We start from the raw sequence: 71,800 nt of genomic DNA, 5'->3' as shown, positions 1-71,800 counted from the left end.
CCGCAGTACAAGCAGTGTTCCTGTCTGCCGTTCTAGTGTCTGCGTTATTTGTTTGCAAAGTGTCGTGCTTAATCCAGTACTCCCGTTCGGAGCTTTTAAACCTCAGTGATTTGGGTCCATCTATATCCTTGCTGGAGGAGAAATTACGGGACTTAAACATCTCAAGCCACTCTACATCATGGCTGCCGGCCAAAAAGGGCCGCCGCTCCGGCACCTTTGCCAGGTTCAGGAGACGCCCTTACCGGCCACCGCTCCCAGCCCTTCTGCTGTCAAACGTCAGATCCCTCCGGCACAAAATGGATGAACTCCAACTTATGATACAAACTAACAAAGACTACAGTGACTGTTCTGCCATCTGCCTGACTGAGACCTGGCTGGACCAATCAGTACCTGATCAAGCGGTAACACTTCCAGGTTTCACATTACATCGTGCCGATAGATCATCCAAACTATCGCACAAGGCAAAAGGCGGCGGCGTTTGCATAATGATAAATGAACGCTGGTGTACAAATTCTACAGAACTCACCCATGTATGCTCCCCGCACCTGGAATACCTCACTGTTAAATGCAGACCATCATTCCTCCCACGGGAGTTCGCATCAGTAATTATGATCTGTGTTTACATTCCACCTGAGGCTAACGCTAACACCACCATAGCCGAGTTAGCCAACTACGTCTCCTCAGTGGAAAATTCACATCCGGACACAGCAGTCATCGTCCTTGGGGACTTTAACCAGACCAATTTGTCATCTGAGCTCCCCGGCTACCATCAGCAGGTAACTTGCCCCAGCAGAGGGACCAACACGCTGGACCACTGCTACACTACCATCAAAGAGGCTTACCGTGCATTTCCGAGGGCTCCGCTGGGCAGGTCCGACCACGCAATGCTGCTGCTTATTCCAAAATACAGGCAAAAAGTTAAATCCTCCAAGATACCAACAAAACTTGTCCGATGCTGGTCCCCTGAAGCCATCGAAAAACTCCGGGGCTGTTTTGCATGCACAGACTGGAATGTTTTCCATGCTGCAGGTGACCTCCACGACGTCACCGTTGCAGTGACGTCATACGTCAATTACTGTGTGGACCTATGCATACCACTCAAAAAAGTTACACACTACAATAATAATAAACCGTGGTTTAACAAAGACATTAAAAAATTAAGAAAGGAGAAAAATTCAGCTCATCTGGCAGGAAACAAAGAGCAATATATGGCTGCCAAATACAAACTGAGATCTGCTATAAGAAGAGCCAAATCCAACTATGCCACTAAACTAGAAGAACAAATCACTACTAGTGACACACGTTTCATCTGGAAAAAACTCCAAAACATGACGAACTACAAAAAGAAACCCACCCCCACACCTGACAGCGACAATCAGCTTCCTGATACACTCAACTTTTTCTATGGGAGGTTTGAGCAGGCACCGGCTCCACCACCATCTCCCCCAGACCCCCTCCCTCCCCCACCTTTTACCATCTACGAGGAGGAGGTGAGGAGCACCTTCAGGGGACTTAAGAGGAATAAAGCCCCCGGCCCAGATAACATCAGCCCCTCCGTTCTCCACCACTGCGCTGTGGAACTGGCAGGGGTTTTTACCAACATCTTCAACACCTCCCTCTGTCAAAGCTCAGTACCCAACTGCTTCAAAGAATCTATTATCATCCCGGTTCCCAAGACCAAGACCATCTCCAGCCTCAATGACTACAGACCCATTGCCTTGACATCGGCAGTCATGAAATCATTTGAGCGCATCATACTCAATCACCTGAAAACTGTCACCACTCCACTCATGGACCCATACCAATTCGCCTACAGAGCCAACAGGTCAGTTGAGGACACCGTCAACTTAGCAACTCATCACATCCTGAACCACCTTGAGTCCGCAAACACATATGCCCGCATCCTGTTCATGGATTTCAGCTCGGCATTCAATACAATAAACCCGGCTATACTGTTTAATAAATTACTGGACATGAACATTGATCCATGCATTTGTTACTGGATTCACAGCTTTCTCTGGAACAGGAAACAGAGGGTGAGGATCAACAATAATACATCCTCCCCTCTGTTCCTCAGTACAGGCACACCCCAAGGCTGTGTTCTTTCACCCTGGCTTTTCTCTCTTTACACAAACCAGCTCACATCCCAACACAGCTCTGTCAACTTGTACAAATACGCGGACGACTCAACAATCATAGGTTTCATCACCAATAACCAAGAAACTGAATACCGTGCACAGATCAACCAAGCAGTGACCTGGTGCACAGACCATGACCTCTCACTCAATTCATCAAAAACAAAAGAACTCATCATCGACCTCAGACGCCAGCCACCCCCCAAAACTCCTGTGCTCATCAACGGTGAATCCATCATCATCACTGACACTTTCAAACTCCTTGGCACCCACATCAGCAACAATCTCAAATGGAGGATAAACGCAGACCACATTTATGGAAAAGCCCAGCAAAGACTTTTCCATCTTCGGCAGCTTAGGAAGTTCAGAGTAAGGCCTCATCTGATGCTCTGCTTCTATACAGCCATTATTGAAAGCATCCTCACTTCATCTATCACAGTCTGGTTCGGCAGCCTCGACTCACTCTCCCGGAAGAAACTACAACGCATTATAAACAGAGCTTCCAAAATTATTGGCTTACCCCTTCCATCACTTGAATCACTCTACCATAAACGGACACTTCACAAAGCCCGCAAGATCATCACTGACCCCACTCACCCTGCACACTATGCCTTTCAGCTACTGCCCTCTGGGAGGCGTTACAGGTCAATTGCCTCCAAAACAACCCGTTTCAAAAACAGTTTCATTCCTACCGCAATTAACTTTTTAAACTCCGTACGGTGAGGAAATACGAATAAGCATGGCCCTTATGTATTATGAAATGTGTCTGTTTGTATGTATATCTACGTTACGAGTTGAATGTTTGATGAAATGTTGGAACCTGTATCGAGCTGTACTGAGAACAAATTCCACCAGCCTGGCTGTGTGGTCATTAAAAAATACAACAATACAATACAATATCAACACATATTAATATTTGTTAACATTTCTGTATTTCAGATCCATTATCACAGTTCAATGCGATGGAGGTGGGTTTGAGCAATTGAAATGTTTCAGGATCCAGGTAACAAAGAATGCAACGTGAGGAAATTGTGAAAATGTCAACAGCTCAAGTTCCAGATCACTTTTGCTGGTAAATTACCAGTCATTTTCTACACTTGGTAATCACCATGAGGATCGTTAATAAATAGTCATGGTCATCAGTAAAGCAACTGACGTAGTCATTAGTACAGACTATGTAATCAAAAAAGAGGGCCTAATAAATCAATCTATCTATCTATATATTAAAGCTGTGTGTGTGAGATTCCATTTTCAGATTTTCTTTTCAAATTTGAATTTTGGCCTTTGATTCCTTGGTCCACCAAAACCACACGCAGAAACTCCGAGATTATTTCCATTTCACTTTTACATTCGCAAACCCACTCCTCATTAAATTACGTCATTTTTATGTACACATTTTGATTAAAATCCTTCCCCCCCCAAAAAATTTCAAATGTTAAAAAAAACAGCTCTCACTCATAGAATGTTGGTGAGCGTTCCATCGTGTGATGTCACAATGCCCAATGCTCACAGATGTCCAATCGGAATGGATTCATTTACAAATGCCTTTGCTCCAGCCCCGCCATCTGGAGGCTCTTCCTTGACGATAATTTTAAAAGACTCTTCATGGTATTTAGATGATGCAACACTAAATGGGTCTGTGAAATTAATATTGAGGTGGCATTTCAAGATGCTGCAGGCCCATTCTTTGGAAAGTGAACCAAAGTGTCACATATGTGACCAGATATCATCACAAAGTGATACATTAAAAATTAGAAATAAGAGATTAATCTTATTCATTGCTATTTCCCTTCCTTCAGAACTATAATGCATGTCTGCCTAAGATATGAACATTCTAGCTTTATAAAATTCAGTTTGTAAAATGCTTCCGTGTGGTCAAGCACTGGACCAGTCATAATTGGCCTCTGACCCTAAACAAAGATTGTCAGCATAACATATAAAAATTTCACTTGATAAAAATGAATCATATATACAGCACAAATAATATACCTGTAAAGGCTTCAGAGTTAGATGAGAGAGGGAGAGGGAGAGATTGGACCACTATGTGTGTCGGTGCAGACAGGAGACTCAAATACAGAGGCACACTAAAGTTCATGGAGTCATACAGTGTGCAAACAGACCCTTCGACCCAACTCACCCACATCGGCCAACAATGTCCTAGCTACACTAGTCCCACCTGCCTGCGCTTGGTCAATATCCATCAAAACCGGTCCTTTCCATGTACCTGGCATAAACAATGGAATAGTCCCAGCCTCAACTACCTCCTCTGGCAGCTTGTTCCATACACCCACCACTCTTTGCGTGAAAAAGTTACCCCTCTGATTCCTATTAAATATTTCCCCTTCACCTTGAACCTATGTCCTCTGGTCCTCGATTCCCCTACTCTGGGCAAGAGATTCTCTGCATCTACCCAATCTATTCCTCTCATGATTTTGTATACCTCTGTATCTCCCCTCATCCTCCTGCGCTCCATGAAATAGAGACCCAGCCTAAACCTCTCCCTATAGCTCGTACCCTCTAGTCCTGGCAACATCCTCGTAAATCTTTTCTGAACCTTTCAAGCTTGACAATATCTTTCCTATAACATGGTGCCCAGAAATGAACACAATATTCTAAATGCAATCTCACCGACATCTTATACAACTGCAACATGACCTCCCAACTTCAATACTCAATACTCTGACTGATGAAGGCCAAAGAGCCAAAAGCTTTTTTGACTAACTTATCTACCTGTAACTCCACCTTCATGGAACATACATGTGTACTCCTAGATCCCTCTGCTCTACAACACCACCATTTACTGTGTAGGTCCTGCCCTTGTTCAACATCCCAAAATGCAACACCTCACACTTCTCTGTATTAAATTCCATCAACCATCCGCCCTGCTGGCCAATCGATCCAGATCCTGCTGCAATCGTTCACAACTACCTTCACCATTTGCAAAACCACTAACTTTTGTACCATCAGTAAACTTGCTAATCTAGCCCTGTATGTTCTCATCCAAATCATTGATGTAGATGACAAACAGTAACGAGCCCAGCACCGAACCCTGTGGCACACCACTCGTCACAGGCATCCAGTCTGAGAAGCAACCTTTTACCATCACCCTCTGCTCCCTTCCATGGAGCCAATTTGCTATCCATTCTGCTATTTCTCCTTGGATCCCATGCAATCTAACCTTCTTTATTGATAGTTGACACTCGAGTTTCTGTTTTAATTGTGTTTGCTTTAATAATTATTTGTGCTCTTCACCATGTGCTTCCTCCGAATTAATCCGAATCCTTGAATCCTGCATATATTTCATTACAATGATCCAGGCAGCAGTGACTGGATTGATCTGGGCTGGTGTTCCAGGGACAGACAAATAATAAATAACAGGTCATTTCATAAAACAGCTCAGGTGAGGACTATGATCAAATGGATGGTTGTCCTTCCATAAAACACATTCCCTCCAGCCCAACTCTCCCACACCCACCAAGATGCCCCATCTACATTATTCCCACTTGCCAACATTTGGCCCATATCCTTCCAAACCTTTCCTATCTCTGTACCTGTCCAAATGTCTTTTAAATGTTGTTACAATACCTGCCTCAGCTACTCCATATAGCAGCTCGTTCCATGTACCCACCACCCACTTGTGTGAAAGTTATCCCTCAGGTTCCTATTAAATATTTCCCCTCACACCTGAAACATGTGTCCTCCGCTTCTTAATTCCCATACTCTGGGTAAAAGACTCTGTGCATTCACCCTATCTATTCCCCTCATGATTTTATACACCTCCATAAGATCATCCCTCATCCTCATGCGCTCCAAAGAATATTCCCATTAGTTCTATTCTATGAATGCCATTGCTTTGATGCCAGGAGCAAAGGAAGTAAAACGATTGTTGCTAAAAACATCGATTTTAAAATTTTGTTCAAATATTTCCCAAATTGACTAAGGCTTTTATGTTTAATCCTCCCTTCATATACACGAAAATGATTTCAAAGATGAAAGTATGCTTTTGAATATTCTGCATAGAATATTTGTATCATGATACACAAACCACATTTCAGAATATTGTTTGTATACCAGGTATGCAATGAACATTACACAAAAAGTGCTGGAGTAACTCAGCGTCAGGCCGCATCTCTGGAGAAAAAGGATAGGTGACGTTTTGCGTCGGGACCCTTCGTCGGAATGAAAGTAGTAGTGGGGGGTGGGGGGGGAAGGGGGAGAGAACTGGAGGTGTGAAAAACCAGGACAAATCTGGGCCGGTACAGATGACCTCAGGCAGGGTGGTTCCATGGTAGGCCAATTGTTGGATAGGTAAGGTGTGATCTAAAAACAGACTCATTGTTGTGACTTGTAGATCTGGTTAAACAACCAGGGTGGAGGAAGGGGAGGAGGGGACAACAGGGTGGGGAGTGTTAGTAGAAGTTATTTAAAATTTGAGAATTCAATATTCATACTGCTGGGTTCTAAACTACCCAAGAAAAATATGAGATGCAGTTCTTCCAATTTCCGTGTGGCCTCACTCTGGCAATAGAGGTGGCCCAGGACAGAAAGATCAGTATGGGAATGGGAGTTATAAACAACAAGATCCAGTAGGCCTCGGCGGACCAAGAATAAGTGTTCAGCATAACAGTCCCCGCCCGAGTCCACGTTTGCATCGGGAACAGCGTTGGCAAGAGATCGGGGCCCTTGTTAAAACTGACGGTTGGCGACGTTTCAGGTCAGGTCACTTCATCAGACCAATGACAGGTGACGTTTCAAGTCGGGATAGTTCTTCAAACTGATGACGTTTCAGGATGGGGCTCATCTTCAGATGGATGATAGGTGACGTTTTGAGCCAGGACCCTTCTTCAGACGGTTTGCGGTGAGGTTTCAGACTTTTCAGGCTCTGGAGATGACATGCTTTCCTGACATGAAATGTCACGTGTCCATTCTCTCCAGATGGTGTCTGACCCACTGAGCTACTCCACATTTTGTATTTTGCTCACTAACTTCATTAAGTTAGAAACAGAGCAGTACTGTCACCTGAAGCATTGGGAAAGAACTTCCACTTTTATACGAACACACTGGCCCTGAACACTCATTATTTCACCATGACATTTTCTCTGTAGATGCAGGATTAATCTTCTCTGAATATGTATTCATGTATCGATGTCTTGATGTAGTTCAGTTTCTGTCATTGCAATTTTAAGAATTTGTGTGATTGCAAAAATGAGATCAAATTATATATTTTATTTAAAACAGGAACCAACATGAACTAAAGAGAACAGAGACCATACAACACTTTGTAAATCAGTTTTCTAAGTGGCAATGTCGAATGACGGGATACATACGTGAACTACAAGAGATTGCAAACAGTATTGATCGGTATCACAAAGGTGCCACAATTGCAAATGTCACAGGGTCTTCTGCAGGTGCTGTAGGAGGTGTGCTTACGTTTGCAGGAATAATTGCTGCTCCTTTCACTGCTGGCAGCTCCCTGATACTCACCGCAGTGGGAGCGAGCATAGGAGGAGCTGGTGTTGTCACTAACTTGACAGCTAGCATCACTGAATATGTTACACGGTCAAAGATGCAGAAAAGGGTAGATGAGATCATCAGACAATATAAAAATGATTGGAAAGTTATATCAGCACACTTGACGAACATCAACAGCAATCTCCAGTTCCTGTGTCTTCTTAGTGAGGAAGAAAATACCGAATGAGATTGTAATGAAGGCACAACAGGGGATTGTCAAGGGAACAGCAAAGTAAAGCAAGTCACCAGTAAACACAGGGAAAATTATTTGCCCAAAGTTAAAGTTGACTTGAGAATTAAGGGACTGAAGTTTAGGGGTAACATGAGGGGGAACTTCTTTACTCAGAGAGTGGTAGCTGTGTGGAATGAGCTTCCAGTGAAGATGGTGGAGGCAGGTTCATTTTTATCATTTAAAAATAAATTGGATAGTTATATGGATGGGAAAGGAATGGAGGGTTATGGTCTGAGCGCAGGTATATGGGACTAGGGGAGATTATGTGTTCGGCACGGACTAGAAGGGTCGAGATGGCCTGTTTCCGTGCTGTAATTGTTATATGGTTATATGGTTAAAGATAGATTATATTTACAAGGGGCTATGGAGGAAAGGAACATTTTCAACAAATACAGGAAAAAGTATTTTGATGAAGTTAAAGCTGGATTACAATCTGGTTCCATCGGCACTAACACATTTAAACTGACAACATCAATCATGGGCAAACAAGTCTTATGCAAATCTCCTGGCCTTAGCAAACTAGCTAAGAAGTTGACATCTCTGAGTCGCAATGTTCGAAGAACACAGTATGCCCTGGAAACTGGGAAAGTGAAACAACTGCTTTATGGAACTCCTCTTACTTTGTCCAAAACTACAAGAGCTGTTTCAGGAGTTGTGGGAGCACTCTTTATAGTGTGGGATATCTACTCTATAACTAAGGATTCTATTGAGCTGAGCAAAGGAAGTAAGACTGAAGTAGCTAAAAAGTTACGAGATGATGCTCAGAAGATAGATGATGCATTAAACCTGTATGAACACATATGTCAGTTTCTAAAAAGACTCTTGAGAGAGACTGGGACATTGGATAATGAAGTCCAGGCTTGAACAGAAAAAGGATGAAAATTGTTTCTTCATTTCCAGTGGCATTGGACTTAGATCATAAGATACTACAGTAAGGGATCAAGCCCTTTGGTCCACAATGTCTGTGCCAAACATGATGCCAAGATAAACTGATCTCCACGGACACTGTTTTTCAGGTGACACCCGTACAGGTCCTGAAAGCTCTGAGGCAGGTGAACCCCCACAAGGCTGTGGGACCAGATGGCGTCCCTCCTAAAGTTCTGAAGGCCTGTGCAGAACAACTCACGGGAGTGTATGTAGACATCTTCAATCTGTCTTTAAACCAAGCAGTGGTCCCCCGTATTTTTAAATATTCCACCATTGTACCAGTTCCAAAAAAAACAAACCCATCCACCCTGAATGACTTCAGGCCAGTGGCACTCACGCCAGTTGCCATGAAGTGTCTAGAAAAACTGGTTCTCACACACATCAATCACATGGTCCCGGGCACGATCGACCCCCTCCAGTTCGCCTACCGCCCCAACCGCTCAGTGGACGACGCAGTGGCCATTGCTCTACACCACATCCTGCAACACCTGGACAGCAGAGGAACATACGTCAGAACGCTGTTCCTGGATTATAGCTCGGCCTTTAACACCATTCGCCCGGGCAGGCTGACTGAGAAGCTGACAGACCTCGGCGTCCCGACTCCCACCTGCAACTGGATCTTAGATTTCCTGACTGAAAGACCACAGGTGGTGAGGATGGGAAGGAGGGTGTCTGCAGAGCTCACCGTCAGCACAGGATCACCACAAGGCTGCTGTCTCAGTCCCAAACTTTTCACCCTGTACACACACGACTGTGTCTCCACCCAGGAAAACACCATCATTATTAAGTATGCGGATGATACCACCATCCTGGGCCTCATCAAGGGGGGGGACGAGTCGGGCTACAGGAGTCTGGTGAACGACATTCTTGCCTATGGTGAGGTGAACGACCTAAGCCTCAACACAGACAAGACAAAATAAATAATAATGGACTTCAGAAAAAATCCACCCCCCCTGCAGCCCCTCATCATCAAGGGGACTGTGGTGGAGAGGGCTGACAGTTACAGATACCTGGGACTACAAATAACATCAGATCTGAACTGGACTTTGAACACTGCAGCCACAGTGAAAAAAGCCCAGCAGAGACTGTACTTCATCAGGCTGCTCAGAAAAGCTGGTCTGCACTGTCGCCCTCTCACCCAGGTCTACAAAGGACTGGTAGAGAGCATCCTCACCACAGGCATCACGGTGTGGTATGGAAACACCACACAGAGAGGAAGGCTCTGCAAAGAGTCATAAAGACTGCAGAGAGGATCATCAGAACTGAACTCCCCTCCATGGACACAATCTACACACAGCGCTGTCAAAAAAGAGCAGGGAGAATCATTAGAGACACACTACATCCAGCTCACTCCCTGCTCAAACACAAAAACTGCACATACAACCTCAGGCACAGACGAGCGGACAGTATCGCCACAAATAGAACACGCTTTTTTAAGAGCTTCTTCCCTGCAACAGTGAGACTCTTGGCCAAAACACAACAAAATGAACTGATGTCCTGATATAGTGTTTGTGCAAGTTACAATGCTCTATGTGTCTTCTGTGTGTCTTTTTTAATTTTTTTTAAAAAATTTAAATTTTTTTTTAATTTTAATTTTTAACTTAACTTGACTCTCTGAATAGCCGCACAAGAGTTCCTATGTGTGTAAGCACAAATGGCAAATAAAGTTTTTGACCTCATCTGATTCATACTCCCCCTTTCCCTACAAAACCTCTTAAACACCACTATCCTATCAGCGTCACCACCAACCCTGACAGAGATTTCTAGTCATCAATCATCATCTAGGCAACATTCAATAGACAATAGACAATAGGTGCAGGAGTAGGCCATTCAGCCCTTCGAGCCATTCAATGTGAGCATGGCGAATCATCCCCAATCAGTACCCTGTTCCTGCCTTCTCCCCATATCCCCTGACTCCACTATCTTTAAGAGCCCTATCCAGCTCTCTCTTGAAAGCGTCCAGAGAACCTGCCTCCACCGAGGCAGAAAATTCCAGACTTACACTCTCTGTGAGAAAAAGTGTTTCCTCGTCTCCGTTCTAAATGGCTTACCCCTTATTCTTAAACTGTGGCCCCAGATTCTGGACTCCCCCTACATCGAGAACGTTTCCTGCCTCCAAACCATTAACAATCTTATATGTTTCAATAAGATGCCCTCTCATCCTTCTAAAATCCAGAGTGTACAAGCCCAGCTGCTTCATTCTCTCAGAATGTGACAGTCCCACCATCCAATTAACCTTGTAAACCTACGCTGCACTCCCTCAATAGCAAGAATGTCCTTCCTCAAATTAGGGGACCAAAACTGCACTACTCCAGGTGTGGTCTCACATTCCCCGCATGTCTCCTTTGAACTTTGCCCCCTCACCCTCACATTAAAGCTATGACCTCTGGACATTGACCTTTCAACTTGGGCAAAAGCTCTGACTGGCATCTCTCTCCAGGGTACTTTCTTTGTAGCTACTATATGCCACTTTGTCCGACCCATCATTCCTTCTTATCCCCACTCCCAACAGACAGAATGTAAGTTCATAAGTCACAGGAGTAGAATTTAGCAATTTGGCCCATCAAGTCTACTCCACAATTCTTTCATGGCTGATCTATCTGTCCCTATCAAAGCTCTTACAGATAGCAGAGTTAAGGGATATGGGGAGAAGGCAGGAATGGGGTACTGATTGTGGATTATCAGCCATGATCAGTGAATGGCGGTGCTGACTCGAAGGACTGAATGGCCTACTCCTGCACCTACTGTCTGTTGCCTATTGCCTAACCCATTCTCCTGACTGCTTCCCATAACCCTCCACACTCTTACCAAGAATCTGTCAATCTCCACCTTAAAAATACCCAATTACTTGACCTCCACAGCCGTTTGAAACAAAGACTTCCACAGATTCACCACCCTCTGACTAAAGAAATTCCTTCTCATCTTCTTTCCAAAGGTATGTCCTTTTGTTCTGAGGCTATATCCTCTGCAATCTTGTAAGACTTAGTGCGGTTCTCCTCCATCTTATTTAGCTTATTTAGCCATATTAGCTATAACCTCCATTTTGTACGCAGCATGCTGGTAGCATCTTAAAATATTGGCCACTACAGAAATCTGTGAATACAGAAGCCTATGAAGGTGACCTTCAGTGTTTCAGTGAGAGTGGAGATAAGAGCCGTTCTCAGCCGTCTAGCATTCCATTGCCATACCAGCAAGCTGTATGGGAGGGGCAAGGTATACAATAGAACTGTTCTTGCCTGCGCAGCTGGTCTGTCTCCCACTATACTCCTGCATTTCCCCAAATGTAACTAAGGGGATCCATTGTGTTTAACTTAGCTTCGTTGTTACTAACCATGTGGCTACGGTCGTTTTATCAGTATAAAGATGCTTGTAATTTCTATGTATCGCCAGTCAATGGTGGGGACATATGTGCACACTGTTGGCTAATTTTCTATTTCACCCGGGTGACTTAGTAAAGAGCTTTTCACAGAGATTTTGACTCTTTGATTTATTCTACACTTCGAGCAGAACAAACTTTAACACTCTCCCACTAGTGGAAACATCCACTCCATACCCACTCTATTCTGGCCTTTCACTATATGATGAGTTTCAATAAGGACCCCCCTCGTCCTTCTAAACTCCACTGAGTACAGGTCCAGTGCCATCGAACTCTTATGGATTATTCCAGTCAACCCTGGGATCATTCTCGTAAACCTCTTCTGGACTCTCTCCAATGCCAGCACATCCTTATGGGGCCCAAAATTGCTAACAATACTCCAAATACGGTCTGACCAGTGTCTTATAAAACCTCAGCATTACATCCCTGTTCCTTCCACCAGCCTCACAATACATTTCTCTTCTCTCCACATCTAATACCCTTTTGTCTTTTCACTCAGGTCGTTTTGTCACTTACTCTACCCATCTGCCAATCACCCCCTCATACGTAGCCACCAATGTCCTTTGATCTCCATTCCTTTTGTCCTTTTTTCATACTTTACACTTCGTTATCTACGTATCTCCCTCTCCCGACATCAGTCTGAAGGGTCTCGATCCGTAACGTCACCCATTCCTTCTCTCCAGAGATGCTGCTCTCCAGACGCTGCACAGGACGGCAGGACACTGCCTTACAGCGAATGCAGCGCCGGAGACCCGGATTCGATCCCGGCTAGCGGTGCTTGTCTGCACAATGTTTGATATTCTCCCCGTGACCTGCGTGGGTTTTCTCCGAGATCTTCAGTTTCCTCCCACATTCCAAAGACGTATAGGTATGTTGGTTAATTGGCTTGGTAAATGTAAAAATTGGCCCTAGTGTTTGTGGGATAGTGTTAATATGCAGGGATCGCTGGTCGTTGAGGACCCAGAGGGCCGAAGGGCCTGTTTCCGTGCTGTATCTCTAAACTAAACTCAGAGATGCTAGACACAACATGCTGGAGTAACTCAGCATCTCTGTAGAGAAGGAATGGGTGATGTTTCGGGTCCTTCTTCAGACCCTTCCTCAGAGATGCTGCCTGACCCACTGGGTTAATCCAGCACTTTATGTCTTTTGCTCAAGTTTCCAGCATCTGCAGTTCCAAGAGTCAAGAGTGTTTTGTCATGTCCTGAAATTGAACAAAATTGGAGCAGCACAATAGATATGTGAACATAGTAATCTGTAAAACTCATAATAAACAACATAAAAGATCAGTATATATATCTCAATATAACTAAAAGTCTGTGTCTTGTTTGTGTGTGTGTGTGTATGTGTCAATCTGGTTAATACCTATTTTCTTCCAGACACTAGGCCACACCCTTCCCATTTTAACACATCCTACTCACATTTTTCCCCTGGTGGCGATAAACATCTCATCGGCCCCACGCCCACCCAAATTCACCATTTTGGCGGTTTTTAACAGGTTGGAAAGTACGCGTTTCTTGCATTAATAACATATACCGGAAGTTACGGATGTCCTCCAGATGGATTGAGCGGCTCCATGCGTCAAGCCCTATGACCCAGTGACCTTACGTGCAACCCCCCTATAAATTAATGACAGTGAGATTTAAAAATCATGTTATATTGTGAATTCTTGTGTGAATGTTATTTGGACACTTAGGCTATTTAAAAATGTTAACCTTTTCTTAAGAAATGGAGATGTTTTGAATTTTGTAATTAGCTACAATTAGGTAACTAACTATATGCTTTAATTTCAGGTCATCCAAGTAAGATTGTTTCATATTTGTTTCAGAATGCTTCAATCTATAATAACTGAAAATTTCATTCAGTTCTCTTAATTTTTAAGAAAGTTATGGGCTTTTGTCCTCGATCACAGCTTTTGTGTTAAGTCAATGGAAAAAGATGCTAATTTCACAGTATGAAAATGGCCATAAATAGTTTAATACTGAAGATATGAAAGTGAATTAGGTGTCAAATTAAACTTCTTTTTATGCTTTATCTGATGGGATAAATTGCAGACTTGATTTTTATAATCTCAAAGTTTTGTAATATAGTTAATATTTGTATACGGTATATCTGATCTGATTGCACAGCCTCTGCACAACAAAGCTTTTCACTGCACCTGGGTACACACGTCAATAATAAACTAAACCTAAAATAAAACCCCATGTCCCGGTTGATTATGTCCTGATTTCCCCGCTATTGGGGGGAGGTTTGCCGGCCTGGGGTGTGAGGGCGGCTTCTCATTCCGCCGCTGATGAGAAGAGGGGAGAGTAAAATGTCGAGGTAGCGTCCGGTCTGAGGGGGGCAGCACGGACTCTATGGGCTGAAGGGCCGTCCGGCTGTGAACACGGGACAAAGTGGGACAACACTCACACTCACTGTCACAGACAGGTTGCGGTTACCGGGAGTGAGGCGACCACACGTCATGTCCGCGGGTGAACTCTCCTCCCGCGCCCGGCGGCGCCGCTCCCTTCCCGCCAAACGGCCGCCCAGCACACTGCGCACGCGCCGCAACCGCCCGCCAGCGACCGTTGGTGGGAGGAGATGCTCGTGCGCCGGGGCCGGCGGTTTGATGCGCGTGCGCTGGTACATTTGGTCTGATGGATGTGGGCACTCGGATGCCGGCCATCACTGGGGGGGATGGGGGAGAGGGAGAGAGGGGAGTGGAGAGGGAGTGGAGAGAGAGGGGGAGTGGAGAGAGAGGGGAGAGAGAGGGAGAGAGAGGGGGAGTGGAGAGAGAGGGGGAGTGGAGAGAGAGGGGGAGTGGAGAGAGAGGGGAGAGTGAGAGGGAGAGACGGAGAGAGGGAGAGAGAGAGGGAGAGAGGGGTGAGAGAGGGGGAGAGGGGGAGTGAGGGGGGAGAGAGAGGGGAGAGAGAGGGGAGAGAGGGAGAGAGAGGGGGAGAGGGGGGGAGAGAGAGGGGGAGTGGAGATAGGGGGGAGAGAGAGAGAGGTCTGAGAGAGTGGGAGAGGGGAGGAATAAGAGAGAGGAGAGGGAGAGAAGGGGGGGAGGGATCGTGAGGAATGGAGAGCGAGTGATGGATGGAGGGGGGGGTGGGTGGGTGTTGGATGGAGGTGTGGGAGGGGGTGAGGGATAAAAGGCCGAGGGATGAAGGGTGGGGTGAGGTGAAGCTTCACTCAAATCCATTTTATTTTTCATTCACTTAATGAATTTGAAAGCCACCATTGAAGCTGGTCTTGGTTTCCCTCATTGCTGTTATGTATTGCGAAAAGGGGAAGTACAACGGGATCGTGGGGGGGTCCTTGTACATCAGTCTATGAAAGTAAGCATCCAGGTACAGCAGGCAGTGAAGAAAACGAATGGCATGTTGGCCTTTATAACAATAGGAGTCGAGTATAGGAGCAAAGAAGTCCTGCTGTTGTACAGAGCCCTAGTGAGACCACACCTGGAGTATTGTGTGCAGTTTTGGTACCCTAATTTGAGGAAGGACATTCTTGCTATTGAGGGAGTGCAGCGTAGGTTTACAAGGTTAATTCCCGGGATGGCAGGACTGTCATATGCTGAGAGAATGGAGCAACTGGGCTTGGACACTCTGGAGTTTAGAAGGATGAGAGGGCATCTCATTAAAACATAAGTTTGTTAAGGGCTTGGACACGCTAGAGGCAGGAAACATGTTCCCGATGTTGTGGGAGTCCAGAACCAGGGGCCACAGTTTAAGAATAAGGTGTAAGCCATTTAGAACGGAGACGAGGAAACACATTTACTCACAGAGAGTGGTGAGTCTGTGGAATTCTTTGCCTCAGAGGGTGGTGGAGGCAAGTTCTCTGGATGCTTTCAAGAGAGAGCTAGATAGGGCTCTTAAAAATAGTGAAGTCAGGGGATATGAGGAGAAGGCAGGAACGATGTACTGATTGGGGATGATCAGCCATGATCACATTGAATGCTGGCTCGAAGGGCTGAATGGCCTACTCCTGCACCTATTGTCTATTGTATCGGCACCTTGCAAGTCATCTGATGCTGTGGGCTGCAGCAGTCAGCACAGAACAAGTGGTTGCAGGGGAAAGTACCTGGGGAGAGAGTGGTTTGGGTGGGAAGGGAGGAAATGACCAGGGAGTTACGGAGGGAACAGTCTCTGCAGAAAGCAAAAAGGGTGGAAATGGGAGGATTTGGTTAGTTGTGGGATCCCGTTAGAGGTGGAGAAAATGTTGGAGGATTTTATTTGGAAGAAGGATCCCAACGCAAATCATCACCTATCCATGTTCCCCATAGATGCTGCCTGACCCGCTGAGTTACTCCAGTACTTTGCATCTATTTTTGTAAGCCAGCATCTGCAGTTCCTTATGTATAGAGTCATGGTGTACAGATACCGGCTCTCCTGTCAAACTTGACCATGGCAACCAAGATGCTCCATATAAGCCAGTTCCATATGCCTGCCTTTGGCCCTTATCCCACATAACCTTTCCTATCCAGAAGTCTTTTAAGTGTTATAGTACCTCCTCTGGCAGATTGTTCCACACATCTACCACTCTCTGTGTGAATCTGACCCTCGGGTTGCTATTTAATCTTGCCTCTCTCATCTTAAACCTACGTCCTCTAGCTCTTGTTTCCCCTATTCTGGGTAAAAGACTGTACTGTAGTGGCCTGGTCAAGGTCAGGAAAAGGCCAGACGCCAGGCGGGTTCAAACAGTAGTCTTTTAATCCCAACAGCGAGAGTACACCACACACATACCTCGAGAGCACTAAACCCAGGGTCGTATGGAAACCCCGTGGCAGACCAACGCCCCTGTCCCTCAATCGGCGAGGGGGATGATCCAGGGAGTGGCCTACCCCCCAGTGACCACCACAAGACCTCCCCCCCCCCCCCCAAGTACCCGAGGCACGAAACGGACAGGAGGGCGTACACGACGGCCAGCCCGGGTGCACACAATGCCCGGCCCCGGAACAGGCGACTGATCAACAGGTGCGGGGGACGGAGTAGCCAGAGAAGGAGGTACCCTAGACAGAGGCCGCCCTCGTTTACGGGGCCGCGCTACCAGCACCGGCTGATCAATATTAATACGTGCTGGCTTCAGCCGCGCAACTGAAACAGTCTCATGCCGATCCCCCATGTCCAGGACGAAAGTCGACGAGCCATGTTCCAGGACACGGAAGGGATCTTCGTACGGCCGCTGGAGAGGTGTCCGATGCACATTCCTGCGCAGGAAGACGAACTGGCAGTCCTCCTGAGCAGAGGGAACGTGCGGACGGAAGGACCCATGACGAGACGTGGGCACCGGCGCCAGCTTGCCCACCGTCTTCTGAAGACGTTGCAGAGCGTCCGAAAGCTGCTCCACCTGGCCACGTGCCGGCGGGATGAACTCCCCGGGCACCGTCAACGGAGACTCATACACCAACTCGGCGGAGGAGGAGGCCAAGTCCTCTTTCGGTGCAGTGCGGATCCCCAGCGAAACCCACGGCAGAGCGTCCACCCAGTCCGGATCATTGAGCCGTACCGTCAGGGCATCCTTAAGTTGTCGGTAAAACAGCTCCACCAGGCCGTTCGCCTGCGGGTGGTATGCCGTCGTGTGGTGCAGACGAACACCCAGGAGGCGTGCCATGGCCGACCACAGCTCTGACGTGAACTGAGGCCCCCGGTTGGAAGTTATGTCCAGTGGAACACCGAACCGGGCGATCCAGTGCGCCACCAAGGCTCGAGCACAAGTGGTCGTTGCAGAATTTGGTAGCGGAATGGCTTCAGGCCACTGCGTGAAGCGGTCCACGACGGTGAATAGATAGGTCATGCCCTGGGACGACGACAGCGGCCCCACGATGTCCATGTGAATGTGGTCGAAACGCTGCCGAGGAATGGTGAACTCCTGCAACGGCGCGCGCACGTGTCGTTGCACCTTGGCGGTCTGGCACGGTATGCAGGTGCGCGCCCAATGTCCAACCTCCTACCGCAGCCCGTGCCACATGAAGCGGGAGGCTAGCAGGGCCGTTGTCCCTCTGATGGAGGGATGCGCAAGTCCATGGAGCACATCAAACACCCTGCGCCGCCAGGCGATGGGGACGATGGGTCGCGGAACTTCAGAGGAGACATCGCACAGCAGCGTTGCACCCCCAGGACCACAGACAACGTCCTCCAACTGCAGGCCCGAAACTGCTGTACGATAGGCGGCCATCTCCTCGTCGACAAGCTGAGCGGCTGCCAGGGCGGAATAATTGATCCGCTCACCGACTTGGAGAACTGCGTGGACTGCAGGTCTCGATAAGGCATCGGCCACCCTGTTGAATTTGCCCTCAACGAACCGGATGGAGGTGGTGTATTCGGACACATACGCCAACTGCCTCTGCTGCCGGGCAGACCACCGGTCTGAAACCTTGGCGAAAGCGAAGGTTAGCAGCATGTGGTCCGTAAATGCAGTAAATGGCCTCCCCTCCAGGAAGTAGCGGAAATGACGTACGGTGAGATACAGGGCAAGGAGCTCACGGTCGAAGGCGCTGTAACGACGTTGAGCACCACTGAGGTGCCTGCTGAAGAAGGCAAGTGGCTGCCAGCATCCATCAACGAGCTGCTCCAACACTGCCCCAACCGCAACCTCAGGAGCGTCCGCGGTCGGGGCGTCCTCTCGTGGGTGGACGAGCATCGTGGCCTCAGCCAGTGCCTGCTTAGCCCTCTCGAATGCCGCTGTTGTTTCCACGGACCAATCAACCTCCCTGCGATGACCAGCAATCAGGTGGAAAAGCGGCCGCATGACTGCGGCCGCTGACGGCAGGAAGCGGTGATAGAAGGTGACCATCCCCACAAATACCTGTAGGCCCCTAACTGGTCGGACGGGGGAACCTGCGGACAGCGTCCACCCTGGTCGGCAGAGGCACCACCCCTTGTGGAGTCACGCGGTGGCCGAAGAAGTCGATAGCCGTCACCCCGAAACGGCACTTAGACGCGTTGATGGCCAAACCGTAGTCGCTGAGGCGCTGACACAGCTGACGGAGGTGGATGCAGTGCTCCTGCCGCGAGCGACTGGCCACGAGTATGTCGTCCAAGTACACAAAGACGAAGTCCAGGCCGCGGCACACGCAGTCCATAAGCCCCTGAAACGCCTGCGCAGCGTTCTTTAACCCAAACGGCATCCATACAAATTCGAATAGACCAAATGGTGTAATAATGGCCGTCTTCAGGATATCGTCGGGGCGAACCGGAATTTGATTGTACCCCCGCACGAGGTCCACCTTGGAGAATACGGATGCTCCGGCCAGATGGGCATTGAAGTCCTGAATGTGCGGGACCGGATACCTGTCGGCGACGGTCGCATCATTCAGGCGACGGTAATCCCCACATGGGCGCCAGCCCCCGTTCGTCTTAGGGACCATGTGAAGCGGTGACACCCATGGGCTATCGGAGGGACGCACGATGCCCATCGCCTCCATCTGGCGGAACTCCTCCCGAGCTAGACGGAGCTTGTCTGGCAACGCTCCCGGGCGTGCACAGGCGGGCCAGTAGTGGGGATATGGTGCTCCACCCCGTGCTTGGGGGTGGAGGAGCGGAAGTGGGGTTCAAGAATGTCTGGAAAATCTGCCAGGATGTGCGCGAAAGTCGCATGCATGGATGACAGGGCCATCAGGGCGTGCTACGGGATCACCAGTACGGAGGAAGACCGGCTCCAGCGTGACAGTGCATCAGGCGCCGCCGCTTGACATCCACGAGCAGTGAATGGGCTCGAAGAAAGTCGGCGCCCAACAGCAGCTGGGAAACGTCGGCAATGACGAACCTCCACGAAAAGGAGCTGCGTCCAAAGTTGAGGGGGATGGTGCGAAACCCGTAGGTGCGAATAGCACTCCCGTTCACCGCGGTGAGGAGGGGGCCTCGTTTGCCCGCACGGTTGTCGGTGATGGAGGGAGGCAGAACACTCACTTCCGCACCAGTGTCGACGAGGAATCGACCTCCATTGCGGCGATCCCAAGCGAAGACGCGATGAATTGTGCTGGCCCCCGAAGGAATCACTGACGACCGGCCCCTTCGTTTCCCGGGAATAAACAGGGTGGGCGACATAGCCTGGCTGCAGCTCCCCAGCGACGATGGTAATAGCACCAACCCCCTTTGTTGGCGTCTGGTGGAACTGCAGGCTGGCTGTGCTAGAAGGACGTGCCTGCAGTGGAATGCGCAATGGCGGCAGGATTTTGCAGCGGTGGCCGACTGGGAGCAGTGGAAACGTGGTCGATAGCGGTCCCGACCTGCTCTGAGCCTCCAAACGCCGCGGGAAGGACGGTCACCGCTTCCAGGTTCTGATGGTGGGAATTCCACAGCTCGTCGGCTTGTTCACCCAGCGCCCGCATGTCGGTAAATGGTTCCCTGGCGAGCTGCATGCGAATGTCAGGGGGTAGCTGCTGCAGGTAGGCGTATTTAAATTGAAAGCAAGGTTCATTGTCCCCCATTAGGGTGAGCATGTCTTCCAGGAGGGCAGCCCAGGCCGTCCATTCTGAAAATCCGAGCTGCCCGCTCGGTGTCACCTAGGCCAAACCTGATAAGAAATTCCTTAAGGCCAGTATATTTATTTGCTACCGGGGGTGCCCTGAGAAAAGACTTAACTCGCCTCGCAGTCACTTGGTCAAGCCTACCCCCCAGGGACCGCCACAGTACATTCATCCTATCTATTGCCCTGATGTCTACAAGCAAAGGGTGGCAGTAGAGAGAGAGTTATACAGTAGATTTATATTTCAGGCAGTTTCATGTTCTGAAAAAGGGTCTCAAACGGGAAACGGGAACATCGCCAATCAACGGACTTCCAGCTGCTACGGTCAGGCAAACGGCTCCGTTGCCATGCTGTGAGAACGGAGAGGTTCAGAAGGTGTTTCTTCCAAGAGGCCATTCGGACTGTAAACTCCTATCACCAGGGACTAACTTTACTGAATGTTTTTCCTTCCGCCCACAATATTTAATATACAATACAATACAATCAGTTTTATTCGTCACATATATGTAAAATGTAATTAATATGTAAAAGAATATGTGTCAAGTCAAGTCAAGTTTATTTGTCACATACACATACGAGATGTGCAGTGAAATGAAAGTGGCAATGCTCGCGGACTTTTGTGCAAAAAGACAAACAACCAAACAAACTATAAACACAATCATAAACACACATATTCTTTTACATAATAAATAATGGAAGGAAAAACGTTCAGTAGAGTTAGTCCCTGGTGAGATAGGCGTTTACAGACCGAATGGCCTCTGGGAAGAAACTCCTCAACCTCTCCGTTCTCACCGCATGGCAACGGAGGCGTTTGCCTGACCGTAGCAGCTGGAACAGTCCGTTGCAGGGGTGGAAGGGGTCTCTCATGATATTGTTGGCTCTGGAGTTGCACCTCCTGATGTATAGTTCCTGCAGGGGGGCAAGTGAAGTTCCCATAGTGCGTTCGGTCGAACGCACTACTCTGCAGAGCCTTCTTGTCCTAGGCAGAGCAATTCCCAAACCAGATGGTAATATTCCCGGACAAGATGCTTTGTAGAAGCACTGCGTAGAAGCACTGGAGGATCCTCGGAGACACTCTGAATTTCCTCAATTGCCTGAGGTGGTAAAGGCGCTGCCTTGCCTTACTCACGAGTGCTGAGGTGTGTGTTGCCCATGTCATATCCTCGGAGATGTGGACTCCCAGATATTTAAAACAGTTCACCGTATCCACAGGATCCCCATTTATCCTCAATGGAGTGTACGTCCTCGGATGATGTGCCCTCCTAAAGTCCATGATCAGCTCCTTCATTTTTTTGATGTTCAAGAGGAGGCTGTTATCCTGACACCACAGTGCTAGATCAGCCACCTACTCCCGGTAGGCCTTCTCGTCGTTGTCTGAGATCAGGCCCACCACCACAGTGTCATCAGCAAACTTAATTATTGAGTTGGAGCTGAACCTAGCCACACAGTCATGTGTGTACAGGGAGTACAATAGGGGGCTAAGGATGCAACGCTGGGGCGATCCTGTGCTCAGGGTGAGGGACTTCGATGTATTCCCTCCCATCTTGACTACCTGGGGCCTGGTGGTGAGAAAGTGCAGGACCCAGGCACACAGGGAGGTGTTGAGCCCCAATTACATTAGCTTCCCGGCCAGTCTGGTGGGGACTATCATGTTGAAAACTGAACTGTAGTCTATGAACAGCATCCTCACATAGCCCCCCTTCTGGCTGTCCAGATGGGACAGAGCGGTGTGCAAGACCTGGGAGACCGCATCGTCCGTGGATCTGTTCGGACGGTATGCGAACTGCAACGGGTCCATGTTCCGAGGGAGGAAGGCGCAGATGTGTTTCTTCGCCAGCCTCTCAAAGCATTTAATGACTACCGAGGTAAGGGCCACCGGACGGTAGTCATTCAGACAGGCTGGGGAGGCATTTTTTGGTACCAGTACAATGACGGATTTTTTGAAGCAGGCAGGGACCACGGACTTGTCCAGGGAGAGGTTGAATAATGTAGTGAGCACTGGAGCTAGCTGCGTAGCACAGGACTTGAGTACTCACCCCGAGATGCCATCGGGGCCTGCAGATTTTCTCGTGTTCACCCGTGTCAGAGCTCTCCTCACGTGGTGCTCGGACAGCGAGAATGTGTGCACATTCCTCCCTTCAGCTTCGGCAGCCAGCCCGCTGGCGGTGTTGTCGATAGTCGGCAGACCTGGGGTGGTGTTGCCCCTCTCGAAACGAGCATAAAAGGAGTTCAGGTCATCAGCTAGGGAGGTGCCGGCACTTGCGGATGAGGAAGGGGTGCTCCGGTAGTTGGTTACAGTCCGTAGCCCCTGCCACAGGCTTCTGGTGTCCTGCTGCTCCATCTGTAACTCCATCTTGTCTCTGTACCTCCTCTTTGCGTCCTTCACCGCCCGCAGTCGGTAGGACTCTGCCTTGTAGACGTCCATGTTTCCTGATGCCAGGCCCGAGTTGTAGGCAGCGGTGCGAGCATTCAAGGCCACACGAACAGAACTGTCTACCCAGGGTTTTTGGTTCGGAAAGGTGCTTACCCTTACCGTGGGGACTATGTTGTCAGTTACTGTTGCGATGAAGTCCGTGACTGCTTCTGCGAACTCACTGACGTCACTGGAACTTGCTTCGAACATATTCCAGTCGACATCGCTCAGTGCATCTTGCAGCATGGCCTCTGACTGGTCGGACCACCGCTTTACGTCCCTCGTCTCTACCGCTTCCCGAACTATCCTCTGTTTATACTCCGGCAACAGGAAAATGGCAGCGTGGTCAGATTTTCCTAGGGGAGGGAGTGAAACGGCCTTGTAGCCTTTCCTGAACGGTGTGTAGCAGTGGTCCAAAGTTCTCTCCCCCCTGGTGGCACACGTGATGTGTTGGTAGAAGTTCGGCATGACCTTCTTGAGATTTGATTTATTAAAATCTCCAGCCACCACCATAGCCGCATCCGGGTATTTGTTTTGATGTCGACATAGCACATCGTGTAGGGCCGATAGTGCCATGTCGGTGTCCGCATGCGGGGGTATGTAGGCGGCTGTGACGATCACTTTGCCGAACTCCCGGGGAAGGTAGAATGGGCGGCATGAGATCGACAGGTGTTCCAGGTCCGGCGAGCAGGAACGGGAAAGCATCTTGATATTTCCAGTGTTGCACCAGTTGTTATTGGTCATGAAGCAGACTCCTCCACCCTTGGATTTCCCAGATGCTTCTGTTCAGTCAGCACGGTGGACAGTGATGGACTCGGTTGGGCAGATTACCTGATCCGGAATCAGCGAGGTCAGCCATGTTACAGTCCCTTATGTCCCGCTGGAATCTGACCCTCGCCCTGAGGTCATCCAGCTTGTTTTCCAGGGACTGGACATTCGCCAGAAGAATGCTGGGCAGAGGGGGACAAAAGGCTTGGGCTTTCAGCCTATTCCGAATCCCCCCCCCCCGCTTCCCTCAATGTTTATGATTGTGTTTATAGTTTGTTTGTTTCTTTGTCTTTTTGCTCAAAGTCCGCGAGCATTGCCTCTTTTCATTTCACTGCACATCTCGTATGTGTATGTCACGAATAAACTTGACTTGACTTGACCAGATATGTTGCCTGACCCGCTGAGTTCCACCAGCAATTTGAATTTTATAAGTATTATATTTCCTGACAATGGTGATCGGATTGGAATTGGACGATTAGTTAATGTCATGACCCATAACAGCATTGATGAACAGAGTGATCTTGGGGTCTAAGTCCATAACTCCCTGAAAGTGGCAACGCAAGTAGTGGAGTATAAAGGCATACAGTGTGCTTGGCTTCATCGGTCTGCCTACCATTCCCATGCTGACCTTTCTGGCCTGGGCCTTCTCCATTGCTTGGGTGAGGGCACATGAAAATTAGAGAAACAGCACCTCACGTGTTGCTTGGGTAGCTTACACCCCAGTGGTTTGAACATTGAATTCTCTAACTTTAAATAATTTCTATTTACACTTCCCCCTCTCCCTCCCACCTTCCTTGTCATTTTACCAGGTCCTCATCTCTCTACATTCTTTTTCAGTTCACACCTTCCCTCTACATTATTTTTCAGTTCACACCTTCCCAAACCAACAATAGACCTTCCGGGCAGACGCTCCAGTCGCGGGCGCTCCAGTCGATGTCATTTGTGGCTGGTCCTAATTGATCCTGGTCTTTTCTCACCTCCAGTACTTCACACCCCCCTCCCCCACCCCCACCTTTCAGTTTGAATAAAGACCCCGACCCGAAAAGCCACCCATCCTTTTTCTTTGGAGAAGCCGCCTGACCCACGGTGTTACTCCAGCACTCTGCTTCTCTCTTTGGTATAAACCAGCATCTGCAGTCCATGTTGTCTGACCCACGGTGTTACTCCAGCACTTTGTGTCTATCTTTGGTATAAACCAGCATCTGCAGTCCATGTTGCGAGTGGGGGGGGTGGTGGAGTGGGAGCAGGAGCGGAGCTTCGTGATACCGAGGAGACACATGCAACACCCTCTAGGATAGAAGAGGTGAACCCCCGTTCCCTAAAGACGATGACATCTCGGATGATGCTCTATAAATTGGAGGAACAGCACCTCATATTTTGCTAGGACAACTTACAACCTAATAGTATGAACATTGATTTCTCTAACTTAAAGTAAACTTGCATCCCCTCTCTCTCCATCTCCACCCTAACCCTCTTGCTAATATCACCATTTGTATTCCTTCGTTAGCACCGCGTCCCCAGTCCATCAGGGGCTCCACATTTCCGGAGTCATCAATGCAGGCTCTGCTCGGTTCTGCACCTTCCCATACCTCTAGTTTCCCCTTTCCCGACTCTCAGTTGGATGAAGGGTCTCGACCCGAAATGCCACCTATTCCATTTCACCAGAGATGCTGCCTGACCTGCTGAGTTACTCCAGCATTTTGTGTCTATCTTCGGTTTAAACCAGCATCTGCAGTTCCTCCTTACACAACTCTACTTCGCCATTCAATGATTCAATCGTGGCTGATTTATCTCTCCCTCCTAACCCTATTCACCTGCCTTATCCCCATAACCCCTGACACTCGTACTAATCAATAACACCCGTACAAATCAAGAACACTGGATGAGGTCAGAGGAGGTACACGTGAACCTCAGTCTAACGTGCAAGTTTCTTCTTACACATTTTATCTGAAGTTCTTTGTTTCTACTAATAATATGCAGTTCCATGTTATTCCAGGATGAGACCTGTTGCACAGTCTGTGACCTTGCATGTAGACACAAAATGCTGAAGTAATTCAGCGGTTTTGGCAGCATCTCTGGAGAGAAGGAATTGGCGACGTTTCGGGTCGAGACCCTTCTTCAGACTCACTGTGACCTTGCATAACTGGTGACATTAAGGGCCTTGGTTCTGTGTGTCCTGGTGTGGTACCGAGGCATGGAGCGGCCATGAGCGATGGATTGGATTTGCAGTGACATCCTCTATACGACGAGAATTCTGCAACACCCTCTCTCGCTGCACCTTCTCTATGATTCTCCAACACATAATCCTCCACCATTTCCGCCACCTCCAACGTGACCCCACCACTCGCCACATCTTCCCATCTCCCCCAATGTCTGCCTTCCGCAAAGAACGCTCCCTCCGCAACTCCCTCGTCAATTCTTCCCTTCCCTCCCGCACCACCCCCTCCCCGGGCACTTTCCGTTGCAACCGCAAGAAATGCAACACCTGTCCCTTCACCTCCCCCCTCGACTCCATTCAAGGTCCCAAGCAGTCGTTCCAGGTGCGACAAAGGTTCACCTGTATCTCCTCCAACCTCATCTACTGCATCCGCTGCTCTAGATGTCAGCTCATTTACATCGGTGAGACCAAGCGTAGGTTGGGCGATCGTTTCGCCGAACACCTCCGCTCAGTCCGCAATAACCTACCTGACCTCCCGGTGGCTCAGCACTTCAACTCCCCCTCCCATTCCCAATCCGACCTCTCTGTCCTGGGTCTCCTCCATTGCCAGAGTGAGCAACAGCGGAAATTGGAGGAACAGCACCTCATATTCCGTCTGGGGTCCTTGCGTCCTACGAAATCCAATGGACTGATGTGTGGCACGTAATGGTACTTCCGCCACTTCTCGGCTTCTCGGCCTTTTGGCTAAGATCAAGTGTAGTATCTGTTCTTATCAGTGGTAAAAGAGTGCTAAAAGAGAGCGTCTGTTCTTGTTAGAACAGGGAAAGGGATCTGTTCTTGTTAGAACAGTCCTGGCGGTCCATTAAGGACAGGAGCTGCAGATTGCGATTTAAAAATCGTAACAATGGCAGCTGCAATGGGAGCTAGAGGACAGGGTATCCACAATACTCTCAGGATTAGTGTCAAGGACCTCAGTGAGGGGATGCCCTTCAGTCGAGATACCTTTGTAAAGAAGGTATTGCTGGAGACCTGCAAGTTCGAGCCCAGGGATATCTACTGCCTCCAGGACTTCCCGGGTAACGGTTATTTCGACGTTACATTTGTGCTTCCGACAGGATGGCAAAAGCTGATAAAGGATTTCCAGGAGAAGGGGAATGAAGCTCCGCTGTCGTTGCTGAAGGTGCAGCCACTCTTCACCCTCCCAAACCAAAAAGAAAGGACGATCACGGTGCATATGTTCAACCCACATGTGCCCGTAGTGGATGTCCTCACCTTCCTTGCTCGCTACGTCGACGGAGCAGGGAACAGCGTGGACGTGAAGGATCTGCATGGGATTTGGACGAGCAAGCGGCAGGTCAAGGTAAAGCTGAGGGTGGACAAGGAAGGAACTCTCCTCCACCCTCCCTCGGTGTTCGCAATTGGAGGAAACCGAGGATATTTAAATTATGTGGGGCAGCCCAGAGTATGCAGAAAATGTAACAAGCCTGGGCAGGTGGTGGCCCAATGCAATGCAGTGGTCTGCAAAAACTGCAAAACGGAGGGCCACGAGACAAAAGACTGTCAGGCCAGCAAGAACTGCAACCTGTGTGGGGAGGGGGGCCACCTTTACAGGGCCTGCCCAAAAAGAGCCTGTACATATGCACAGGCAACAAGAGGGGCGGCTTCCAGCACCCCCAGGGTAGGTGAGACACCCACTACCACTGCCAAGTCCCCAGCAGAAAGGGGAAACAGGGATGAGGACAGCCCTACCACCTCAGCCACCTCAACCACCTCGAGCCCCCAAGTGCCAGGAGAACTCCAGCACCAAGCCCAGGAGGGAGAGTCGATGGAGGAGGGGGGAGAGCAAATTTGGACTACAGTAAAATACAAAAAACACCAGAAGGGTCAGCACACGGAGCAGAGGCCAGAAGGGGATGGCAAGCCCAAAAAACCCCCCAAAAAACGGTCTCTCTCCCTGACAGAAGGCAGCAACCTCTCCTCCTCGTCGGAGGATGAGGCGAACGGGAAACCCCACAAGAAGAAAACCGGGGAGGAAAGGAGAAGGTGCAGGCCGATTGTACACCTGCATCAGGAGACCGAGAGCAGTGCAGCGGTCGAGGGGCTCCAGCCCCAGGACATCGGGAGCAGTGCTGCGGTCGAGGGGCTCCAGCCCCAGGACATCGGGAGCAGAGCAGCGATCGAGGGGCTCCAGCCCCAGGGCATCGGGAGCAGAGCAGTGGTCGAGGGGCTCCAGCCCCAGGGCATCGGGAGCAGTGCAGTGGCCGTTGGGCCCCAGGGCATCGACAGCAGTGCAGTGGCAGTTGGGCCCCAGCTCCGGGCAACCGGGAGCATTGTAGCGGCCGATGGGCCCCAGCTCCGGGCAACCGGGAGTATCGTAGCGGCCGATGGGCCCCAGCTCCGGGCAACGGGACCAATGCAGAGGCCAATGGGCCTCAGCTCCGAGTTTCCGGGAGCAGTAAGCCTGTCACCGTTCCCCAGCCACGAGAGATGGGGGAAGCGGCGCACCCAGAAGGGGGTAAAACGAGCAGCCCCCCCCCCCAACGACACCTCGGGTTATGACACGGGAAACCCAACCCGTTGAGGAGGCCGGGTATCTGAGACCAGGAAAGGTGAGGCAATTCACCGAAGCGGTGGGCATGAGGGAACAGGAAAATGGCCAGTGACTCTAAAGGACAATGGAGCTCAAACTGGCATCCTTAAACGTGCGCAGTGTGAAGAGCACTGCGCGATGTGTTAATGCCTTACAGTACCTGGCCAAGGTCAAGGCAGATGTGACTTTTCTACAGGAGTGCGGGTTGCCACACCTCCGCTGCTATCGGAGGTGGTCGTGATGGTGGCCCCACGGACTGTCTGTGTGGTCGGGGGGCAATGATTGTCGTGCTTCCGGCCTGGGGATCTTGCTGCGGGGAGGGAACTTCGCCATCACTGAGGTCAGGGAGGTGGTTGCGGGGCATCTCCTCGTGGTGGATGTAATGTACCGTGGTTCTCCGCTCCGGCTGATTAATGTGTATGCCCCACCCGTGCGGAGCGAGCGGCAGGCCGTTCTCCAGCAGCTCCCAGTGCTGTTGGCCACGTCCCGTCAGCTCGTTCTGGCCGGTGACTTCAACTGCATCATTGATGCGGCTGGACGATCCGGCAGTGCCGACAACAGACTGGACAGCACGTCCAAGTTCCTGATGGAAACGGTAAAAGACGCAAAGCTGCACGACACCTTCAGCGACCCTGCAGGCGGGTCCCAGCCGTGGTTCACCTGGTCGAGATCGGACGGTTTGGCCCGATCCCGGATAGACTTCGGCTTCACCACGAAGGCCGTCACGGTGAGACACACCGACCTCACGCCGGTGTTCTTCTCTGACCACTGCCTCCTTCAGGCTTCCTGTCACCTACAGGAGGACCGGAAGGCAGGCAGAGGGACGTGGAAGTTAAATGTGAAGCTGTTGACCCCAGAGAACGTTGAGGAGCTAAAGAGGGACTACGCACGTTGGAGAACGGTGAGGCCCCTCTTTGACTCCCCGACACTCTGGTGGGAAGCAACCAAGGAGAACATTAAGAGGTTCTTCATAGCCAAAGGGGTTCAGAGAGCAAGACAGAGTCAGAGGGAATTGTGCCAACTCCAGACAGAATTGCAACAACTGCTCCTTCTGCAGTCGAGGGGGGTGGATGTGAGGGAGGAACTTAGAGAGGTGAAGGACCGGCAAGCTCGGCTCTTTACCTCTGAATCCTCCAAGATCATCTTCCGATCCAGGGTCCGCCATGTGGAGCAGGATGAGACGTGCTCACGTTTCTTCTTCCATAAGGTTCACAGGGGGAGCTCTGTGATCAACAGCCTTAGGGAGGAGGACGGCTCGGTAGCATCCTCGCAGACAGACATGATGAGGGTCTGCAAATCCTTTTACTCGGAATTGTATGACCAAAAGGCCACAGACAGCACCGCCTCCCAGAACTTCCTGTCCTCTATCACGGAGGTCTTGGAGGACAGCAAGCAGGAGAGTCTGGACCAACCACTGACCCTAGAGGAGCTGACTGGCTCCATCCGCTCCTTTGACTCGAGTAAAACTCCCGGAAGCGATGGCTTACCGGCCGAGTTGTATTCGGCTCTGTGGGACTGGGTGGGCCCGGACCTGCTGGAAGTGTACAACGACATGCTTCTAGCCGGCAGCATGTCAGACTCGATGAGGAAGGGCAGCATCACCCTAATCTACAAGCAGAAGGGGGAGATGAAGGATATAAAGAATTGGAGACCCATAACATTGTTGAATGTAGACTACAAGATCCTGTCTAAGGCCATCGCCAACCGGGTCAAGTCTGCTCTGGGACAGGTGATCCACCCGGACCAAACCTGTGCTGTACCTGGCAGGAAAATCTCAGACAGCCTAGCGCTGCTGAGAGATACCATCGCCTACGTGCAGGACAGACGGGTGGATGCCTGCCTAGTCAGCTTAGACCAGGAGAAGGCCTTCGACAGGATATCGCACACGTACATGAGGGACGTGCTCTCCAAAATGGGTTTTGGGGAGGGAATCCGAAATTGGATCAAACTGCTCTACACCAATATCCGTAGTGCAGTCCAAATCAATGGGTGGGAATCAGACAGTTTCCCTGTAAGGTCTGGAGTCAGGCAGGGTTGCCCTCTTTCTCCTGTCTTGTTTGTCTGCTGTATTGAACCTTTTGCCGAGTCCATCAGGAAGGATGCGAACATAAGAGGAGTGACATTGCCAGGCAGTGGGGGCATTCAGGTCAAGACCTCCCTGTACATGGACGATGTCGCCGTCTTCTGCTCGGATCCAAGGTCGGTCCGCAGATTGATCAGCATCTGTGACCAGTTTGAGTCGGCCACGGGAGCCAGGGTGAACCGCAGGAAGAGCGAGGCCATGCTCTTTGGCAACTGGCCCGACCGATCTTCCATCCCCTTCACCATCAAGCCTGACTTCTTGAAGGTGCTGGGGATCTGGTTCGGGGGGGCTGAGTCGAGTAACAAGAATTGGCTGGAGCGGATAGCCAAGGTGGGGAGGAAGCTGGAGCTGTGGAGGCAACGCTCCCTCTCCATAACCGGGAAAAATTTGGTCATCAGGTGTGAGGTGTGAGGTGCTCTCGGGTCTGCTGTACTTGGCACAAGTGTGGCCTGTCCCTCCCTCCTACGCCACGGGGATCACCCGGGCCGTCTTCCAGTTCATCTGGGGTTGAGGATGGACCGGGTGCGACGGGTCACCATGTACAAGTCGGCAGACAACGGGGTTAAAAGCGTGCCCAACGTCGCCCTCATCCTGACGGTCACCTTTGTGTGTGGCTGCATCAGGCGGAGTGTAGAGCCAAGGCACGTGGGCACTAAGTGCCACTACCTGCTGAGGTTCTACCTGTCCCCGGTGTTGCGAAGGATGGGCCTGGCGCAGATGCCACGCAATGTACCAGTCAGCTGGACATTGCCGCCCCATCTGACGTCTGTTGAAAGGTTCTTCCGGACCAACACCTTTGACCACAAGTCCATTGGGCAGTGGTCAGCACGGAATGTCCTGCAGGCACTGCAGGGAAAGGACTCGATGGATCCGGTGGCGTGGTTCCCAGAGCAGACTGCCCAGCTTGTCTGGCAAAATGCCTCATCGCCAGAACTGACCAACAAGCACCAAGACCTGGCTTGGCTGGCGGTGAGGGGAGCCCTCTCAGTTAGATCCTTCCTGCACCGTCGGAACCTCACTACCAGCGCACGCTGCCCCCGGGACGGTTGCTATGGAGAGGAAGGTACACAAAATTGCTGGAGGAACTCAGCGGGTGCAGCAGCATCTATGGAGCGAAGGAAATAGGCGACGTTTCGGGCCGAAACCCTTCTTCAGACTGATGGGGGGTGGGGAAAGAAAGAAGGAAAAAGGGAAGAGGAGGAGGAGCCCGAGGGCGGGCGGATGGGAGGGTGGGAGGAGACAGCTAGAGGGTGAAGGAAGGGGAGGGGACAGCACAGGCTAGCCAAATTGGGGGAATTCAATGTTGATGCCATAAGGGCGCAAAGACCGCTCCCTCCGCAACTCCCTCGTCATTTCTTCCCTTCCCTCCCGCACCACCCCCTCCCCGGGCACTTTCCGTTGCAACCGCAAGAAATGCAACACCTGTCCCTTCACCTCCCCCCTCGACTCCATTCAAGGTCCCAAGCAGTCGTTCCAGGTGCGACAAAGGTTCACCTGTATCTCCTCCAACCTCATCTACTGCATCCGCTGCTCTAGATGTCAGCTAATTTACATCGGTGAGACCAAGCGTAGGTTGGGCGACCGTTTCGCCGAACACCTCCGCTCAGTCCGCAATAACCTACCTGACCTCCCGGTGGCTCAGCACTTCAACTCCCCCTCCCATTCCCAATCCGACCTCTCTGTCCTGGGTCTCCTCCATTGCCAGAGTGAGCAACAGCGGAAATTGGAGGAACAGCACCTCATATTCCGTCTGGGGTCCTTGCGCCCTTATGGCATCAACATTGAATTCCCCCAATTTGGCTAGCCTGTGCTGTCCCCTCCCCTTCCTTCACCCTCTAGCTGTCTCCTCCCACCCTCCCATCCACCCGCCCTCGGGCTCCTCCTCCTCCTCCCTTTTTCCTTCTTTCTTTCCCCACCCCCCATCAGTCTGAAGAAGGGTTTCGGCCCGAAACGTCGCCTATTTCCTTCGCTCCATAGATGCTGCTGCACCCGCTGAGTTCCTCCTGCAATTTTGTGTACCTTCGATATTCCAGCATCTGCAGTTCCTTTTTGAACACTGCTATGGAGAGGAGACGGTTGCCCACCTCTTTGCAGAGTGTGGATTTGCAAAACGAGTCTGGAGAGGTATGAAAGGGTCCCTGGAACGATTTATCCCGAACAGCTCCGTCACAGAGGACTCTGTGATTTACGGACTGTTCCCAGGGACACATTCAGAGACTGACATCGAGTGCTGCTGGAGGGTCATCAACTCGGTGAAAGACGCTCTTTGGTCTGCCCGAGCGTTGCTCACCACCCAGCAGAGCGAGATGTCCGTCAGGGAATGTTGCCGACTGGCCCACTGCAGACTGCAGGAGTACGTGCTAAGGGACTCGCTGAAGCTTGGTGCAGCCAACGCCAAGGCTCGGTGGGGGAGGGCCACAGTCTAGGGTCCTTCCGCTGCTGGACATGGGGGGCACAGTATGGTGGAGACGCCCCTCAAATTAAATTAAGGGAAGGTATCCCACACCAGAGGGCCACATGAGTGGCACGGGTGGGGGACATTTTTTGTGGAACTTGAAATGTCAGATGGAAATTTTCGCACTGTGTACACATTGTATATATTTATTACTTGAACAGGGGCCACAGAGTGGCACTGGTGGGGGACTGTTTGGTGAAATTTGACAAATGTAAAAAAAAATTGTACTGGAAAAAGTTTGTATAGTCTCCGAAAATGTCGGATGAATTTAGTTTGAATGGTTCAGAAATTGTATATATTTACCAATTGAATAAAGTATATTTTGAAATTTAAAAAAAAAAAAAAAAAAAAAAGTTCTCCCAGGACGAGGCTATCCCATTGCACTTCGGGTGTGCTGACGCCTGCAATGTCCCCAAATGCGGGATACTCGACTGCAAAATTTGTGGTAGTGGGGGACTGCGTTCGCGCTCTCCCCTGATTTACAAATGAAAAATAGAGTTACTGTGCACCAAAGATACTAGAGGAGCAAGATAGACCACTCCTACGAAATCCAATGGACTGATGTGTGGCACGTAATGGTACTTCCGCCACTTCTCGGCTTCTCGGTCTTTTGGTTAAGATCAAGTGCAGTATCTGTTCTTATCAGTGGTCAAAGAGTGCTAAAAGAGAGCGTCTGATCTTGTTAGAACAGGGAAAGGGGCTATCTGTTCTTATTAGAACAGTCCTGGCGGTCCATTAAGGACAAGAGCTGCAGATTGCGATTTAAAAAAATCATAGCAATGGCAGCTGCAATGGGAGCTAGAGGACAGGGTATCCGCTATACCCTCAGGATTAGTGTCAAGGATCTCAGTGAGGGGATGCCCTTCAGTCGAGATACTTTTGTAAAGAAGGTCTTGCTGGAGACCTGCAAGTTCGAGCCCAGGGATATCTACTGCCTCCAGGACTTCCCGGGTAACAGTTATTTCGACGTTACATTTGTGCTTCCGACAGGATGGCAAAAGCTGATAAAGGATTTCCAGGAGAAGGGGAATGAAGCTCCGCTGTCGTTGCTGAAGGTGCAGCCACTCTTCACCCTCCCAAACCAAAAAGAAAGGACGATCACGGTGCATATGTTCAACCCACATGTGCCCGTAGTGGATGTCCTCACCTTCCTTGCTCGCTACGTCGACGGAGCAGGGAACAGCGTGGACGTGAAGGATCTGCATGGGATTTGGACGAGCAAGCGGCAGGTCAAGGTAAAGCTGAGGGTGGACAAGGAAGGAGCTCTCCTCCACCCTCCCTCGGTGTTCGCAATTGGAGGAAACCGAGGCTATTTAAGTTACGTGGGGCAGCCCAGAGTATGCAGAAGATGTAACAAGCCTGGGCATGTGGTGGCCCAATGCACTGCAGTGGTCTGCAAAAACTGCAAAACGGAGGGCCACGAGACAAAAGACTGTCAGGCCAGCAAGAACTGCAACCTGTGTGGGGAGGGAGGCCACCTTTACAGGGCCTGCCCAAAAAGAGCCTGAACATACACACAGGCAACAAGAGGGGCGGCTTCCAGCACCCCCAGGGTAGGTGAGACACCCACTACCACTGCCAAGTCCCCAGCAGAAAGGGGAAACAGGGATGAAGATAGCCCAACCACCTCAACCACCTCGAGCCCCCAAGTGCCAGGAGAACTCCAGCACCAAGCCCAGGAGGGAGAGTCGATGGAGGAAGGGGGAGAGCAGATTTGGCCGACGGTGAAGTATAAAAAACACCAGAAGGGTCAGCACACGGAGCAGAGGCCAGAAGGGGATGGCAAGCCGCCCAAAAAAAACCCAAAACGGTCTCTCTGCCTGACAGAAGGCAGCAACCTTTCCTCGTCGGAGGATGAGGCGGACGGGAAACCCCACAAGATGAAAACCGGGGAGGAAAGGAGAAGGTCCAGGCCGATTGTACACCTGCACCAGGAGACCGAGAGCAGAACAGCGGTCGAGGGGCTCCAGCCCCAGGACATCGGGAGCAGAACAGCGGTCGAGGGGCTCCAGCCCCAGGACATCGGGAGCAGAGCAGCGATCGAGGGGCTCCGGCCCCAGGACATCGGGAGCAGTGCAGCGGTCGAGGGGCTCCAGCCCCAGGGCATCGGGAGCAGTGCAGTGGCCGTTGGGCCCCAGGGCATCGACAGCAGTGCAGTGGCAGTTGGGCCCCAGCTCAGGGCAACCGGGAGCATTGTAGCGGCCGATGGGCCCCAGCTCCGGGCAACCGGGAGTATCGTAGCGGCCGATGGGCCCCAGCTCCGGGCAACCGGGAGTATCGTAGCGGCCGATGGGCCCCAGCTCCAGGCAACCGGGAGCAGTGCAGCGGCCAATGGGCCTCAGCTCCGAGTTTCCGGGAGCAGTAAGCCTGTCACCGTGCCCCAGCCACGAGAGACGGGGGAAGCGGCGCACCCAGAAGGGGGTAAAACGAGCAGCCCCCCCCCAACGACAACTCGGGTTACGACACGGGAAACCCAACCCGTTGAGGAGGCCGGGTACCTGAGCCCAGGAAAGGTGAGGCAATTCACCGAAGCGGTGGGCATGAGGGAACAGGAAAATGGCCAGTGACTCTAAAGGACTATGGAGCTCAAACTGGCATCTTTAAACGTGCGCAGTGTGAAGAGCACTGCGCGATGTGTAAATGCCTTACAGTACCTGGCCAAGGTCAAGGCAGATGTGACTTTTCTACGGGAGTGCGGGTTGCCACACCTCCGCTGCTATCGGAGGTGGTCGCGAAGGTGGCCCCACGGACTATCAGTGTGGTCGGGGGGAAAGACTGGACAGCACGTCCAAGTTCCTGATGGAAACGGTAAAAGACGCAAAGCTGCACAACGCCTTCAGGTTTGCCCTCTCTCTCCTGTCTTGTTTGTCTGCTGTATTGAACCTTTTGCCGAGTCCATCAGGAAGGATGCGAGCATAAGAGGAGTGACATTGCCAGGCAGTGGGGGCATTCAGGTCAAGACCTCCCTGTACATGGACGATGTCGCCGTCTTCTGCTCGGATCCAAGGTCGGTCCGCAGATTGATTAGCATCTGTGACCAGTTTGAGTCGGCCACGGGAGCCAGGGTGAACCGCAGGAAGAGCGAGGCCATGCTCTTTGGCAACTGGCCCGACCGATCTTCCATCCCCTTCACCATCAAGCCTGACTCCTTGAAGGTGCTGGGGATCTGGTTCGGGGGGTCTGAGCCGAGTAACAAGAATTGGCTGGAGCGGATAGCCAAGGTAGGGAGGAAGCTGGAGCTGTGGAGGCAACGCTCCCTCTCCATAACCGGGAAAAATTTGGTCATCAGGTGTGAGGTGCTCTCGGGACTGCTATACTTGGCACAAGTGTGGCCTGTCCCTCCCTCCTACGCCACGGGGATCACCCGGGCCGTCTTCCAGTTCATCTGGGGGTCGAGGATGGACCGGGTGCGACGGGTCACAATGTACAAGTCGGCAGACAACAGGGTTAAATGCGTGCCCAACGTCGCCCTCACCCTGATGGCCATCTTTGTGTGTGGCTGCATCAGGCGGAGTGTAGAGCCAAGGCACGTGGGCACTAAGTGTCACTACCTGCTGAGGTTCTACCTGTCCCCGGTGTTGCGAAGGATGGGCCTGGCGCAGATGCCACGCAATGTGCCAGTCAGCTGGACATTGCCGCCCCATCTGTCGTCTGTTGAAAGGTTCTTCCGGGCCAACACCTTTGACCACAAGTCCATCGGGCAGTGGTCAGCACGGAATGTCCTGCAGGCACTGCATGGAAAGGACTCGATGGATCCGGTGGCGTGGTTCCCAGAGCAGACTGCCCAGCTTGTCTGGCAAAATGCCTCATCGCCAGAACTGACCAACAAGCACCAACACCTGGCTTGGCTGGCGGTGAGGGGAGCCCTCTCAGTTAGATCCTTCCTGCACCGTCGGAAACCTCACTACCGGCGCACGCTGCCCCCGGGACGGTTGCTATGGAGAGGAGACGGTTGCCCACCTCTTTGCAGAGTGTGGATTTGCAAAACGAGTCTGGAGAGGTATGAAAGGGTCCCTGGAACGATTTATCCCGAACAGCTCCGTCACAGAGGACTCTGATTTACGGACTGTTCCCAGGGACACATTCAGAGACTGACATCGAGTGCTGCTGGAGGGTCATCAACTCGGTGAAAGACGCTCTTTGGTCTGCCCGAGCATTGCTCACCACCCAGCAGAGCGAGATGTCCGTCAGGGAATGTTGCCGACTGGCCCACTGCAGACTGCAGGAGTACGTGCTAAGGGACTCGCTGAAGCTTGGTGCAGCCAACGCCAAGGTTCGGTGGGAAAGGGCCACAGTCTAGGGTCCTTCCGCTGCTGGACATGGGGGGCACGGTATGGTGGAGACGCCCCTCAAATTAAATTAAGGGAAGGTATTCCACGCCAGGGGGCCACATGAGTGGCACGGGTGGGGGACATTTTTTGTGGAACTTGAAATGTCAGATGGAAATTTTCGTACTGTGTACACATTGTATATATTTATTACTTGGACAGGGGCCACAGAGTGGCACTGGTGGGGGACTGTTTGGTGAAATTTGACAAATGTAAAAAAATTGTATTTGTATATTTGTATAGTCTCCGAAAATGTCGGATGAATTTTGTTTGAATGGTTCAGGAATTGTATATATTTACCAATTGAAAAAGTATATTTTGAAATTAAAAAAAAAAAAAGTTCTCCCAGGACGAGGCTATCCCATTGCACTTCGGGTGTGCTGACGCCTGCGATGTCCCCAAATGCGGGATACTCGACTGCAAAATTTGTGGTAGTGGGGGACTGCGTTCGCGCTCTCCCCTGATTTACAAATGAAAAATAGAGTTACTGTGCACCAAAGATACTAGAGGAGCAAGATAGGCCACTCCTACGAAATCCAATGGACTAACGTGTGGCACGTAATGGTACTTCCGCCACTTTAGGAATAAGACTCCGTTATGCCCAAAGATCTTAGACCAGAGCAAGATAGGCCACTCCTGCGAAATACAATGGGCTGACGTGTAGTATGCTACGGAGGGGATCCTGGGCATTTTTCCCCGCCCATTTTAGTAACCGGAGCCTACCTGACCCGACCCGACTCGCAGTGTAATCAATGTTGCAGGGCAACAGTTTGTGTGTGTGATATAGGGTTAGATTCATAATTCTGTCAGTTCATACTTCTTGTCGAGAATAAAATTTGACTCTGGTAATTGTCTTTTTTTATGTTTTTTAAATCATTTCTTTTTAAATGGCTCACAAGCAGTGTTTGAGTTGATTTTGTAGTAACCGGAACCGACCCGACCCGACTCGCAGGGTAATTGACATTGCGGGGGAAGTTTTTGTGTGCGATATAGGGTTAGATTCATAATTCTGTTAGTTCATAATTCTGTTAATTCTTGTTAAAGAATAAAATGTTTATAAACACACATACATGAATGTGATATAAATGTATATAATCATATAACACACACAATTATATTTCTTCTGATCCAATGATGAACTTTATTTCAGACTAGACAAGGGACATTAAATAAGAAACATTGTAAACCTCCCCGCAACTTCACACACACTAGGCCTTATCCCACCCCTCAACTCTACCCCCCTCCCCCCCGGCACTCCTTCGCCTGCCCCCACACTACAATGTCTCCCCCCCTCCTATGCCCCTCTCCCCGCTGCCCCGGTCCGTGCACTCCCTCTCCCCGCTGCCCCGGGCAGAGCACCCCCTCTCCCCGGGCCATGCACCCCCTCTCCCCGGGTCGCTATGGAGAGGAGACGGTTGCCCACCTCTTTGCAGAGTGTGGATTTGCAAAACGAGTCTGGAGAGGTATGAAAGGGTCCCTGGAACGATTTATCCCAAACAGCTCCGTCACAGAGGACTCTGTGATTTACGGACTGTTCCTAGGGACACATTCAGAGACTGACATCGAGTGCTGCTGGAGGGTCATCAACTCGGTGAAAGACGCTCTTTGGTCTGCCCGAGCGTTGCTCACCACCCAGCAGAGCGAGATGTCCGTCAGGGAATGTTGCCGACTGGCCCACTGCAGACTGCAGGAGTAAGTGCTAAGGGACTCGCTGAAGCTTGGTGCAGCCAACGCCAAGGTTCGGTGGGAAAGGGCCACAGTCTAGGGTCCTTCCGCTGCTGGACATGGGGGGCACGGTATGGTGGAGACGCCCCTCAAATTAAATTAAGGGAAGGTATCCCACGCCAGGGGGCCACATGAGTGGCACGGGTGGGGGACATTTTTTGTGGAACTTGAAATGTCAGATGGAAATTTTCGCACTGTGTACACATTGTATATATTTATTACTTGGACAGGGGCCACAGAGTGGCACTGGTGGGGGACTGTTTGGTGAAATTTGACAAATGTAAAAAAATTGTATTTGTATATTTGTATAGTCTCCGAAAATGTCGGATGAATTTTGTTTGAATGGTTCAGGAATTGTATATATTTACCAATTGAATAAAGTATATTTTGAAATAAAAAATAAAAAAAGTTCTCCCAGGACGAGGCTATCCCATTGCACTTCGGGTGTGCTGACGCCTGCGATGTCCCCAAATGCGGGATACTTGACTGCAAAATTTGTGGTAGTGGGGGACTGCGTTCGCGCTCTCCCCTGATTTACAAATGAAAAATAGAGTTACTGTGCACCAAAGATACTAGAGGAGCAAGATAGGCCACTCCTACGAAATCCAATGGACTAACGTGTGGCACGTAATGGTACTTCCGCCACTTTAGGAATAAGACTCCGTTATGCCCAAAGATCTTAGACCAGAGCAAGATAGGCCACTCCTGCGAAATACAATGGGCTGACGTGTAGTATGCTACGGAGGGGATCCTGGGCATTTTTCCCCGCCCATTTTAGTAACCGGAGCCTACCTGACCCGACCCGACTCGCAGTGTAATCAATGTTGCAGGGCAACAGTTTGTGTGTGTGATATAGGGTTAGATTCATAATTCTGTCAGTTCATACTTCTTGTCGAGAATAAAATTTGACTCTGGTAATTGTCTTTTTTTATGTTTTTTAAATCATTTCTTTTTAAATGGCTCACAAGCAGTGTTTGAGTTGATTTTGTAGTAACCGGAACCGACCCGACCCGACTCGCAGGGTAATTGACATTGCGGGGGAAGTTTTTGTGTGTGATATAGGGTTAGATTCATAATTCTGTTAGTTCATAATTCTGTTAATTCTTGTTAAAGAATAAAATGTTTATAAACACACATACATGAATGTGATATAAATGTATATAATCATATAACACACACAATTATATTTCTTCTGATCCAATGATGAACTTTATTTCAGACTAGACAAGGGACATTAAATAAGAAACATTGTAAACCTCCCCGCAACTTCACACACACTAGGCCTTATCCCACCCCTCAACTCTACCCCCCCCCCCCCCGACACTCCTTCGCCTGCCCCCACACTACAATGTCTCCCCCCCTCCTATGCCCCTCTCCCCGCTGCCCCGGTCTGTGCACTCCCTCTCCCCGCTGCCCCGGGCAGCGCACCCCCTCTCCCCGGACCGTGCACCCCCTCTCCCCGGACCGTGCACCCCCTCTCCCCGGGTCGCACACTCCCTCTCCCCGGGCTGCGCACCCCCTCTCCCTGCTGCCCCGGGCCGCGCACTCACTTCTCCCCGCTGCCCCGGGCCACTCACTCCCTCTCCCCGCGCCGCTCACTCCCTCTCCCCGCTGCCCCGGGCCGCGCACTCCCTCTCCCCGCTGCCCCGGGCCCCACACTCCCTCTCCCCGCTGCGGAAACAAAGATCCGATCTTTGGCCGGAAGCAAGATGGCGGAACAAGATGGCGGGGACTGGTCGCTAAAATGGGTCCTATAATCACCCATGAATCCGCCCATGAGCGTACTACACATTTGCGCGAGAGTAACCCATCTTGCTCTGCTCTAAGATCTTTGGTCATGCCTCTCGCAGTTTAATCCACGTCAGTCCATTGGATTTTGCAGGAATTTATCTTGGTCTATCTTAGACCATTATGATCTTTGTTTATAATAAATAAGGTGCTTTAAAAAAAAAAAGGAAAACTGCTTATAAAATGAGCGACGATGCGCAATGAAAGGTCTCTGGACCATATGTATTCTATGATCTTTGGTTTAATCAGTGTTGTGGGGGAACGGTGTGTGTGTGTGCTTCTGTGTGTGAGTGGCAAGATAGAGATAATAGATTTCAAAGATCCTCATGGATCAGAAGCAACTTTGATTTAAAGCAACTCATGATGTACATGAGCCGTTCTCATGATGCACATAATCCATAAAGGCAAATATATTTGCCTATATTTATATATTATAACCCCGTAGATATCTATATTACTAAAAGTCTGATCTTGACCGCTTTTGGCCCACTGTGCTGCGATTCCGAGAAAACGCCACCACCTACGGCCGTCATTTTTGGCCACCTCGCTCAGAGCCACCCTCCGCCTTCCGGGACCGGAGGATTTTTCTAATCGATGAAAAATCAGAGAGATATTAATGTTCCCATTCTCTCTGCTGCCCCCGCTGGCGGCAGGGGAGAGGGGCCATAAAACCCGGAAGTGCAATCCCTCACTCAGTCTCTGCCAGACCCAGGAAGCGAGAGGGTCACGGCTCTCTGAGCGGCAAATAACACTGAACGCATGTCTACTCCACGGTGAGTCCCCTCGATGCGGCTGTAAGGTGGCTACCGCCCAATTGTTTGCCTCGCCTTTTTTTTATTTATTTATTTATTTATTAGAAGTAGACATATTATAAAATGTAGTTACATATTATAGTAAAAAAACTTTTCATATACATCAGTCATACATTATTAAAATTTTCCATTATCAATTACTTCTGCTTCTAGTGTTTTTATTTTTTATAGAAAGAAGGAAAAAGAGAGGGTAGAAAGTTACAAAGAAAAAAGAAAGAAAAAAAAAAAACACAACAGAAAAACAAGGGAGGTGGAATGGGTTACCTGTAATACGTCAATGGAGATAGGTTTGTAGGTTATAAAGTATAGCTTTTCATCTGTTCCTGAGTTCAAGTTTCAGTTGGGTCCTCGTGCTGTGCCAATCTATCCCTTCAGATAGTTAATGAATGGAGCCCAAATTTTATGGAAAATATCTTGTTTGTCCACTAAGACAAGTCTAATTCTTTCTAAGTATAGGGTCTCCGACATTTCCGTAATCCACATTTTAATTGTGGGGGTTGTAGGGCCTTTCCAAAATTTTTATATTAATTTTTTCCCGGTTATTATACTGTAGTTGAGGAAATTTATTTGGTTTGTTGTGAGTGTTAAGCTTTGTTCTGATATTCCAAGTATTATTAATTTTGTGTCTGGGTCCAGTTTTGTATTAATAACTTCTGAAGTTATTTCAAAAATATCAGTCCAGAAATGTTTAAGTTTTATACAGTTTGCAAACGTATGTGTTAAATTAGCCTCTAGATGTAGACATTTATCACAAATAGGAGAGATTTGTGGGAAGATTCTATTTAGTTTTATTTTAGAGTAGTGTAGTCTATGTAAGACCTTGAATTGTATTAAAGTATGTCTGGCATTTAATGAACATTGATGTATTTGTTGTAAACTTTCGTCCCACATATCTTTCGTGATAGGGTGACCTATTTCATTTTCCCATTTGTATCTATATGGTTCGGTCGGTGGTACCTCGTTGTTTAGTAGGGTGTTATAAATATAAGCTATTAGTTTTTCAGTATTAGGATGCTTGTTCAGACATTCATCAAGAATTTCTGATTCTCTATTCCTGTAGACTTGTGTATTAGATTTAACATAATCTCTAATTTGTAGATATCCGAAGAAATTATTTGAGTGCAGTCCATAATTCTGTTGTAACTCTTGAAATGAAAGAAAAGTACCTTTCCCATAAAGATGTCCTATATTTTTGATTCCATAATTTTTCCATTGTGTGAAACCTTTGTCCATAAAGGATGATTTGAATAAAGGATTATTTACAATGGGAAGACAGAGTGGTATATTATTCAATTTTAAATCTTTTTTTATTTGTTTCCAAATTCGTATTCCACTATGTATTATGGGGTTTTCTTTATAGGTTTTTTTGTGCAGTTTTGTGGGGGCAAATATGATCGGTCCAATTTCAAAAGGTAGACAGTCTTCCTTTTCCATCATTAGCCAATCTGGTTGTTGATCCATTTCTTCCAGCCAGAAATTCATGTTTTTAATATGGACTGCCCAAAAATAAAATAAGAAATTTGGCAAAGCCAAACCTCCATTTATCTTTGATTTACATAAATGTTTTTTACTTATTCTATGATTCTTATAATCCCAGACAAAACTTGTAACAATGGAATCGACTTTTTTGAAAAAAGTTTTTGGGATATATATCGGAATTAATTGAAGTAGGTACAGCAGTTGCGGTAAAAAATCATTTTTATAGCATTAATTCTCCCAAGCATAGAAATGGGGAGTGTTTTCCAGTATTGAATATTCTTATGTAGCTTATTCAGTAAGGGTGGGAAATTTAGTTTAAATAAAGAGGTATATGTCTTAGTTACATAGATTCCTAAGTATTTAAATTTATCTTTAACTATTTTAAAAGGGGATTGTTGTATTGTATGTAAATTGAATTTTGTTATTGGCATGATTTCGCTTTTATTCCAATTGATTCTATATCCCGAAAACTGACCAAATTGAGTTATTAGATTTAATAGGTTTGGAATACTAGTTTCTAATTTTGTAATATATATTAGTATATCATCTGCATATAAGGAGATTTTATTTCTTGTGTCTAGTATTGTATCCAAATATTCCTGGATGGTTTCTAATGCTTTCTGCTAGGGGTTCGATTGCAAGAGCAAATAATAGTGGGGATAGTGAGCATCCTTGTCTACAGCCTCTAGAGAGATTACATTTAGTTGATAACATTTTGTTTGTTAATATTCTTGCTGTTGGATTAGAATATAACAATTTAACCCATGTACAGTACTTCTCTCAGAGTTGAAATTTTTCCATCACCGAAAATAAATATGGCCATTCTACCTGGTCAAATGCTTTTTCAGCATCTAACGAGATAATTGCTAGCTCTGTGTTAGGGATTCTATTGGAGTATATAATATTAAATAATCTTCTCAGATTATAAAATGAATACCGTTTGGGGATAAACCCTGTTTGGTCGGGATGTATTAATTTGCTGATCACTAAACTCAATCTATTAGATAGAATTTTAGTTAATATTTTCTGATCAGTATTTAAGAGGGCTATAGCTCTGTATGAACCTGGGTCTTCAAGATCCTTGTCTGTTTTTGGTATAAGTATGATTGTAGATTCATTTAGAGTTTCTGGGAGTTTCTGTTGAGTATATGCGTATTTGTACATTGTAGGCGTGGGGAAAGCAAATCATAATTTTTTAAATAAAATTCAGAATTTAGACCATCGGGTCCTGCAGACTTTCCGTTTTTTAAGGATTTTATTGATTCTTCAATGTCTTTTATCATAATTTCAGCCCCTAGCAATTCTCTCTCTTTCTGATCTAGACCCGCAAACTTACAATTCTGTAAAAATGTTTCCATTCCCGTTGATTGTTCTGTTATTTTAGATGAATACAATTTTTGGTAGTATTGTAGAAATCTATCATTAATATCTTTAGGCAGTGTTAATGTTTCTCCCTTGTCTGTTCTAATTTTGTATATTGTTTTTTCCCCATCCAATTTGCGAAGTTGACGCGCTAATAGTTTTTGTGGTTTGTCACCAAATTCAAAATTTAATTGTTTTGTATGTTGATAAAGTTTTATAACTTGGTCTGAATAAATCTTGTTTAATTTATATTTCAATACTGCAATTTTATTGTGTTTTATCGTGGATGGTGCTGCTGCATTTTCTGTGTCTAATTGCTTTATTTCCATTTCCAGTTTCTGTTGTTTGGCCCTATTCTCTTTATTAAAAAATGATTGGGAAGAAATTAATGCTCCTCGTACAAATGCTTTAAATGTTTCCCAAAGAAGGGAAGCAGAGATTTCAGGGCTATCGTTAGCCTCAAAAAACATTTTAATCTGTTTTACTAGGTATTCATTACATGACTTATCTTTTAAGATTTGGGGATTGAATCTCCATTGTGACTGTGTCTCTGCCATTCCATTTACCTTGATCATAAATGTTAATGGTGCGTGGTCTGAGATTATGATGTTATGATATTGTGAGTTATAGGTAAATGGGATAAGTTTTGAATCTACTAAAAAATAGTCTATCCTTGAGTAAGTTTTATGTACTGGTGAGTAAAATGAGTATTCTCGGCCCGATGGATTTTCAATTCTCCAAACGTCCTTAATATTAGTAGTATTAATGTATGAATTTAAAAATTCACTTGATCGAGATTTTAGTTTTCTTTGAGTTGATGATCTATCCAAACAAGCATCCAAAGTGCAATTTAAATCTCCACCGATTATTACGTTTTGTTGTGTACCTTCCGGGATATTGTTAAGAATTCTCTTAAAAAACAGAGGGCTATCAAAATTTGGTCCATACACATTGAGGAGAGTCACCTTTTTTAAGTATAACTCCCCTATTATTACAATATATCTGCCTTCAATGTCTTCTATCGTTGATATATGTTTAAAGGGTATACCTTTACGAATTAATATTGCAACACCTCTAGATTTATGTGAGAATGAAGAGTGGTACGCTTTAGCAATCCATTTTGCTTTCAATCTGTGTTGTGCTTCCTTTTTAAGATGTGTCTCCTGGGGAAATATTATATCTGTTTTCAATGATTTTAAATGAGCTAACACTTTGCCTCTCTTGATAGGTTCATTAATTCCCTTAACATTCCAACTACAGAATTTAATTCCCTCACCCCCAATTTTTATATTCATGTCTTGCATCTTGTGATTAAGTGGTAGAGCAGATGATTCAGCACACTCAACCCTACCTTATACTTGAACATCAGGTAAATGAATTTTAGGTCACGTCTGTTTTCCATCCGAACATATCTCCTTAAATAAAATATGCAATTCCATTCCAAATACAAAATATAATATGATATAAGATAAAAAAAAGGTGATAGCAAATAGGGTTAGTAAAGTGTGGAAAGTAAGAAAGAAAAGCAACTACAACTACAATTAGTGCAGTTAGTGATAGCCACCCTAATGTGGCTAAGCATCTATGGACTTCCGTAGCTTTTGGTTTATAAAAATACTAGCTCCGTACTTTCCTTGAAAGGAAAGTTTCCAATTCGATGCATAGGTTCAAAGGTTCAAAGGTTGGTTTATTGTCACATACACCTAGATGTAATGAAATTCCTTTTGCCAATGCAGCACATAAAAAATAATATAAACATAACAATAATAAATAGCTTTAACATAAAAACATCCCCCCACAATGGTTCCCATTATGGGGGAAGGCACAAAGTCCAGTCCCATCCCCAATGTCCACCCATAGTCGGGCCTATTGAGGCCTCCACAGTTGCCTCTACGGAGGCCCGATGTTCCAGGCCGTCCTCGCCGGGTGATGATGTTCCGGCGTCGGGAGAGTCCTCTCAGCGGCTTGGGAACCCTGGAACGGCCGCCTCCCTACTCGAGACCGTGGCTTCCGGAGCCAACAAGGCCGCGCCGAATGGAGCTCAACTGGCGATCTCGTCGCGAGATCCCAGGCTCCCGATGTAAAGTTCAGCGCCGCCGCCCGCAGCTCCGCGATGTTTTAAACGCCGGTCCCAGCTCACCGGAGTTCCAGCGCGGCGACCCAGGCAAGGCACCGCCCGCCCCGCAATGGCGCTCCAGCGCTGCACCGCCGTCCTCACACCCGCAGCTCTGCCGCCGCCGATGCCGGTGCTGCCGCCGCCGATGCCGAGGCTCCGGGCGGTCCCCTCGCTCCCGCAGCTCCGCAGCCGCCGCCGCCGATGCTCCGGGCGGTCCCCTCAGGAAATACCGCTCCAGGCCCGCTGGTAGGCCGGGAGGACGGGTCGAAAGTGCAGCCCGGAGAAAAGCTGCATCTCCGACCAGGTAGGGACCCTGAAAATTAGTTTCCCCCTTCCCCCCCCCCCCCCTCCCCACACATAAAAAAGCTAGAACTCCTTAAAAACAAAACACTAAACTAACTAAAAATAGGAAAAAAGAAATGAAAAACAGACAGCTGCAGGCTAGGCAGCCATACCCCCTACAGGTCGGCGCCAAAATTGGGCAACAGCCAATTTGTGGGGGGGATTGCCTCGCCTTTTTAACAAGTTTGTGTTCACAAAATGAATTTTGATTGTCGGGTGGCGGCTGCCCAATTGTTTGCCTCGCCTTTTAAACAAGTTTTGGTTGGATAGTTCTACCCAACAGACAGAATGGATAAAAATGGAGAAGGAGGATTGCCATCCTTGTAATATAGGAACGATCCTCTTCTCCCCAAAAAAACTGAATAACACAATATATAAGAAGAACCCAATTATATATGGTACAATAAGAATTTGGAAACAAATAAAATTATCTTTAAAATTAAGAAATCTATCACTGTTAATGCCAATAGCGAATAACCCTTTATTTAAACCATCTCTTATTGATAAGACATATAACCAATGGGAAAGTCTCGGAATTAGAAGGATCGGGGATATGTATGAAATGGGAAACTTACTATCATTCCAACAATTACAATTAAAATTTAAATTGAAAAACAACCAATATTTTAAATATCTTCAGATTTGCGATTTCGTGAAAAAATATATACAAGGATATCAAAAAGTAACTCCTGACTTATTGGAAGAGGCAATGAATATTGAAGCTGACTCACAAAAATTAATATCATATTTATATAATAGTATTCTAAATATAGACCTACCATCGACAGAGGTACTTAGAGAAGAGTGGGAACGGGAACTAATGATAAAAATTACGAAGGTTAAATGGGAAAAATACCTGATATATATTCACAAATGTTCAATTAATGTAAGACATAATTTAATTCAATTTAAAATTGTACATAGATTATATTATTCAAAAACAAGATTGAGCAAATTTTATCCAAATATATCCGCCACTTGTGATAAATGTCTAGCCCAAAAGGCAACTATAACACACTCCTTAGTCTCCTGCATAAAACTTTATAGATTTTGGAATGATATTTTTGAAATATTTACAAAATTATTCAAGACAAGAATGGAACCTAATACTGAAATGATTATATTTGGCGTAATGGAAGATGGGAATAAATTGAACATATCTCAAAATCTATTCCTTAACTATGGTTTAATAATAGCAAAAAAATTAATTCTTAAATTTTGGAAGGGTACATCAATACCAACGCTTAAAATGTGGATTGCAAGTATGTTGGACACCGCTCATCTTGAGGAAATGCGATTCCTCCTAATGGATAAATCAGACCAATTCATAACGAGTTGGTCTCCATTCGTCGTTTTTTTGGAATCATATGGTGCAACACAATTGTAAAAAATAACTGTTTCAGGACTGGACGAGGGTTGGTCAAGACTATAAATAATGATCTCCTCTTTTTTTCTTTTCTTTTCTTTTCTCTATTCTCTCTCTCAACTTTCCTCATTTACTCGTTTTCTTTTTTCACACACTATATATTTCACATCTTTCTATCCTTTACTATCTAACTTCTTTTTCTTATTCTAATCTTTTTTCAGTGTAACAAAAAAAAAAAAAAAGAAGTTGTACATAAAATGTATTATGAAAATATATATTAGGCACTTTGGTGCCATATGACTGTACTTACTTCTAATAAAATAAAATATTAAAAAAAAACAAAAAAAAAAAACAAGTTTGTTTTCACAAAATGAATTTTCGTTGGCGGGTGGCTGCTGCCCAATTGTTTGCCTCGCCTATTTAACAAGTTTGTGTTCACAAAATGAATTTTGATTGTCAGGTGGCTGCAGCCCAATTGTTTGCCTCGCCTTGGCTTTTAAAATCGTTGCAACAGTTGGCAATTGTTTGCCTCGCCTTTTTAACAAGTTTGTGTTCACAAAATGAATTTTGGTTGTCGGGTGGCTGCTGCCCAATTGTTTGCCTTGCCTTTTAAAAAGATTTTTGTTCACAAAATGAATGTTGGTTGTTGGATGGCTGCTGCCCAATTGTTTGCCTCGCCTTTTTAAAAAGTTTGTGTTCACAAAATGAATTTTGGTTGTCGGGTGGCTGTAACCAATTTGATATTACCTTCAAGTATCCGACGGGATGGCAAACGTTGATGGAAGACTTCCGAGAGAACGGGAATGAAGCTCCGCTGTCATTGCTGAAAGTGCAGCCGCTCTTCACCCTCCCCAACCAGAAGGAAAGGATGATCACGGTGCACATGTTCATCCCACATGTGCCCGTAGTGGATGTCCTCACCTTCCTTGCTCGCTACGTCGAAGGAACAGAGAGCTGGGTGGACGTGAAGGACCTGCATAGGATTTGGACGAGCAAGCGGCAAGTGAAGGTAAAGCTTCTTGGCCTTTTGGCTAAGATCAAGTGTAGTATCTGTTCTTATCAGGACGAGCGTCAGGGGTAAAAGAGAACATCTGTTCTTATTAGAACAGTGAAAGGGGCTATCTGTTCTTGTTAGAACAGTCCTGGCGGTCGATTAAGGACAAGAGCTCAGATTGCAGTGTAGAATCGTAGCAATGGCAGCTGCAATTGGAGGGGGAGTACAGGGTATCCGCAATACCCTGAGGATTAGTGTAAATGACCTCAGCAAGGGGGTTCCCTTCTCACGAGACCTGTTCTGCCGCTCGGCCCAGGACCATGGCAAAGATCAAGGCACGAGATCTGCGAGGCAAAAAGAAGGAGGAGCTCCTCAAGCAGCTGGATGATCTCAAAGTGGAACTGTACCAGCTCCGTGTTGCCAAGGTAACAGGAGGAGCTGCGTCAAAGCTTTCCAAGATCCGTGTCGTGCGCAAGTCCATTGCCAGAGTCCTTACCGTCATTAATCAGACACAGAAGGAGAACTTGAGAAAATTCTACAAAGGCAAGAAGTACAAGCCGTTGGATATGCAGACCAAGAAGACCCGAGCCATGCGCCAGCGACTAAACAAGAACGAGGAGAGTTTGAAGACGACGAAACTGCAGAGGAAAGAGCGTCTGTACCCCATGCGCAAATACGCTGTGAAAGCTTAAATGTTCACACACAGATCTCATTAAATTTAAGAAAAAAAAAAAAAAAAAAAAGGTTCTCCCAGGACAAGTCGAGGGAGGTGGATGTGAGGGAGGAACTTAGAGAGGTGAAGGACCGGCACGTTCGGCTCTTTACCTCTGAATCTACAGCCTTAGGGAGGAGGACGGCTCGGTAGCATCCTCGCAGACAGACATGCTGAGGATCTGCAAATCCTTTTACACGGAATTGTATGACAGAAAGGCCACAGACAGCACCGCCTCCCAGAACTTCCTGTCCTCTATCACGGAGGTCTTGGAGGACAGCAAGCAGGAGAGTCTGGACCAACCACTGACCCTAGAGGAGCTGAATGGCTCCATCCGCTCCTTTGACTCGAGTAAAACTCCCGGAAGCGATGGCTTACCGGCCGAGTTGTATTCGGCTATGTGGGACTGGGTGGACCCGGACCTGCTGGAAGTGTACAACGACATGCTTCTAGCCGGCAGCATGTCAGACTCCATGAGGAAGGGCAGCATCACCCTAATCTACAAGCAGAAGGGGGAGATGAAGGATATAAAGAATTGGAGACCCATAACATTGCTGAATGTAGATTACAAGATCCTGTCTAAGGCCATCGCCAACCGGGTCAAGTCTGCTCTGGGACGGGTGATCCACCCGGACCAAACCTGTGCTGTACCTGGCAGGAAAATCTCAGACAGCCTAGCGCTGCCGAGAGATACCATCGCCTACGTGCAGGACAGATGGGTGGATGCCTGCCTAGTCAGCCTGGACCAGGAGAAGGCCTTCGACAGGATATCGCACACGTACATGAGGGACGTGCTCTCCAAAATGGGTTTTGGGGAGGGAATCCGAAATTGTATCAAACTGCTCTACACCAATATCCGTAGTGCAGTCCAAATCAATTAGATAGATTAGATTAGATATAATTTAATTGCCACACAACCAAGGTCGGTGGAATTTGGGTTGCCAGCAGCGGTACAGTAATAAAGAACACAACCACAATAAAAAATTTACACAAACATCCACCACAGCATTCATCACTGTGGTGGAAGGCACAGAACTTGGCCAGTCCTCCTCCATTTTCCCCCGTGGTCGGGACCACCACCCTCCACAGCCGTTGCTGCGGGCGTCCAGATGGTAAGGGACAAAGTCAAAGTCAAGGGGTGGTCATCAGGTGTGAGGTGCTCTCGGGGCTGCTGTACTTGGCACAAGTGTGGCCTGTCCCTCCCTCCTACGCCACAGGGATCACCCGGGCCGTCTTCCAGTTCATCTGGGGGTCGAGGATGGACCGAGTGCGAGGGGCCACAATGTACAAGTCGGCAGACAACGGGGGTAAAAGCATGCCCAACGTCGCCCTCACCCTGATGGCCACCTTTGTGTGTGGCTGCATCAGGCGGAGTGTAGAGCCAAGGCACGTGGGCACTAAGTGTCACTACCTGCTGAGGTTCTACCTGTTCCCGGTGTTGCGAAGGATGGGCCTGGTGCAGATGCCACGCAATGTACCAGTCAGCTGGACATTGCCACCCCATCTGTAGTCTGTGGAAAGGTTCTTCCGGTCCAACACCTTTGACCACAAGTCCATCGGGCAGTGGTCAGCACGGAATGTCCTGCAGGCACTGCAGGGAAAGGACTCGATGGGTCCGGTGGCGTGGTTCCCAGAGCAGACTGCCCAGCTTGTCTGGCAAAATGCCTCATCGCCAGAACTGACCAACAAGCACCAAGACCTGGCTTGGCTGGCGGTGAGGGGAGCCCTCCCAGTTATATCCTTCCTGCACCGCCGGAACCTCACTACCAGCGCACGCTGCTCTCGTGACGGCTGCTATGGAGAGGAGATTGTTGCCCACCTCTTTGCAGAGTGTGGATTTGCAAAAAGAGTCTGGAGAAGTATGCAAGGGTCCCTGGAACGATTTATCCCGAACAGCTCCGTCACAGAGGACTCTGTGATTTACGGACTGTTCCCAGGGACACATTCAGAGGCTGACATCGAGTGCTGCTGGAGGGCCATCAACTCAGTGAAAGATGCTCTTTGGTCTGCCCGAGCGTTGTTCACCACCCAGCAGAGCGAGATGTCCGTCAGGGAATGTTGCCTACTGGCCCACTGCAGACTGCAGGAGTACGTGCTAAGGGACTCGCTAAAGCTTGGTGCAGCCAACGCCAAGGCTCGGTGGGGGAGGGCCACAGTCTAGGGTCCTTCCGCTGCTGGACATGGGGGGCACGGTATGGTGGAGACGCCCCTCAAATTAAATTAAGGGAAGGTATCCCACGTCAGGGGGCCACATGAGTGGCACGGGTGGGGGACATTTTTGTGGAATTTTAAAACTTATAAACGGTATTGAACAATCTGTATAGCCGACGAAAATGTCAGATGGAATTTTCGCACTGTGTACACATTGTATATATTTATTACTTGGACAGGGGCCACAGAGTGGCACGGGTGGGGGACAGTTTGGTGGAATTTGACAAATGTAAAAATATTGTACTGAAAAAATTTGTATAGTCTCCGAAAATGTCGGATTAATTTTTTGTTCGAATGGTTCATGAATTGTGTATATGTAGCAATTGAATAAAGTCTATTTTGAAAAAAAAAAAAAAAGGTTCTCCCAGGACGAGGCTATCCCATTGCACTTCGGGTGTGCTGACACCTGCGATGTCCCCAAATGCGGGATACTCGACTGCAAAATTTGTGGTAGTGGGGGACTGCGTTCGCGCTCTCCCGATTTAAAAATGAAAAATAGAGTTAATGCACACAAACCCCATATATGATGGAGGATTACTGGTGTTGCCGTCAAAGAGTATAGAGGTGCTCCTCTATAATCTTTGGTTGCCATAGAGTTGCTGCCTTACAGTGCCGCACACTCCGATTCCATTCGGGCGAACTGCAGCTGTGCAAGAAGCAAAGATCCATAACATTGTTGAATGTAGATTACATGATCCTGTCTAAGGCCATCGCCAACCGGGTCAAGTCTGCTCTGGGACAGGTGATCCACCCGGACCAAACCCGTGCTGTACCTGGCAGGAAAATCTCAGACAGCCTAGCGCTGCTGAGAGGTACCATCGCCTACGTGCAGGACAGATGGGTGGATGCCTGCCTAGTCAGCTTGGACCAGGAGAAGGCCTTCGACAGGATATTGCACACGTACATGAGGGACGTTCTCTCCAAAATGGGTTTTGGGGAGGGAATCCGAAATTGGATCAAACTGCTCTACACCAATATCCGTAGTGCAGTCTAAATCAATGGGTGGGAATCAGACAGTTTCCCTGTAAGGTCTGGAGTCAGGCAGGGTTGCCCTCTCTCTCCTGTCTTGTTTGTCTGCTGTATTGAACCTTTTGCCGAGTCTATCAGGAAGGATGCGAGCATAAGAGGAGTGACATTGCCAGGCAGTGGGGGCATTCAGGTCAAAACCTCTCTGTACATGGACGATGTCGCCGTCTTCTGCTCGGATCCAAGGTCGGTCCGCAGACTGATTAGTATCTGCAACCAGTTTGAGTCGGCCACGGGAGCCAGGGTGAACCGCAGGAAGAGCGAGGCCATGCTCTTTGGCAACTGGCCCGATCGATCTTCCGTCCCCTTCACCATCAAGCCTGACTTCTTGAAGGTGCTGGGGATCCGGTTCGGGGGGGCTGAGGCGTGTAACAAGAATTGGCTGGAGCGGATAGCCAAGGTGGGGAAGAAGCTGGAGCTGTGGAGGCAACGCTCCCTCTCCATAATTGGAAGAAATTTGGTCCACAGGTGTGTGGTGTTCTCGGGGCTGCTGTACTTGGCGCAAGTGTGGCCAGTTTCTCCGTCCTACGCTACAGGGATCACCCAGGCCGTCTTCCAGTTCATCTGGGGGTCGAGGATAGACCGGGTGCGAAGGGCCACAATGTACAAGTCAGCAGACAACGGGGTAAAATGCGTGCTCAACGTCGCCCTCACCCTGATGGCCACCTTCGTGTGTGGCTGCATCAGGCGGAGTGTAGAGCTAAGGCACGTGGGCACCATGTGTCACTACCTGCTGAGGTTCTACCTGTCCCCGTTGTTGCGAAGGATGGGCCTGGCGCAGATGCCACGCAATGTGCCAGTCAGCTGAACACTGCAGCCCCATCTGTCGTTTATGGTAAGGTTCTTCCGGACCAACACCTTTGACCACATGTCCATTGGGCAGTGGTCAGCAGGGAAGGTCCTGCAGGGACTACAGTGAAAGGACTCGATGGATCCAGTGGCATGGTTCCCGGAGCAGAATGTCTGTCAAAATGCCTCATCGCCAGAACTCACCAACGCGGGACGGCTGCTGTGGAGAGGAGACGGTTGCCCACCTCTTCGCAGAGCGTGGTTTTGCAAAAAGAGTCTGGAGAAGTCTGCAAGGGTCCCTGGCATGCTTTATCCCAAACAGCTACGTCACAAAGGACTCTGTGATTTACGGACTGTTCCCAGGGACACATACAGAGACTGACATCCAGTGCTGCTGGAAGGTCATCAACTTGGTGAAAGACGCCCTTTGGTCTGCCCGAGCGCTGTTCAGCACCCAGCAGAGCGAGATGTCCGTCAGGGAAGAGACCTTGATCACCAAGAAGGTTCTCTCAGGACGAGTAAACGAGACTATCTGTTCTTATTAGAACAGTTCTGGCGGTCCATTGGGGACAAGGGCCGTGGATTGCGGAGCGGATTCAGTGACAATGGCAGCAGCAACGAGCGTGAGTACAGGGTATCCGGAATACCCTGAGAATCAGCATTAAGGACCTCAGCAAGGGGGTTCCCTTCTCACGAGACCTGTTCGTGAAGAAGGTCTTGCTAGAGGCCTGCAAATTTGAGGCCAACGACATCTACTGCCTCCAGAACCTGTATCCTGTATCCGACGGGATGGCAAAAGTTGATGGAAGACTTCCGGGAGAAGGGAAGCTCTGCTGTCGCTGTTGAAAGTACAGCTGCTCTTCACCATCCCCAACCAGAAGGAAAGGATGATCACGGTGCACATGTTCAACCCACATGTGCCCGTAGTGGATGTCCTCACCTTCCTTGCTCGCTACGTCGAAGGAACAGGGAGCTGCATGGACGTGAAGGACCTGCATGGGATTTGGACGAGCAAGCGGCTAGTGAAGGTAAAGCTGAGGGTGGACAAAGACGGAGCATCGGAGGTTTTCGCGATTGGAGGAAACCGAGGATACATGAGCTACGTGGGGCAACCCAGGCTGTGCAGGAAATGCACCAAGCCTGGGGATGTGATGGCCCAATGCACTGCAGTTGTCTGCAAGACGGCGGGCCATGAGACAAAGGACTGTCAGGCCAGCAAGAACTGCAACCTGTGCGGGGAGGCAGGCCACCTTTACAGGCCTTGCCCTAAAAGAGCCTGCACCTATGCACATGCGACAACAGGGGCTGCTGCCAGCACCCCCAGGGTGGGCGAGACACTCCCCACCACTGCCAAGACCCCAGCAGAAAGGGGGAACAGGGATGAGGACAGCCCGACCACCTCGAGCCCCCAAGCGCCAGAAGGAGACCCCCAGCACCTTGCCCAGGAGGGAGAGTTGATGGAGGAGGGGGAACAGCAGGAGAAATGGATGATGGTGATGTATAAAAAACACCAGAAGGTTCAGCCCAAAGAGCAGAGGCCGGAAGGGGCTGGTAAGTCCAAAAATAACCCCAAAAAAAGATCTCTCTCCCTGACAGAAGGCAGCAACCTCTCCTCGTCGGAGGATGAGTTGACTGTGAAGTCCCAACGAGGGAGGCAAAGGACGAAAACGGGAGGAAAAGAGAAAGGCCACGCCAAGCATCCCCCAGGAGATCGAGAGCAGAGCAGTGGCTGAGGGGCTCCAGCCCCAGGACATCGGGAGCAGTGCAGCGGTCGAGGGGCTCCAGGCCCTGGAGACCGGGATCATCGCAGCGGCCGATAAGGCCCAGCTCCGGGCGATCAGGAACATTGCAGGTGCCGAGGGGGGCCAGCTCCGGGATACTGGGAGCATTGCAGCGGCAGATGGGCCCCAGCTCCAGGCGACCGGGAGCAGTGAATCTGTCACCGTAACCCAGCCACAAGAGACGGAGGAAGCGGCGCACCCTGAAGCGGGTGGAACGAGCAGACCCCCCCAACAACATTTTGGGTTATGCCTCAGGGAACCCACCCTGTTGAGGATGCCGGGTACCTGAGCCCAGGAAAGGTGAGGCAATTCACCGAAGCGGTGGGCATGAGGAGACACGAGCATGTGACAAGGGAGCTCAAACTGGCATCGTTAAACGTGCGCAGTATGAAGAGCACTGCGCGATGTGTTAATACCTTACAGTACCTGGCCAAGGTCAAGGAGATGTGACTTTTCTCCAGGAGTGCGGGCTGCCACACCTCCTCTGCTATCGGAGGTGGTCGCGATGGTGGCCCCACGGACTGTCGGTGTGGTCGGGGGGCAATGACTGTCGTGCTTCCGGCCTGGGGATCTTGCTGCGGGGAGGGAACTTCGCCATCACTGAGGTCAGGGAGGTGGTTGCGGGGCATCTCCTCGTGGAGGATGTTATGTACCGTGGTTCTCCGCTCCGGCTGATTAATGTGTATGCCTCGCCCGTGCAGAGCGAGCGGCTGGCTGTTCTCCAGCAGCTCCCAGTGCTGTTGGCCACGTCCCAGTAGCTCGTTCTGGCCGGTGACTTCAACTGCATCATTGATGCGGCTGGACGATCCAGCAGTGCAGACAACAGACTGGACAGAACGTCCAAGTTCCTGTTGGAAATGGTAAAAGACGCAAAGCTGCACGACGCCTTCAGCGACTCTGCAGGCGGGTCCCAGCCGCGGTTCACCTGGTCGAGATCGGACGGTTCAGCCCGATCCCGGATAGACTTCGTCTTCACGACGAAGGCCGTCACGGTGAGACACACTGACCTCACGCCGGTGTTCTTCTCTGACCACTGCCTCCTTCAGGCTTCCTGTCACCTACAGGAGGACAGGAAGGCAGGCAGAGGGAAGTGGAAGTTAAATGTGAAGCTGTTGACCCCAGAGAACATTGAGGAGCTAAAGAGGGACTACGCACGTTGGAGAACGGTGAGGCCCCTCTTTGACTCCCCGACACTCTGGTGGAAGCAACCAAGGAGAACATTAAGAGGTTCTTCATAGTTAAAGGGGTTCAGAGGGCAAGACAGAGTCAGAGGGAATTGTGCCAACTACAGACAGATTTGCAACAATTGCTCCTTCTGCAGTCGAGAGGGGTGGATGTGAGGGAGGAACTTAGGTGAGGGAGGCAAGCTCGGCTCTTTACCTCTGAATCCTCCAAGATCATCTTCCGATCCAGGGTCAGCCATGTGGAGCAGGATGAGACGTGCTCACGTTTCTTCTTCCATAAGGTTCACAGGGGGAGCTCTGTGATGAACAGCCTTAGGGAGGAGGACGGCTCGGTAGCATCCTCGCAGACGGACATGCTGAGGATCTGCAAATCCTTTTACACGGATTTGTATGACAAAAAGGCCACAGACAGCACCGCCTCCCAGAACTTCCTGTCCTCTATCACGGAGGTCTTGCGGGAGAGTCTGGACCAACCACTGACCCTAGAGGAGCTGACGGGCTCCATCCGTTCCTTTGACTTGAGTAAAACTGCCGGAAGCGATGACTTACCGGCCGAGTTGTATTCGGCTCTGTGGGACATGGTGGGCCCGGACCGGCTGGAAGTGTACAATGACATGCTTCTAGCCGGCAGCATGTCAGACTCCATGAGGAAGGGCAGCATCACCCTAATCTACAAGCAGAAGGGGGAGATGAAGGATATAAAGAATTGGAGAACCATAACAGTGTTGAATGTACATTACAAGATCCTGTCCAACCGGGTCAAGTCTGCTCTGGGACAGGTGATCCACCCTGTGCTGTACCTGGCAGGAAAATCTCAGACAGCCTAGCGCTGCTGAGAGATACCATCGCCTACATGCAGGACAGATGGGTGGATGCCAGCCTAGTCAGCTTGGACCAGGAGAAGGCCTTCGACAGGATATCAAACACGTACATGAGGGACATGCTCTCCAAAATGTGTTTTGGGGAGGGAATCCGAAATTGGATCAAACTGCTTTACACGAATATCCGTAGTGCAGTTCAAATCAATGGGTGGGTATCACCGACGGTTTCCATGTAAGGTCTGGAGTCAGGCAGGGTTGCCCTCTCTCTCCTGTCTTGTTTGTCTGCTGTATTGAACCTTTTGCCGAGTCCATCAGGAAGGATGCGAGCATAAGAGTGGTGACATTGCCTGGCAGTGGGGGCATTCAAGTCAAAACCTCCCTGTACATGGACGATGTCGCCGTCTTAGAAACATAGAACATAGAAATTAGGTGCAGGAGTAGGCCATTCGGCCCTTCGAGCCTGCACCGCCATTCAATATGATCATGGCTGATCATTCAACTCAGTATCCTGTACCTGCCTTCTCTCCATACCCTCTGATCCCCTTAGCCACAAGGGCCACATCTAACTCCCTCTTAAATATAGCCAATGAACTGGCCTCGACTACCCTCTGTGGCAGGGAGTTCCAGAGATTCACCACTCTCTGTGTGAAAAAAGTGCTTCTCATCTCGGTTTTAAAGGATTTCCCCCTTATCCTTAAGCTGTGACCCCTTGTCCTGGACTTCCCCAACATCGGGAGCAATCTTCCTGCATCTAGCCTGTCCAACCCCTTAAGAATTTTGTAAGTTTCTATAAGATCCCCTCCCAATCTCCTAAATTCTAGAGAGTATAAACCAAGTCTATCCAGTCTTTCTTCATAAGACAGTCCTGACATCCCAGGAATCAGTCTGGTGAACCTTCTCTGCACTCCCTCTGTGGCAATAATGTCCTTCCTCAGATTTGGAGACCAAAACTGTACGCAATACTCCAGGTGTGGTCTCACCAAGACCCTGTACAACTGCAGTAGAACCTCCCTGCTCCTGTACTCAAATCCTTTTGCTATGAAAGCTAACATACCATTCGCTTTCTTCACTGCCTGCTGCACCTGCATGCCCACTTTCAATGACTGGTGTACCATGACACCCAGGTCTCGCTGCATCTCCCCTTTTCCTAGTCGGCCACCATTTAGATAATAGTCTGCTTTCCTGTTTTTGCCACCAAAATGGATAACCTCACATTTATCCACATTATACTGCATCTGCCAAACATTTGCCCACTCACCCAGCCTATCCAAGTCACCTTGCAGTCTCCTAGCATCCTCCTCACAGCTAACACTGCCTCCCAGCTTAGTGTCATCCGCAAACTTGGAGATATTGCCTTCAATTCCCTCATCCAGATCATTAATATATATTGTAAATAGCTGGGGTCCCAGCACTGAGCCTTGCGGTACCCCACTAGTCACTGCCTGCCATTGTGAAAAGGACCCGTTTACTCCTACTCTTTGCTTCCTGTTTGCCAGCCAGTTCTCTATCCACATCAATACTGAACCCCCAATGCCGTGTGCTTTAAGTTTGTAAACTAATCTCTTATGTGGGACCTTGTCGAAAGCCTTCTGGAAGTCCAGATACACCACATCCACTGGTTCTCCCCTATCCACGCTACTAGTTACATCCTCGAAAAATTCTATAAGTTTCGTCAGACATGATTTACCTTTTGTAAATCCATGCTGACTTTGTCCAATGATTTCACCACTTTCCAAATGTGCTGCTATCCCATCTTTAATAACTGACTCTAGCAGTTTCCCCACTACCGATGTTAGACTAACTGGTCTGTAATTCCCCGTTTTCTCTCTCCCTCCCTTCTTAAAAAGTGGGGTTACGTTTGCTACCCACCAATCCTCAGGAACTACTCCAGAATCTAAAGAGTTTTGAAAGATTATTACTAATGCATCCACTATTTCTGGAGCTACTTCCTTAAGTACTCTGGGATGCAGCCTATCTGGCCCTGGGGATTTATCGGCCTTTAATCCATTTAATTTACCCAATACCACTTCCCGGCTAACCTGGATTTCACTCAATTCCTCCAACTCCTTTGACCCGCGGTCCCCTGCTATTTCCGGCAGATTATTTATGTCTTCCTTAGTGAAGACGGAACCAAAGTAGTTATTCAATTGGTCCGCCATATCCTTGTTCCCCATGATCAACTCACCTGTTTCTGACTGCAAGGGACCTACATTTGTTTTAACTAATCTCTTTCTTTTCACATATCTATAAAAACTTTTGCAGTCAGTTTTTATGTTCCCTGCCAGTTTTCTTTCATAATCTATTTTTCCTTTCCTAATTAAGCCCTTTGTCCTCCTCTGCTGGTCTCTGAATTTCTCCCAGTCCTCCGGTATGCTGCTTTTTCTGGCTAATTTGTACGCATCATCCTTCGCTTTGATACTATCCCTGATTTCCCTTGTTATCCACGGATGCACTACCTTCCCTGATTTATTCTTTTGCCAAACTGGGATGAACAATTTTTGTAGTTCATCCATGCAGTCTTTAAATGTCTTCCATTGCATATCCACCGTCAACCCTTTTAGAATTAATTGCCAGTCAATCTTGGCCAATTCACGTCTCATACCCTCAAAGTTACCTTTCTTTAAGTTCAGAACCATTGTTTCTGAATTAACAATGTCACTCTCCATCCTAATGAAGAACTCAACCATATTATGGTCACTCTTGCCCAAGGGGGCACGTACAACAAGACTGCTAACTAACCCTTCCTCATTACTCAATACCCAGTCTAAAATAGCCTGCTCTCTCGTTGGTTCCTCTACATGTTGATTTAGATAACTATCCCGCATACATTCCAAAAAATCCTCTTCCCCAGCACCCCTGCCAATTTGATTCACCCAATCTATATGTAGATTGAAGTCACCCATTATAACGGTTTTGCCTTTGTCACACGCATTTCTAATTTCCTGTTTGATACCATCTCCAACTTCACTACTACTGTTAGGTGGCCTGTACACAACACCCACCAGCGTTTTCTGCCCCTTCGTGTTTCGCAGCTCTACCCATACCGATTCCACATCCTGCAAACTAATGTCCTTCCTTTCCATTGCGTTAATCTCCTCTCTAATCAGCAAAGCTACCCCACCTCCTTTTCCTTTCTCTCTATCCCTCCTGAATATTGAATATCCCTGGATGTTCAGCTCCCAGCCTTGGTCACCCTGGAGCCATGTCTCCGTGATCCCAACTATATCATAGTCATTAATCGCTATCTGCACATTAAACTCATCCACCTTATTACGAATGCTCCTTGCATTGAGACACAAAGCCTTCAGGCTTGTTTTTACAACACTCTTACCCCTTATACAATTTTGTTGAAAAGTGGCCCTTTTTGATTTTTGCCCTGGATGTTCCGGCCTGCCACTTTTACTTTTCACCTTGCTACCTATTGCTTCTACCCTCATTTTACACCCCTCTGTCTCTACGCTCACACATTTAAGAAACCCTTTCCCTTTAACTCCATCCTCCACTAGCCCATTCGACACCCCACCCCCCTTATTCAGTTTAAAACCACCCGTGTAGCAGTGGCAAACCTGCCTGCCAGAATGCTGGTCCCACACCTGTTAAGATGCAATCCGTCCCTTTTGTACAGTTCCCCCTTACCCCAAAACAGATCACAGTGATCTAAGAATCTAAATCCCTGCCCTGTGCACCAGTTCCTCAGCCACACGTTCAGGTCCCGTATTTCCCTGTTCCTGCTCTCGCCAGCACGAGGAACTGGAAGCAAACCGGAGATAACAACCTTGGAGGTCCTGCTTTTCAGCATTTTTCCGAGCTCTCTAAAGTCACGCTGCAGAATATTCATCCCCTTCTTTCCGACATCGTTTGTGCCGACATGCACTACCACTTCCGGATGTTCACCTTCGCCCTTGAGGATTTTCTGCACTCTGTCCGTGACATCCTGGATCCTGGCACCAGGAAGGCAGCACACCATCCTCGCATCCCGTCTGTTGCCGCAGAAACCCCTGTCCGTACCTCTCACAATGGAGTCTCCTACTACAATGGCGCTGCCTGCCTTAGGCCTTTTTGGTTTTGGCTCAACAGCCCTATTCGCATCATAAGCCAGTCCGCCGCCCAGTGTAAACACCTCTTCTGTCCCGACAGCTTCTAAGTGGGTGAACCTGTTCACAAGAGGTACAACACCCGGGGACGTTGGCACTCCATGCTTCCCTCCCGTTCTCACTGTCTCCCACCTTCTCTCTTCCAGTACCTTAGGTGTAACAATCGTACTGTAGGACTTGTCGAGGAACGACTCCGTTTCTCGGACGAACCGGAGGTCATCCACTTGCTTCTCCAGTTCCCCAACACGGCCCTTCAGGAGCTCTACCTGGATGCACTTTTTGCATTTGTAGCAGCCAGAGGCACCAGCGGTGTCCTTGACCTCCCACATACTGCAAGCATCACACTGAATCAGCTTGCCTGACATCTCCTTCTTTCGTCTCTCCCTCTGCAGTGTTTTGCGTAGTCTCCTCTCCTCAGCCTCCTCTCCGAAGACTCTCGAGCCAAAGACTCACACTTTTCTCACAGGGCACTTCACTCACAAGGCCGCTCACTCACTGCCGCTCGCTAAGAGCAGTCTTGCTTAAATTGACTGATAAATTGCCTGATTTACCAATTTACAAACCAAATTCCTCAGTTTTCAACTGTTTTCCCAGCACTGACTCACTTCTCTCCTCCCACTTGGGCTAGAGCCAATCAGTCGTATCTCTTGCTAACCTCCTGCTGCTGTTGTTGCTCCCAAAGTTACAGCAGTTCTGAGTCAAGTCTGCCTGTCCTTGACCTGTACTTAAACTGTTTTCACTTCTCTCCTCCCACTTGGGCTAGAGCCAATCAGTTGTATCTCTTGCTTACCTCCTGCTGCTGTTGTTGCTCCCAAAGCTACAGCAGTTCTGCTTAGATCCAGGGTTGGTCCGCAGATTGATCAGCATCTGCGACCAGTTTGATCCAGGGTGAACCGCAGGAAGAGCGAGGCCATGCTCTTTGGCAACTGGCCCGACCTATCTTCCGTCCCCTTCACCATCAAGCCTGACATCTTGAAGGTGCTGGGGATCTGGTTCGGGGGGGCTGAGGCGTGTAACAAGAATTGGCTGGAGCGGATAGCCAAGGTGGGGAGGAAGCTGGAGCTGTGGAGGCAACGCTCCCTCTCCATAACTGGAAAAATTTGGTCATCAGGTGTGTGGTGCTCTCGGGGCTGCTGTACTTGGCGCAAGTGTGGCCTGTCCCTCCCTCCTATGCCACAGGGATCACCCGGGCCGTCTTCCAGTTCATCTGGTGGTCGAGGATAGACCGGGTGCGACGGGCCACAATGTACAAGTAAGCAGACAAAGGGGGTAAAAGCGTGCTCAACGTCGCCCTCACCCTGGGAAAGGACTCGATGGATCCGGTGACGTGGTTCCCAGAGCAGACTGCCCAGCTTGTCTGGCAAAATGCCTCATCGCCAGAACTCACCAACAAGCACCAAGACCTGGCTTGGCTGGCGGTGAGGGGAGCCCTCCCAGTCAGATCCTTCCTCCACCGTCGGAACATCACTACCAGTGCACGCTGCCCCCGGGACGGCTGCTATGGAGAGGAGACGGTTGCCCACCTCTTTGCAGGGTGTGGATTTGCAAAAAGAGTCTGGAGAAGTATGCAAGGGTCCCTGGAACGCTTTATCCCGAACAGCTCCATCACAGAGGACTCTGTGATTTACGCACTGTTCCCAGGGACACATTCAGAGACGGACATCGAGTGCTGCTGGAGGGTCATCAACGGTGAAAGAAGCCCTTTGGACTGCCCAAGCGTTGTTCACCACCCAGCAGAGCGAGATGTCCGTCAGGGAATGTTGTGGACTGGCCCGCTGCAGACTGCAGGAGTACATGCTGAGGGACGCATTGAAGCTCGGTGCTGCCAACGCCAAGGCTCGGTGGGGGAGGGCCACAGGCTTGGGTCCTTCCGCTGCTGGACATGGGGGGCATGATATGGAGGAGACGTTCCTCAAAATAAGGGAAGGCATCCCACGCCATGGGGCCACATGAGTGGCAAGGGTGGGGGATAAATTTGTGAAATTTAAGGAATGTATGTAGACTGTATTGAATAATTTGTACAGCCTCCGAAAATGTCGGATGAATTTTTTTTGCCCAGTTTATGTATTGTATATATTTATTACCTGAATAAAGTCTATTTTGAAATTTTTTAAAAGGCAGACTGCAGGGGTACGTGCTGAGGGACGCACTGAAGCTCGGTGCAGCCAACACCAAGGCAGGGTGGTGGAGGACCACAGTCTAGGTTCCTTCCGCAATTGGTCATGGAGGGCAGGGTGTGGTGGAGATTGCACGGTTCACGCTTCAAAAGATCCATCATTGTACCTGTACCAAAGAATGCCTCTCCAGCTTGTTTGAAATGCTTTGAGAGGCTGGTCATGAACCACATCTGCGCCTTCCTCCCTCGCAACATGGACTCACTACAGTTCGTATACTGTTAGAACAGTTCCACGGATGATGCAGTCTCCCAGGTCCTGCACACCGCTCTCTCTCACCTTGACAGCCAGAAGGGGGGGGGGGGGGGGCTATGTGAGGATGCTGTTCATTGACTAGTTCAGCCTTCACCACGATAGTCCCCACCAGACTTGCTGAGAAGCTGCTGGAATTGGGGCTTAACACCTCCCTGTGTGCCTGGGCCCTGGACTTTCTCACAGCCAGGCCCCAGGTAGTCAAGATGGGAGGAAATACATCGAAGACCCTCACTCTGAACGCAGGATACCCCCAGGGTTGCATCCTCAGCCCCCTATTGTACTCCCTGTACACACATGACTGTGTGGCCAGGTTCAGCTCCAATACTATAATCAAGTTTGCTGATGACACTGTGGTGGTGGGCCTAATCTCAGACAACGATGAGAAGGCCTACCGGGAAGAGGTGGCTGATCTGGCACTCTGGTGTCAGGACAACAGCCTCCTCTTGAATGTCAAAAAAACTAAAGAGCTGATCGTGGACTTTAGGAAGGCATAATATCCGAGGGCGTATACGTCACTGGAGATAAATGGGGCTACTGTGGACAGGGTGAGCTGCTTTAAGTACCTGGGAGTCCACATCACAGAGGATCTGGCATGGACATCACACGCTGTCGCACTAGTGAGTAAGGAAAGGTAGCGCCTTTACCACCTAGGCAGCTGAGGAAATTCAGAGTTTCTCCGAGGATCCTCCAGTGCTTCTACTCAGCAGCTGTGGAAAGCATCTTATCCAGCAACATCACAATTTGGTTTGGGAATTGCTCTGTCCAGCACAAGAAAGCTCTGTAGAGAGTAGTGCTCTCAACCGAACGCACTATGGGAACTACACTCATCCCTCTGCAGGAACTATACATCAGAAGCTGCAGATCCAGAGCCAGCAACATTATGGGAGACCCACCCCAGCAACTGACTTTTCCAGCTGCTACGGTCAGGCAATAACCTCCGCTGTCATGCTGTGAAAACAGAGAGAATGAGACGGAGTTTCTTCCCACAGGCCATTAGGACTGTAAACTCTTATCTCACCAGGGACTAATTTACTGTTGTGTTGTGTATTTTTAAAATTGCTGGGGTTTTTTCTAATATGTAAATACTGATTCTGTTCTGTTGTTTTTTGCACAATCCACAGGCATTGCCACTTTCATTTCACTGCACATCTCGTATGTGTATGTGACAAATAAACCTGACGACTTGATGTATTGAATATATTTATCACCTGAATAAAGTCTATTTTGAATTTTTTTTAAAAGGCGGTTCTCCCAGGACGCCTGCGATTTGTGGTAGTGGTAGTGGGGGACTGCTTTCACGCTCTATCCTGATTTAAAAATAAAAAATAGAGTTAATGCGCACAAACACCATATATATTGGAGGATCACTGGTGTTGCAGTAGAATTGCTGCCTTACAGCGCCGCACACTTGGATTCCATTCCGACGAACTGCAGATGTGTAAGAAAGAATGGCAGATGTTGCTTTAAACTGCAGATAGACACTAAAAGCTGGAGTAACTCAGTGGTACAGGCAGCATCAGTATCTTTGGCAGCATCTCTGGAGGAAAGGAATGGGTGATGTATAGGGTCGAGATCCTTCTTCAGACTGAGAAGGGCCTATCCCACGGGCGACATTTTCGGCAACAGCCTGGAAAGAGGTCACGTCATGGTCGGGCGTGATGCGTGGACGCATATAGTGACGCGCGGTGTCTATATGTTCAAAACATATGTTCAAAATCCAGGGGCAACATTTGGGTGTCTCATGTCTTGCACCCTGTCACACACTGACGCATGTTGTCCTGTGGGTGATGCCTGGTTAGGGTTGGGGTTTGGGTTAGGGACCACAGATGGGCTGAAAAATATTCTTCCTTTAATGCATGGATTTTAAACGAATATATTAAAATTAATACAATAAACTCAATTGTGCAAATGAAAACGATGTCGGAGTCGTTCAGTTTTATTTATAGATGTATTGGTACGCTTCCAGATCCAATCACTGTCTCCATAACTTTTCACAGGGATGGATTCAGTGAGTGTAGACTGAACTCCCCTCCACCCGCCCCCATCCCTCCTCAACTCCACCCCTACCGTTCTCTCCTACCCTCTCCGCCATTCTTCCTCCCTTTTCCCCGCTCCACTCTTCCCCTTCTCCACTCCCCCCATCACCTCCCCCTCTCCTCCCTTCTCCCATCCCCTGTTTTAGTAACATTGACTATGGGATAAATGCAGACTTTTATGAGGACTGTTGAGGACGTCGCTGCGCAGATTAGACCAACAACAGTATTTTCCGTCCTCGACGCAAAAAGCTCATTTTGGCAGATACCGCTAGGTGACGAGTCATTTTACTTCGGAGTCACGTGAGTGACTACGTGAAGAAGGCCGTCCAGGCGCACACGCATCATCTCGTCTGACGCATTGCGCTGCGACCGCGGTAGGAGGACGGGCCTCCAAGCGGTGAGTGAAAGAAAACTTGAACGTAAATATATTACTTACATTTCAGGCTGCTTTTCTCCGTGGAGACTGCGTGCAGAGACACAGGCAAGTCTTATGTATGGAGAAAGGTGGGAGGAAGAATGGTAAGCGCACCGCAGTAAGCACTCAATAAGACAAAGTGTCTGAGAGTAGCGGGCGCCCGACTAAAAAGTCAATTGTAAAGAAATAACTATTTTACATGGGGGAAAAAGTCCAGTTGAAACTCCCACAGGGAGCAAGGCCATAAAGAAATAATAGGCCTGGAAGACTCGGAGGAGTCTGAACTATAGAATTTATAAACTGGAATTCCTCATGGGTAAAACAAACTCCAGAAGGAGTATAAAAAAGGCTGGCTTAAAGAGCAACCGCATGGAACACCCAGAAGAGGTTCTGGGAAACGGCCCAGATTTGAGCCAGCGACCGAAATGCCTGATGATAAAGATGAATATATGGGCTGACCTGACACGGAGGCAGCACCAGAAATGTCTGAAAGACAATACAGGCGTTGGTCCACAGGAGACCTAGAATATGGAGCAGCACCCAAAAGTGGGCTGCCAATATACAGCTCAATGGAAGAGCTTGATGTACCCCAAAGAGGGACAAAAAAGCGTAGGCTAATGAGAGAGCCATCGCATGAAATACCTGATGATGAATATCCAGGTGAAACCCATTATGAATGAGGTCACATCAACGTCACATCAGGAGGTTATGGGAATGATGTGTAATGCACAATTTGAAATAAACTATTCGCAAAAATGCGATAAGACCTAACATACATCCTAAGTTTGCAGGGCTCTGTAAACCATCTAATATACAATTGCCATAACGAAGGCAATATTCATACCAAAGGGTGGCTGGAACTGGTGAAGGAACAAGTCGCTCGTACCCGCATACACGATATTGGCGTACGACCCCAGGATGTGGAGGACATGGTTATTCCCACAAGGGGCAAGGCACAAAAAGTGACACCAGCAAATCCTGAGGTAGGTGGTTCTGGTTCTGAGACAACCATATCAGATGTGTCCTATTCACAAATTGGGGGAAAATTACAATTCTTCCTAATAGAAGGGCAACAAATAACATCTGATGCCCATATACTGTGCAGTATAATGGGGTTTAGAATTGAATTCTACCAAAAAATGAAAATTCCCCTACTCAACATATTCCAAGACGAATACATGTTCTCTAAATAAGAGATTAGAATTATTCAAGTAGAACTTGACATATTGAGTAAGAAAGGGGTAATTGAGAAAACAGCTTATCAAAACCACCAGTGCATATCTAGTATTTTCTCTATACCTAAAAAAGGATGGTGGCAGTAAAATAATTTCGACCTTACAAGTCTCAACCCTTTTGTACAGTATAAACATTTCAAAATGGAGACATTTACTTATACTTTGCAGTTAAATTCAACAAGAGGCTATATGGCAAGCATAGATCTCCAAGATGCGTATTACTCTGTGGCTGTGCAAGGTAAGATCGTAGATATTTGAAATTTATCTGGATGCATCAATTGTGGCAATTCAAAGCATTGCCTAATGCTTTAACATCAGCCCTAGATTGTTTACTAAACTGCTAAAAACCAATCTTAGCATTGTTAAGAGCCCAAGGCCATTTGATAATGGGTTTATTTGGATGACATTTAGTTGTGGCACTGAAGCCATTACGACAGCATCAGTTTTAAAAGTCAAATTAACATTCAAAATCTGGGCTTCTTTATCTACAGATAAATCTAGATTGACACCTAACAATATAATTGATTACTTGGGGTTCACTATTAATTCAGAGCACATGATAGTGATTTACCCAAGGACTAAAGCTACAGTGAATTGAGGGTTGTAAGGAACTAATTGCAGGCAAACAACCATCAATCAGGCAAGTGACAAACCTAATTGGCAAACTAATTGTTTTCTTTCCAGCTGTTCAGCTTGGCCCACTGCATTACCATCAACTGCAGTGAGCAAAGGTTAAAAGACATTTCGGGTATTTGATAGACCCATGTAACTACCAAACACAGCAATTATGATATAAAATGGTGGATTAATAATGTTGATTGATCTTACAGAAAAATTCTGGTTGAATCACCAGCTATCAGCCTACAAACCGATGCAAGTGCACTAGATTGGGGAGATGCTGATACCATCTCAAGCTGTGGAGATAGATCGTATGCAGAGGAAGAACCTTTGCTCGAGACACATGGCATTAATTATCTTGAATTACTAAGTGTATTTCATGGGCTTAAAGCCCTTTACCGCAAGGTACAAAATTTGCATGTACAGGTTCAGATTGACAATACTATGGCGGTAGCATATGTCAATCATATGGGTGGAATCAAATCAGAAGCATTTGACAGATTAGCAAACAGGAATTGGCACTGGTGCATTAAGAGAGACATTTGGTTCTGAAATTTACCTACCAGGTAAATTCAATATGTTGCAGACACTAGGTCACGAAAATTTAATGACAATACAGAATGGATGTTAGAAACATAGAACATAGAAAATAGGTGCAGGAGTAGGGCATTCGGCCCTTCGAGCCTACGCCGCCATTCAATATGATCATGGCTGATCATCCTGTATACTGTTAAACCGTGACATTTTCCATAAGATTGTGAATACATTTGGGAAACCAGAAATTGACTTGTTTGCATCCAGATTGAACCACCAGTTACCTCAATATGGTTGTGGGAACCAGACCTAGGTGCAACAAGGGTACATGTGTTTATGTTAAATTGGGGTGGAATGTTTATATGCATTTCCTCCCTTTTGTCTGATCAGTAGAGTCTACAGAAGATCAAACAAGATAATGCTTCAGGATTGTTCGTGGTTCCAGACTGGCCACACAACCATGGTATCAACTAGTGTTAAAAATGATGACAGAACCTATAATGCATGTCTCAAGACAAGAAAACCTACTCGTGCACCCTGTAACTGGTGATTTCATCATTTACACGATCGTATTGATTTATTGATTTGCAGATTCAAAAAAGGCCATATCTTGGAAGAGACTAACAGATCGCAGTATGTATGTAATTACAGGATCCTGGAGGGATAATACCTAGAAGCAGTATATCTCTTACATTAAGAAATGGGAGCAGTTTGTTCAACACAAAATATTATTATCATACTGTACACGTCAGATGTTGTAGAATTCTTGTCAACATTACATTTTGATGCTAATTTAAGTATAGTGCGATCAACGCTGCAAGGAGTGCCCTCTCTGCATATTTATCGAGAACATCAGAACAACAAGTTCTAGGATCACACCCCTTGATTTGTAGATATATGAACGGCATCTTTATTGCTAAACCTCTCAGACCGAGATATACGGAAATCTGGAATGTAAGGGATGTACTCACACTACTTAGGGATTGGAGTCCCATCTCAAATTTGTCTTTAGACAAAATCACTATGAAAGTAGTCATGTTAATGGCTTTAGTCTCAGCCCAAAGAGTACAAACTTTACACAAGTTACGAGTAGACAGAATGGGAATGGCAGAAGAGGAAATTACATTCTATGTCTATGACCTGCTAAAACAGAGCAGACCAGGAGTCTCAGGGTGTAAATTGGTTTTCAGTATATCCTACACTAAAGACTAGGTGTAGTTACATATTTGAAACACTACATTGAGACCACCAAGCACCTTAAAGGTGTAGAATCCGCATTATTTATCAACCATAAATAACCACACAAAAAAGTGACAACACAAACAATTTCAAGATGGCTGAATAAGGTGCTATCTTATTTCACCAGGGCGGTGGCAACATCGATGACCAAGGATTTGGACGTTCCAATAGACCATATCCTCACGGCCGCAGGATGTTCAAATGAAAGGATGTTTACAAATATTACCACAAAGAGATTGCAGACCTTGGTGTAATTGGTGGTACTGTTTGGATTCAGTATTAAATGTTCCCAGTGATTAAAATGGGACATAATGTTTATCATAAAACAAACCATTAACTGATTAACAAATGTTATGGTTACATGTTATTGACAGTTTTTTCACCATAGAGTCAATCTAAATGCAGTGATACGCCGGAATTGAATCTACAGCCTGAAATCACAGAAGCTTTAAAATCTTCACGTAGTCACTCACGTGACTCCGAAGTAAAATAGTAAGATTAAACGAGAACTTACCAGTTTGAAGTTTGATCTTTATTTTATGAGGAGTTACGTCGATGGACTGCGTGCCCTCCGCTCCCACCCTAATAAAGATCAAAGGTAAGTTAAGTTTGTATCACGTAGCTTACTATTATGCTTCGGTATATATCATCTGTGATTTCACACCGCTGCTTTGAAGTTTGACGCGCGTGCGCCTGGACGGCCTTCTTCACTTAGTCCCTCGACGTAACTCCTCATAAAATAAAGATCAAACTTCAAACTGGTAAGTTCTCGTTTAATCTTACTATCAAACCTGACCACATTTGCCACCCGGTTGGCAGATTTAAATTTCTCAGAATGCCATTCGGCATTAACTCGGCCAGCAAAGTCTTCCATAGAAACATGGAACTGCTGTTCCAGGGTCTCCCATGTGCCATCATCGTAGATGATATCGTGGTTTATGGCAAAGACACAGCGAAGTATGACAACAACCTAAAGCTTATCATGGACCGGGCACGTCAGATCAACCTGAAATTCAACCCTAATAAGTGCAAGTTCAGGGTTCCAGAGGTCACCTATGTTTGACATTCTTTCACTCCTGATGGTCTCAAACCCGATCTGAAGAAGGCTGCTGCCATCACAGAGATGCCAGCCCCCACCGACGTGTTAAACCTACAACGATTCCTGGGTATAGTGAACTATCTGGGAAAATTCATACAGTTCACATATAATGAACTGAGTTCGCCTCTGAGACAACTCACTCGGAAAGATACTGCCTGGTCCTTGTTCC

At 48.4% G+C, this 71,800-nt stretch overlaps 2 protein-coding genes, 1 long non-coding RNA gene, 3 other non-coding genes and 3 pseudogenes across 6 annotated transcripts in view; all 9 read left to right on the top strand.

The window, feature by feature from the left end:
* Positions 1-7,913, top strand: part of LOC116982703 — a 10,584-nt gene extending 2,671 nt beyond the window's left edge. Inside the window, exons 2-3 of the long non-coding RNA XR_004414519.1 lie at positions 3,075-3,207; positions 7,374-7,913. This is a non-coding gene — a long non-coding RNA (uncharacterized LOC116982703). The remainder of the gene's footprint in view (positions 1-3,074; positions 3,208-7,373) is intronic.
* An 18,779-nt stretch (positions 7,914-26,692) lies between these two features.
* LOC116983361 lies at positions 26,693-26,856 on the top strand (annotated as a pseudogene).
* Positions 26,857-33,391: 6,535 nt separating this feature from the next.
* Positions 33,392-33,573, top strand: LOC116983757 (annotated as a pseudogene).
* A 768-nt stretch (positions 33,574-34,341) lies between these two features.
* Positions 34,342-56,108, top strand: LOC116982682. The gene is made up of 2 exons (XM_033036037.1): positions 34,342-34,379; positions 55,211-56,108. The coding sequence occupies exon 2, from the start codon at positions 55,241-55,243 to the stop codon at positions 55,877-55,879; it is 639 nt and encodes a 212-aa protein (XP_032891928.1). The 5' UTR covers positions 34,342-34,379; positions 55,211-55,240; the 3' UTR covers positions 55,880-56,108.
* LOC116983717 lies at positions 37,717-37,887 on the top strand. Its single transcript, XR_004414792.1, has one exon. It is a non-coding gene; the product is annotated as a U1 spliceosomal RNA (small nuclear RNA).
* Positions 39,510-39,681, top strand: LOC116983734. Its single transcript, XR_004414794.1, has one exon. It is a non-coding gene; the product is annotated as a U1 spliceosomal RNA (small nuclear RNA).
* LOC116983353 lies at positions 49,426-49,541 on the top strand (annotated as a pseudogene).
* LOC116982694 (60S ribosomal protein L35-like) lies at positions 49,701-50,151 on the top strand. The gene has a single exon (XM_033036062.1). The coding sequence runs from the start codon at positions 49,729-49,731 to the stop codon at positions 50,098-50,100; it is 372 nt and encodes a 123-aa protein (XP_032891953.1). The 5' UTR covers positions 49,701-49,728; the 3' UTR covers positions 50,101-50,151.
* Positions 52,644-52,813, top strand: LOC116983750. The gene has a single exon (XR_004414798.1). It is a non-coding gene; the product is annotated as a U1 spliceosomal RNA (small nuclear RNA).
* Positions 56,109-71,800: the final 15,692 nt, after the last annotated feature.

Source organism: Amblyraja radiata, chromosome 1 (assembly GCF_010909765.2).
Source record: "Amblyraja radiata isolate CabotCenter1 chromosome 1, sAmbRad1.1.pri, whole genome shotgun sequence".
Lineage (NCBI taxonomy): Eukaryota > Metazoa > Chordata > Chondrichthyes > Rajiformes > Rajidae > Amblyraja > Amblyraja radiata.
Note: the sequence above shows the minus strand (reverse complement) of the source record. Positions and strands in the feature narration are given on the sequence as shown.

Coding starts and splice junctions, on each gene's coding strand:
- LOC116982694 (XM_033036062.1), top strand. CDS start 49,729: ATGGCAAAGATCAAGGCACGAGATCTGCGAGGCAAAAAGAAGGAGGAG.
- LOC116982682 (XM_033036037.1), top strand. CDS start 55,241: ATGAGCTACGTGGGGCAACCCAGGCTGTGCAGGAAATGCACCAAGCCT.